This window comes from Equus caballus, chromosome 23 (assembly GCF_041296265.1).
Source record: "Equus caballus isolate H_3958 breed thoroughbred chromosome 23, TB-T2T, whole genome shotgun sequence".
Taxonomy (NCBI): domain Eukaryota; kingdom Metazoa; phylum Chordata; class Mammalia; order Perissodactyla; family Equidae; genus Equus; species Equus caballus.
This window is the reverse complement of record NC_091706.1, coordinates 65923105-65992959: the sequence shown is the minus strand read 5'-3', so window position 1 is coordinate 65992959 and position 69855 is coordinate 65923105. Positions and strand designations below refer to the sequence as shown.

The 69855-nt window shown below is 56.2% G+C and overlaps 1 long non-coding RNA gene across 3 annotated transcripts; it reads left to right on the top strand.

Annotated features, from left to right (window-relative positions):
- Positions 1-19021: 19021 nt before the first annotated feature.
- Positions 19022-33687, top strand: LOC111770222 (uncharacterized). Of its 3 annotated transcripts, XR_011431223.1 has the most exons (7): positions 19260-19471; positions 21166-21339; positions 28146-28185; positions 28481-28574; positions 28688-28795; positions 30437-31074; positions 32113-33687. It is a non-coding gene; the product is annotated as an uncharacterized lncRNA (long non-coding RNA). The 3 variants fall into 3 exon arrangements; XR_011431224.1 differs by lacking the exons at positions 28481-28574; positions 28688-28795; positions 30437-31074; positions 32113-33687 and adding an exon at positions 23084-23952 and having other exon boundaries at positions 19352-19471; positions 24577-28235; XR_011431225.1 differs by lacking the exons at positions 28146-28185; positions 28481-28574; positions 28688-28795; positions 30437-31074; positions 32113-33687 and adding an exon at positions 24577-28077 and having other exon boundaries at positions 19022-19471.
- The last annotated feature ends 36168 nt before the right edge of the window (positions 33688-69855 follow it).

The following is a 69855-nucleotide window of genomic DNA, read 5'->3' as shown; positions in this document are numbered from 1 at the left end:
GAGGCGTTCAGAACGACGGACACCTCCACCCTTGGTGCCCGGGGTTGACATAGTGACTCCTGGAAGGACATTGGCCCGCCCGGCCAGTGGAGCCTGAGCACCGTGGATTCCACACGGCTTTCTCCCTTCACAGAGCATGTCCACTCTTATTGAAATGGGGCACGTAGCAATGGGATAATAAATTGACTTTTTTTAGGGTTGTCAATAATGGATGTTTTAGTGTAAGGCAAATGCTAGCTCTTCTGTCTTATCCTTTCACTCTGTCACAGGGTTTATTCACCATTAGACAGTCAAACCTTTTGCTAGCATGTACTTCCTCAACATTCGGCTGCAGCCTCTGTCAGTGGACGCAAAGCTGCGCCCAGTCCAGCGTTGGGGGGAGGCCCAGCTGATGACCCACCGTGGCCCTGCTGCTCTTCAAGCCCTGGTGGCTTCGTCACAGACAGCGCTCGTGCCAGGCCCTCAGGCCAGGCCACTGCTGGACCGTGGCATGTTTATGAGGCTCCTTAGAGGGGAAAGAGCAGCGAGCCCCCCGGTTTGGAGCTGCTGCAAGTGTGCTCTTCGGCCCGTCAAGTTCACCTCCGTGCAAATGCGGAGCAGAGGGACGGGCTCAATTTTGGGACAGAGTGTCCTTCGTTCTGAAACCTCAGACTCTCGAGCAGAGACCTGCGGTGAGGATGGTGGGGAGAGATGGGGGTCCAGGACTGAAGAGTTCCTGGGCCAGGGCTGTAGAGGGATCGAAGGCTCATGGGGAGGTATAGACAGGCCCTCCCTCCTGGACTGGAGTGTGGACGTGCCAGCTGAGGCAGGGTATTCTGACAGGCTCTCCAGGGCATGCCAATGATGCAGAGCTGAGGCCACTGAAGGGTCAGAAGAGCTGAGCTCAGCCAGGTCCCAGGATCTCGCTAAAGCGCAGGTTCCCCCGGGCCTGGGGCTCCTGGGGCAGGTCATCCTGGGGCAGGCTGTCCAGGGCAGTTGTCCTGAGGCAGGTCATCCTGGGGCAGGCTGTCCAGGGCAGTTGTCCTGGGGCAGGTCGTCCAGGGACAGGTTCTCCTGGGTCCTGTGTCAGCCTCTGTAGCCAGTGCTGCTTCTCTGGGGGCCACACTCTGAGCAGTGAGGCTGTGATGGTCCCTTCCGGGTTTGTCCAGCCCTCCCAGACACAATTCCTTTTCTTCCAAAGCCCCCTTTGGCATTCCTGATGGGCCCTTTCTTATCATGAGAGATTCCAGGAAGACCGCCCACAATGTGAGCAAGGGGGTGGAGCACCCCTCACTGTGCCAGTCCACACGAACAAGGCGCAGTGCCCCCATACGGGAGCTGCTCGAGAAGTCAACTGCACCACGCGCACCCAGGCCCGGCTTTCGGGTGCACAGCCTGCGCAAACACACAGGTCCCCAAGCTTGGTTTTATTCTACTGTTGCCATCCTGCAGGTCTCAATGTCCTTGAGCAGGGGCACCGGGTTCCTTGTGTGTGTGCGCGGGGCCTGTGGTCTCCTGGTGAGCTAGTCTGTTTGCAGATGGCCACACAGAGACGTGCTGGGCTCCACACCCTCCTCCAGGGTCTGTGCAGTGGGCAGAGGCGCATCCCTCAGTCAGGGCAGGACCATGCTCCTGGAATGGTCTTTCCGGTCACATCTGGGCCCAGCCCCTTGTGGATCTTTCTGGCACTGACCGAACTGCTGGGCCGGTCCTGGGGGGCCCTGCTGCCCACGTGGCCTCCAGCCTGGACCTGCCCTGATGCATCTGTCTTCCAGTGGGCACACTCCTCCTGTAGTGTCCATGTGACTCCTTGAAGGGCAGGACTAACCCAGCTCCCCACTGTGCCCGCAGGTGCCATTTCCTCGGGCAGTTTCAGCAAATGTGGGCTGAAACTCTCACCCTGCCTGTTGGCCTCAGAGGAAAGGAGTGGCCTCTGGGAAGCTCCTGGAGCAGCCCTGAGTCAGAGTCCCATGGGAGACCCCCAGAGATGGAGACCCCAGAGGCTGCACTGCTCCAGGTCACGCAGTAGGAGGATGCAGTTCGCTGGGGTGTTTGTGCTTTTCGTGGGTGGCTGCTGTTTCCCGTGGGTGATTCCTGGGGCTCAGTCTGTCGGGCTGGGGCTCACGGAAGTTCCTGCAGGGCTCTGTGGGTGATGGTACATCGTGGCTGTGCTGCCAGGGTCGGTGTCTCAGCTTGCTCACACCCCTTCTGAAGATCCGGGGACACGGTGCTCAGGCAGGTGTGGGCACACCTGCGGTGACCGGCTGTGATTTCCAGGTCAGCAGAGCCTCTCTGAGAAGTGGAGAAGTGGTCCCAACATCTCAGCTCTGGCTTGGCATCTAAGGAGCCCACGGGACATCAGAACTCACCAGGGGAATAGAGAGAATTCGACGAGGTCCACTCAGAACCTCAGGATCCCGGACGGGAAACTGCCCTCGCCTTGTGGAGTGGTGGAGAACCCCTATGGGTGCCCGGTTGCTGTGGGCCTGGCCTTCAGGAATGTGCAGTCCTGTGGGGTCAGCAGAGTGGGGGCGCATCAGGGAGCCGTCAGGCCATAGCGCAGCTTTGGGGCTTCAGTTAAGGTGCCCCTGGCATTATGTTACTCACCCAACATGTTTTGCATGCCAACTGCATGCCAGGAGCCATGCTAGAGGTCACAGACACCCCAGGTTGGAGGAATGGACTCGTGGGGCAGAGAATCACACACTAGTCATGTGACCAGAGAAGTACCCATGTAATTACAGTGTGACGAGTCCAGTAGTGCAAGAACACATGTCCTTAGGAGGGGACACTGGACTGCGAGCCCAAAGACCAGTGGGAGGGATCTAGGTGATGTGCGTGTGCAAGTTTATCCCAGACAGAAGGAACAGTATGTGCAAAGGCCCTGGGCAGGAGGCTTGGGGCATGTTCAAGGGATGTACAGGCAGTTGGTCAGAAGCACAGGTGACAGCCTGGACTTGCAACTGGCATCTGAAGAGGGGGTGGGGAGAGCAGTCTTGTGGGACTGAGCCTTTAACCTGTGGGATCTGTTGCTATCTCTAGGTAGGTCATGTCAGAATTGAATTAAATTGTAGGACACCCATCAGTGTCCACTGAGAACTGGACAATTGCTTGGTGTAGAAAGAGCACATAAGGTAACGAGCCACAGCAGGTGAAGTTTAATGTGGTGGAAAGGACTCAAGGTGAATGCTTTCCTGAGGCCGGGCCAACACCGAGGTCAGGCTGAGCAGGCGCTGAAACAACCGGCGTTTGGTGAGGAAGGCCTGAAATGGTCTCTCAGTGACCTTCTTTCTAATGCAGGGCTGTTTGGAGGTAGTCTGGGGCATTTACATTTGTGTCGCTGTTTCGTTTATTCGTTGCATGCACAGAGCATCCTTGGGTGGCCAGGCTGCGTGTGCCTCTTTGAAGAAGATTTAACTTGCTGGTTCCTGTGCCCAGTCTGCAGAGATGGCTTTTTACTTGGTGGCACTGCCCCAGATTACAGGCACAGTGTCTTGCTGGAAAGAAAAGGTTCTCTGAAGTACTGGCAAACTCCACACTGTCCTGAAAATGAGGCTCTGAGGGTGTCCCATGGAGGCGAGCCCCGCCCAATGCATGGGACCCCGGAGACAAGATTGCTGTGGTCCACTAAGACCTCCCTGCTCTCCTGAGCTAATCTGAGAGGACCAACCATCTAGCCGGCTGCAGTGAAAGGGGCAGGTGCCCAGCCAGGAGCCATGTCCTCCGATGTGAGTGTCCTGCTAAGCAACTTCTGGTGTCCCCTGGATCTGGGAAATGAGCCACGGGGCTGGGCTGTGCACGGGAGGACCTGCTCCTTCTGGCAACTGACGATGCTGCTGTGCAGTCAGGTCAGGGTGACGCCAGCCTAAGTGTAGGCAGTGTCAGTGTCCTTGCCAAGGGAAGGACAGGCCATGTAAACAGTCCCTTGTAGCTGCCTTTCCTCCATCAATATCTGCAAATTTTAACATCTTTCTAAGTTTGGGGAACATTCACCCCAAACTAGATGAATAAGAATTACAAAATTACAGCCCAGGAGGAGGGCTCTCCCTGCCATGGCTGGACCCTTTCTGCAGGCCCCTTCTCTTTTCCTTCCAAAGTAAGCAGGACTTCAAGCCTGGAGCTCACAGGGAAGGTTTGCTGTGATCCCACAAGGCCCTTGAAGTGACGGAATAAGAGTCGCTGTCTCTGGGCTGTCCCGGGCTACACTCCGTCCGATAGGGCACACTTCAATGGGTACAGCCCTCAGCCCTGCATCCTGGCCTGGCTGGCCTTCTTGGTCACCTTCCTGGGGTCTGGGGCACAGCTAATGAGCCAGCATCTTTCAGTGCACCCCAGGGCTGCCAGGCTGGGCTTCCAGTATCTTGGGGGCTTCCTGAGCCCTCACAACGTCTTTCCAGTGTGACTTTGTCCCGTGCCCTGAATGGCACCGAGGAGTCTGGGAATGAGCAAGTCTGGTGAGAGTCCTGATTGAACCTCCAGCCTCGGACGCGCTGGACTCCCTGTTCGCTCGGAATGTGAGCTCTTGTTTATAACGGACAGCGCTGGCATTTGCTCGTAAGGTCTTTATGAGGCCAGGCCTGGAAATCACGTGGAGGGCGCAGGGCTTCAGGGGCCCCCTGGGCGGGGCTGCAGAGCTTTCCCAAGCTGAGCTGGCTGACATCCAAGACTGCATGGACTTCCTAGCAGCTCGTAGAGAGGGAAATCTTCCTGATTTATAAGAAAACGGGATGCTTTCTGTGAGAGCCTTTCGGGACTGGCAAGCAGGACCCTGGCACACGTTGAGAGCACTGAGTCCGCATTGATCCCATGTGACATTTGACTAAAGGTTTTGTAAACTTCTGCCTCAGAAAGGCTGCGGACTCTGGCTCTTATCAGAGCTCGCGAGAAGAGAAATACTCTGCACGAAGGACGAAGGGGTACCTTGCAGGTCACATCCCAGGAAACCTGCTCCGGGGAGGAGATTCCTGGATGCCTGTGGGACTAATGCTGTAGAAGGGGCGGAGGGCAGTAGGGTTGGCCAAAGCAGGGCATGGAGACTCAGTGCAAACCCCTGAGGCTACCGCCAGCCCTGCCAGGCACGAGGAGCAGGCTGCTGCGAGGGGGCTGCCCCTGGAGAGGGCTCAGCTGAGACGCCCTATAGGCAGCTCTCCGAGCAGTGGAGATGTAGGGCTCTCACGCGTGAGGGCTCTGCGAGAGGCACTGCCGAGCCCGTCACGCAGTGGAGGAGCACCAGGCTGCAGGTTGACTCTGGTGCGTATGCTTCAGGCATCACCTCCGCCTGCGCCTCCTGGGCACTCACCTGCAGACTCGTAGGCTCCCTCTCTCCAGCGGAAGTGTACTGGCCGTGTGACTGTTCTGGAGACGCCTGCTCCTGAGAGCAGCCTGCAGTCAACGGGAGCTGGGCATTGGCGGGTAAATCCTGACTCCTGCACAGACCATCCCAAGGCAGTGTCTACACACCCTCCAGAGCTCCCAGCAGGACGAGCTCCAGCTACCCGAAGTGTGACTTGCTGGACAAGACGCCCGTCACTGGCTTCCTCCCGCCTTGCCTCCCCAGCATGTCCCCTCCCGTGGCCCTGGGTTCCCTGTGTGCAGACAGTCCACATTGGGTGCCTGCCTCCAAGTCGGCTTCTGGAGGTGAGAGGCACCCTCTGCCTGGGTCTGATGAAGCAGGACCCTGAGGACGGTGAACAGTGCCTCTACTCCTGAGTGAAGCCCCCTGGGGAGGGCACGGTGGAGGGTCTCCCTGACCCCAGCCCCCTCCTCCCCTCCAGACGCTCAGCAACACCCAGGCCTGTCTTGCCCTCTGCGTAGTGAGGCCTGGAGAGCTCACCTGACTCGGAGGCATAGCTGATTGCCTGGATGAAGCCCCAGGCCCCCACCTGACGCAGGGGAGGCTGTTTTGGAAGGTCTCTCTTCTACACCCAGGGGAGTGGCTAGAGAGACCCTGTGACACTTCCATGCCTGTGCCTGTCCCGGCCTCCGGTGGTCGTTGTCTCAGGGCCTGAGTGGACCCCAGGCCAGCTAGAGGGTCTGGGGGCGAGTGGGCTCACTGAGCAGTCAGCACCGCGTGCTCCCTGTTGTCATGGGTGGAATTGGTCCCCCTTCCCTCCGAAAAGATACGTCGATGTCTTGGCCTCTGGTACCTGTGAATGTGAGAGTGTCTGCAAATAGGGTCTTAGCAGACGCAATCAAGTGAAGATGAGGGCATTAGGGTGGGCCCTCATCCAGTAGGACTGGAGTCCTTACAAAAGAAAAAGACAGACACCTGGGAGGAGGGCCACGTGAGGACAGGGCAGAGCTGGGGGTGATGAAACTACAGGCCGAGGAATGCCCGGGACTGACGGCCAGCGGGAGACGCAGGAGGACACAAGCAGGAATTCCACCCAGAGCCTCGCGGGGAGCACGGCCCTGCCGGCACCTTGATTTCCGACTCGGCTCCGGAACTGTGAGACGATACATTTCTGCGGGTTAAGTCCCCGGCTTTGTGGTGCTCTGTTACGGCAACTCCAGGACGCCAGCCACCACGATGTGCTGTGTCTTGGTGCTGTTTCAGACCACGGGGCCCTCGGCAATATGGCCGTCTCATCGGGCTTCTCTTCCCGAGCTCGGGGAGTCGGCGGGAGCAGGCAAACACACCTGCCGACGCCTCCATCAGCAGAGCATGGCCATCTGCATCCCTTGGTGAGTCCTCATAAGCCAGCCAGCTGGGCCTCAGCATACCCATCTTGCAGAAGGAGAAACTGAAGCTCAGAGACCGCTCAGCCACAGATTCACAGCCCTGTCCGAGACTGCACAGGCAGGGATGGACGAGTGGTGATGGGACTCCAGGCCTTCTCCTAGCGTAGTGTGGCCCCCCGACTTCAGGCCCGCAGGCCTCCACACCAGAAACCCAGAGGGGCAAGGAGTTTGCATAGAAGGCAGCATCTCACAGGACAGAGACAGCGAATTTGGAGTCATATCCATCCGGTTGTAGTTTCTGGAGTCAGCTCTGTGACATTGGCCAAGAAACTTATGGCCTGAGGTTCCACTTGGCCATCAGTAAAACAGGTGATAGTGAGGGCCTCCAGTAAGGAAGGAATGAACTCGGGTGGCGGGTGAGCCTGCTCAGTTCCCGGAGGCCCAGCCTTCAGACTCGTGCTTTCTGCATGGTAACGGGCAGCGGCTGCTGTCTGTGTGTTGCCTGCCCTGTCTTGTCAATCTCCTGACACTGACCCAGCAAGAATGTCAACCAATGATGGGACCCAGGACAAGGACCTTGATGGGACTCCAGTGCAGGTGACAGCTTTCTGCAGCACTGGAGGTGTCCGTGCGGCGTGTGTCCACCACATGCTGCCTTCGAGAGCCTTTCACACACGGGGGCTGAGGCGCGGGGCTGCTTGGCTGCTCGTCCAGGACCTCAAGGCTTTGCAGGAGCTGGGAGGCATTTCTGGGCTCCACAGCGCCTGTGTCGCTAACCTGTCCAGTCTACCCAGCCTGGAGGGTGGCCCCCAACTCCTGTTCTTTGGTAAACGCAGCTAGTGACCTGATATCAGAAAGGAGGAAGGATTCATGGAAGCCTGACCCTGGAGGAGTGCGATAGCTGCCGTCCGGGAAGGCGGTGACGAGGGAAGTGGTTCTGGAGGTGCGCCAGGCCCCTCCTGCCCCAGCCGTGGTGGCCGTGCTCACGGCCACGGACACCGTCTCTGTAACACCCCGACTCTGGCGTGGACCCAGGCAGGTTCCAAGTCCTCTCAGCAGCATGACCTACTGATTTCTCTCACTTTTCTGCCCTCTTTGTTTCTGCTGTGGACGCATAAGAGTTTTTTTTTTTTTAAATCTCCAGGACAGAATTAAATGCTGTTATATCCAATCTTCTGGATCCTACACTCTGCTTATCAAGGTAAGTGGACATCGCAGTTGTGTTCCTGTTTGTCTCTTCCACCATTTCCAGGAGGAAGAAGTGGATTGAATCATAAGTTAAAATACACCAGCAGCAAAATAATAACAATATAATCTATCTGTCTATCCATCTATCCTTCCATCTATCTGTCTATCTCTGCGTATATGTGTGAGGAAATGTGCAAGTATTCGCCCAGCCCACACTGAGCGAAGATAGGACCTAAAATCAGCAGAAAGTCAACAACGGGTTTGAAATCCAGGAGCAAAGCTTCCTTTGAACGCATACTGAAGATCACAAGACACAGCACAGGGCGTTTCTGAGCAAAACCTGGGAACAATATTCACAACTGGAGCGAATCGCACCCCACGGAGAAAGCCAGGCCAAGGAGCCGCTTACCAAGGCAGCAACAGGCTTTCCAGCCAGTGTTTCTCCAAAAGCTGTAAAATATCCAAACCCCACAACTGCCAGTCGAGAAGCCCTCCTGCCCCGCCTTCGTTTCCCGTTAAAGCTGTGCCCTCTCCCGTCGTCATCCGATGCTTGGCTTGTTCTGAATAGAATGAAGTCGGTAAATTTACACACGCCCAGGGGGGTAGCTCTCCCTTTCGCATCTCAGCCCAGAATAGAAATTTTCCCTTTGTTACCATTTATTGTGGGAGGGAGGCAAGTGGGGGAAGTGGCTGAGGTCGAATTTCAGATGGTACCACGTTGAAAATGGGTACAACTTGCATTAGTCACGGCTCCCCAGAGACACAACCACCAGGATGGACGTGCAGGAATACGTAAGAGGAGAACTGTGTTAGGGATTGGCTCACACAGCTACGGAGGCTGAAGTGCCACATCTGCCGCCTGCAAGCTGGGGACCCAGGAGAGCCCGTGGAATAATTCAGTCTGAGTCCAAAGGCCTGAGGACCAGGAGCTCCGATGTCGGGGGCAGGAGAAGGTGGACGTCCTAGCTCGCAGGAGAGAGAGCAAAGTCTCCCTCCTCCGCCCTTTTGGTCCATTCAGACCCTCAGTGGGTTGGATGAGGCCCACCCACTTAGGTGAGGACGGGTCTCTTTATCAGCCCACTGAATGAGGTGCTACGCTCTTCTGAAACGCCCTCACAGACATACCCAGAAATACTCTTTTCCAACTCTCTGGGCAACGTTTAGCCCAGTCAGGTGGACACATACAATTAACCATCACACAACCTCTGCGGAAAAGCAAGCTGAGTGGGGGCCGTCTTGGGTCGGTTCTGTACGGACAAGCAGGGTACCAGAGCCCTCTGCAGGAGCGGGAGGAGCAGAGCTGGTCTGGGCTGGCTGGGGAGAGGCAATCCAAGTGGCCCTGTGCAGGCCACCAAGGACACGGCCCTCTCAGAGTGTGAGTCTCACCTAGACATCCAGTATACCTGCTGTTTTGGGGTAGGACGCCCCATAAACTGCAGGTGGCTCCTGCCAGACTGAGAGTGGCCGTGTCTGGCCACGGGGTCTCAGCTGTGCTTCTCCTCTGTGGCCGGCCTGGAGGAGCCAGACCAAGAGCAGCCAGACCAGCAGACCTCCCGAAGGTGGGAGGGATCTAGTCCTGGTGGGCAGTGTTTTTTAAAAAATCACCATCAGGAAGGTTCTGGGACTTTGATCAGTGCCAAGCATTTTAGGATCCAGGCCATGGCTTGCATCACTCCACAGCACCATTGGAGGCCCTGACCACGTGTGCCCAGGGGAGTTCCGAAAGCCGGTCACGGCTCAGTTGCTAATATTGGCCCACTGGCATTCTCTGCCGGGTGGCAATGTAGAGGGTGACAGCTAACCGGACAAATTAACCAGTTGCCGTCAATGTACAGGCTAGGCTGTGTGCGACCCGTGCTCTGCACAGACTGTTCTCCCAGTGGCTATGTCGCCATACTGAAATGCGCTCGAGCTGCTCAAAGGTGAGCTGTGCCCCGCTGGGGGCATGGCGGGGGGCCACTCAGATTTTCTTTGATCCAACTCGCCCTGTCCTCCTGTGGGCTTCCTTGAAAATCAACAACCGACGAATCTCTGATGACCACAGACAGCAAGCGACCCGAATTTTAGACCAGGAATGAAAGAAATACAAACAACAGGATGCTGATGGATTCGCTCTCCCTCCCCTCCGGTCCTGGCCCTTGCTCATTGCTTTGTGAAACCCCAACACCGCACTGGAGCTTCAAAACTCCTGCCGGATCGTGTGGAAGTGGCTCGACTTCTGCCGTCAGCTTTTCGAGAGTGGAACCACCATGGCCTTTCTCTCCTCCTGCAGGTGTTTGACAAAGTCCTCCCTGTGCTAGGGGGCAAGGGCCCAGCCCTGCCCTGGAAAGCCAACCTTCTCCAGGAGGCTGAGGAGGGCTCCTGGCTCCTTGGGGAGAGACCTCCTCTGGCACACAGCCTGTGGGGCTCCAGAAACCAGTGGGCTTCTCTCTGAGCTACAGGCTCTCTCCTGCCAGCCAGTTGTCTGACTGCTAGTTTTCCACTGGTTAGCGCCCTTCATCTAAGTAAATCCCTGAGCTAGAATTTTTTAGTCCCCGGGTTGTACCAGATACTATTCATTTAAGGTGTAGACTGAAATAAAGAGTCTGGGCAAAGGTTAATTAAAGGAGTTTATTCCATCATCAAGGTGAGGAACTCAAGTCCCGGGAAACAGTCCGACAGTGTATTCTGAGGAACCACTCCAAGGTCTGCAGGTCTGACACAGTTTACACACCTTCAACAAAGCAGCGTCTGTGCCTCTGGTAGTCAGCTACTTCAACGGTAACGAGAACTTTCTGGTTATCCGTCAGACAAGGCTTGTGATGTGTGTTATCCATGTGCGGAGGGAGGCAGGGACCAGGGTCGTGGCTTTCCCCCAATCTCTGAGAAACGCGGCTGGGAACGTGAGAGCGAGGGGCTGGCTATCTCTGTCACTGATTCGTCCTGCTGGTGTCTGCCGCCATGAGGTGAGGGCTACAAGGTCACTTAGACACAGGCTGAAGGTAGCCTGCATGCCGCTTCACGGCACAGCAGGGATTTCTGTACTGACTTCAAGCCTGTGCGGCCCGCTCGCTAGGTTCTCCTGTTTGTCAGGGGCGGGGGGCCGAGTTACAATCGCAAAGGGTATGAGGGCCTTTCCCCAACACCTAAGAATACAGTAAAAATACTTTCTCGAGTCCTCGAGTCCTAAGGAACATGGAGAGGTCGGCTCTGCACCTGCAGCCGCGTGTCCTCTCTCCCTTCCGGCTCTGTTGAAGCTGGGGCTGACCCTGTGCTGTGAGTGGACAGAGCTGTCAGGGCTGGTCCTGGCTCTCCCCACATGGCGGGGGGATCTCCACGAGCCAGCTTTGGGCTTCCTTCCTTTCCTGTGTCCGTTGGGCCCGGGCTGCCGGGGGCTGTGATGGGTGGCTGTGAGGGCCCTTGGGGAGGTGAGGCAGACGTCTGTGCTCCACAGATCTTCAGTTGCAAGGAGGGGCCTGGGAAGCTGCGGCATTTCTCCTGCAGGGCACCCCGTGGTGTGCTCTCGAGCTGCCAGCAGTGGGGCTATAGAAACATGGTCCTGACCACAGGGTCTGTCATGCTGTGCCAGGAGGACCAGGGGGAAACCAGGAGCTCCTCTAGGGATTCCCAAGGCAGCCATGGCCATGACCATCTTCTGACGCGGAGTCGTGAGTCAGCCCATCCCCTCACAGATTAGCACAGGACCCTCAGCTGGGGCTGCCCCTCCGCAGGAAGCCCCCCTCCCCGTGAACCGGCAGACCCGGACTCGTGCTGCCCTTGGCCCTGTCGCTGCCTCTGTCGTCTCTCAGCTGCCGCAGGAGAGTTGAGCTAGATTGAGACTGTTCCTCCCCCAAGCTAGAAGCCTCGGGGGGCAGGGAGCATGACTCAGCTCCCAGGCCAGTTTAAAAGTCAGCTCCTGTGTTTCAAGCCTGGTCAGTGCAATGCCTTCTGGGGGCAAGTGGCCTCTGGTTCTCCATGCTCCCCACCCCTCCCTGTTGTAGGCCTGGGCTTTGTGCGTTTGCTGTAGGCACCAAAGGCGTGCGGAGGTGTCACCCTCTAAACCTCAACTGGCACCAGGGTCGTGACTTCAAGCCCATCAGGAACCACAGCCCACAGGCGGCTGGGCACCCGGGCGGCTTCTGGGGGACGGGGACAAGAGGCCAGGTCCACATGGAGATCTGCAGGCAGGTGTGGCTTCCCTTTGTGCCTCTCCATTCTGTGGCCTGTGCTTTGCTGTCTGAGCTCTGATTCCAACAATGAAACCGCAGGTGACTCACGGAAACCTCTGAGGGCGGCGGGGACCGCCAGAGAGCACGAGGAACCTCGAGCCGAGAGCTGGTCCCCGGGCGCTGCCTGGTAGACACCCGCCCCCTGCTCTGTCCCCTCCTTGCCCCACCCCCCCTTGGTCCCTGGGCCAGTTCCTGAGGGTCTTCCTGTCTTGGTTCAAATCTCACCTTCTCAGTGACACCGGTTCCTGGGAGGCCTGCGCCTGTCCCCAGCCCTCTGCTCCCCTTTCCTCACGGCCTGTCACCATCTGCCTTCCAGACTTGCTTCTTCTCAGTGATTTCTGATTACGGCTGGCTCCCCTTCCACTAGAACACAGACTCCTGGGGGCCGGATGGTGTCTTGTCCAGAACATGCCGCCGGCTGAGCAAAGCGCAGGTCGGGGTAAATGTCTGTCAGAGTGAATCTAGTGCAAGTTGAGCTGTGGGAGCCTGGCCTCGCCTCCCCAGTGTCCCATTCTCATGGTGAGGAGCTGAGGCCCCCAGGGCCCACCCACGTGCTGGAGACCATGTAGCGGCCCTGGCAGAGTTGGAGCCCGTGGCCTGGGGTCCACCCAAGGACTTTCCAATGGTTCACCATCCCAACCACGACCTCTCCCTTGGCGTCATCCTCCTGGCATTCCCCTTCAGACCATGCAGATGCCTGCGGACAGTGCTCTGGGCACTGAATGAATGGGCCAGTGGGTGGGTGTGGAAGGCTCTGACCACCACCCCGTGCAGCACGGACGGGACACAGTGCACGGATTCTGGAGCCAGGCCCCCAGCACCCTGCCTGGCCTGGGGCAAGCTGTGCCACATGTCCGTGCCTCAGTTTCCCCATCTGCACACTGGGGATCATAAGAGCAGTGCATACCTCCTAGGGTTACTGTGCCGATTAAAGAGGAAAATGTGGGGGCAGTACTTAGGACGGTGCTGGCCCTGTCGGGGGAGGGACTCTATAAATGCTCCTTTTTCACCAGTAACAGCAGGAAGTGCTCCTGTTGCAGGGCTCAACGTATGGGTAGAAGGAAGGAGCGAGGTGGGGACGTCCTGGGAGGGATCTCAGGCACCTTCCGGGAGCACCTTCCGGGAGCACCTTCCGGGAGCACCTTCCGGGAGCTCCATTGAGCAGGAAGCCTCCAGCTATCTTGGCTTTCTTTCTGGAGCCTCGGCCGCCCTTTCTCTGTCTTCTCCTAGCTCCGCAGAAGCTCTTGGCTCTTTCTGCAGCAGCGTGTCCCCTGAAGGCATGTCGTGTCCACCCCCCCACCCCCGCTCCTCCCCGCCAACTTCCTCTGCAGCCCTGTCTACTGGGCTGCTGCTAACTGGCCAGGTCCTGCCCTGCCCGGTGGCCCAGGGGGCTGCCCCTTCCCTCCACATCCGGGCCAGGCCTTGAAGAATGGGGGAGGATGGCTGTGACGTGCACCTGCACCCCTGACCTGCCCCCGGGACCAGGGACCAGGAGGGTGAACCCTGTGGGCGGAGGAGGCGGATTTCAGAAGAAACTGTAGGGGAAGTGGCTACAGGGGCACTCGCTCCACCGGCTCTCCCTCCAGCAGTGCTTGGCCCAGCACACTCCGGGCCCCTCTCCAGCGCTGTAACGCTGGCCATCGCCTCCCACTCCACCTAGGCGCGTCCTGCCCACGGCTGCGCGGAAGCGGGTCTCGCTCCCGCCAGCCTTGTGCTCGCAAGTGCAGGCTCCTCTCCTTCCCCGGGGAGCCGGCTTTCCAAGCAGCTCTGGCGCCAGCAGCTGGAGTCTTTTTTTAGGGAGGAGCGGGTAGCTCTGCATTTGTACTGAATGTTCTGAGTCCTGGCCTCTGCAGGGTGCACTAGTGGGAACCACCTAACGGGAAAGGGAATTGCCCCTGAGCCTCAGGCTGGCTGACATTCCAGTGGGCTGCCTGATGCGCTTTCTCCAGGGTTCCATGGAAAGAGCAGCTGCTGGTCTGGGTCCCTGCCCCTCAGTCACTTTCCCGTCCGGGCTCCCCTGCCTTCCTGATCCTGTCCTGGCTCTGAAGGAGGGATGAGCCCCAGGTTGCACCTGTCCCTGCTTCTCCCCCTGCTCAACAGAAGCTGCAGACCCCTCCTCCCCCAGGAACCTCAGAGCAAAGGCCCAGGAGATACCAGTCTCCACGTTCTCTGGGGAGGGGCCTGGGTCTCCAGGACACATGGCTAAGATGCTCTCCAGTCTACCCTCCTTGCACCTGAGGACCCACTGGTTGGCCTTTGTGGGTTGGCAGCTCCCCAGGGCCCCTTGCTCTGATCATCGCAGCCTGTGGGTAATGGGGAGCATCAGACTTCCACCTCTTCAAGCTACTGTCCAGAGTTGGGGCAGCCGGAAAATCACCTTCGGGGAGGAGCAGAGCTCCATCGGCACCATCCATCCCGAGGTCCAGAGCTCTCGCCCACAGCCCCTGTGGTTAACTTCCCCTCTCTCCTTTCTGTGCCCTCTGCACCCCTCCAGAGCAGAGGTCCTTGTGGCTGGTGTGGGAGGGAAAGGTTGAAGGAGGGACTGCGGGCACAGGGCAGGCATGGGCAGGGCCTGGGGTGCCTTTGCTTGGCTGGCTGGGGGTGGCCTTAGCACAGACTTGTTCCTGGTGGCTCTGCACATCGTCACCACCCTGAGCTCCCGGGAGGGGTCCCAGAAACGATAGCGCCCACATGGTCAGCTGCCTTCCTAGAAGGTGTGAGATCTGCAGTCCTGATGGCCATGATCTCCCTTCTGCTTCTGCTCTTCAGACTCAGCTGCTCTCTGCGCAAGGCGCTGGCCGGACCTGCTGTCGGTGGCTGGATTTCTGGCCCTCTCCCTAGCAGTGTTGGTAGGGTTCCCTTTGCCAGGATGAATGGGGATAGAGCCACAAGTGGACCCTGACTTTAGATCCCAGAGGAGGGCGTATCTACAGGGCATTAAGGAGAAGGTGTGACTGGCCACCAGGGTTCCAGCCTCTCTCCTAGGGACCTGCCCCCAGTGGATTCAAGTGCAGGGCTGAAGCCTTCCCTCTGGGGGGGGGGGGGGTCCCACCCCCATGGCTCCTGGCCCAGAGCAGGAACCTGTCTGTCTCTTCCGGCCCAGGGACAGCACAGGGGGCCACCACCCCCCGTCAGTCAACAGGCTTAGGTGCTGGAACAAGTAGTGAAAGGAAGTAGATGCCTGTCAGGGGGGCCCGAGGCTGGCGGGATTGCATCTAGAAGAGAGTGGAAACCAGTCTTTCTCCAGGTGTCCCAGTTCAATCTATGTTTACCTGCACAAGCGGCCCTCCCTCCCAGACGTGCCTTGGGGTGGGGATCAGAGATGGAGGCCTCCTGTGCACTTTCATGATCTTCATGAGTTGCCCCTGCCTCTTATGGCCCAGTGCCCAGAATTTCCAAAAGCCTGGTGGAATGGGGGAGATAGAGAGAGAGAGAGGACGCTGTTGGCAGCAGCCTTGCTATCTTTCAAGACCCCAGAAAGTCTTCCATGGAGCTCCTACAGCCAGCATGACCCTGTCTTATGGTGGGGCTGGAGTGGGGTCCTGGCCACCCCATGCCTGGAATCCTGGGTCTTGTTCCACCTGCCCCTGGAGGCCTGTGCTCAGAGACCTATCCTCAGGCGGTCTCACCAGCAGGGGAAGTCCCGGGTCTGAGAGGACAGAGGGCAGGCGTCCAAGTCACAGGACAGAAAGGCAGGACCCCAGCACTGTTGGCACAGCCACTGTCATTCATACCTGCCCCACCCAGCCCCGGGCTGTGCTCTCCAGCAGGCTCTGAGTATCAGTCTTCCTTTGAATGCATCCAGCATTTGCCTCAGGCCTTTGACCGTGAGGAGAGGCTGGACTGACTGTGTGATGGTTCTGGGAGAGGAAGGAGGTCAGGAGCTGCAGGCCGGGCCAGCGCCTATCATCCGTAATGCCGATTTGCAGACTGACCTCGTTTCCTGTTACTCTGGTTGGGGCCTCGTGCTTGGTGAGGCTGACATCCAGGGCTCACTGAGAGAGCTGTACCAGGAACAAGTACCCCTGGGGAGGGGGAGCACTTTCTGGCAGAATGCTGGAGGTGGGGTGGTCCGGAGCCAGACCCCTCTGTCCAAGCGTGGACCCCTCCCCGTCCTGGCCGAGCCAGGCAGTGTCGCCTGTCCAAGCTGCTTCTCCTCTTTAAGGTTTCTGTGAGCCTCAGGAGCAGGATTGGGTGCTAGGCCCTGGGGCAGACCGTGTCTTCCAAAAGGGGTCACGCCAGCCTCCACCTGGCCCACACGCTCTTCTTACAGTGCGGCTTTCAGCTCCAACCCTGAGAGAGGGTCCCTGTTCCCTCCCCCAGAACCCACCTCCCCAGCAGACTGTGCAGGGTTCATGCTATGAGGCCCTGAGGTCACCGCAGGTCACGGAGGCCAGGCCTGGCCGCTCTCTCCCTCTCTGGGTTTGCTGGCTCTGGGGGAGGCCAGTCGACATGCTGTGAGGACATTCAGGCAGCCGAGGAGTAGCCAACAGCAGCGCCAATTTGCCAGCCATTGTCCTCGGACTGACGCTCATGGGACCTGGAGCCAGAGATGCCCAGGTGAGCTGGGCCCCAGTTATTGCCCCACAGAAACCCAGAGCGATAGCGCGAAATTGCTGTTGTCTTCAGTCACTGTGTTTTGGGGCGTTTTGTTACTCAGCCACGGCACCTGGAACAGGTACCCAGCAGTAAAAGTAGGCCATTGTTGCATCATTGCATCCCAGACTGCAGGCAGAGGGAGACCTCTGAGTGCAATGAGGCTTCTTCCAGGAACCCGGGCCATCTTCTTCACTCTATGAATAAAATATCTGTTGCACCCATTGACCATGTTAGTATTGATTTCTAATGTTCTTGGCTGTGGCTATCTCAGCTCTGATAAAACTGAAGGTGAACCAGAGACCCACCGCATGGCACACGCTCCCTGTGGGCCCCCATGGCACCTCACCACGCTCAGGACCTAGGGGTTCCGGGCTGCTCGTTAATTTTCTTCTTTTGCAACCAGAAAGCACTGAAATGCGAAGAAAGGGGCTGCTGCCCTGCAAGTCTGCCTGGACATCTGGAAACTAATTTTAAATATTTATATGTGGTCTGCAGGAGGCCGCACACTGGCCACGGGAGCTTCAGTTACTCAGTGACCCATAGAGATAGAAAAGCTGTTTTCTGTGGAGAAAGCAGTTCATATTCCTGCTTGAAACTTTGCTCTGTTCTGCTTAAACGTGTTCGAAAAAACTTTGCACTCGCGAAAAAGAAAGTAGTCAGAAAGAAGCTAAGTGGCTACGGGAAAGGACGCAGTGGGATTTGGAGTCCTAACAAGACGTAGCACTGGCTACGGCCGTCCAGCTGTGCACGTTTCTCATCAGACCTGCTCAGAGCAGGTCGCAGCTTGCAGCAACGGCCAGTGGAAAGTGACTCCCATGTCCTGGTTGGGGCCAGCTGGACTACTGCGACACGGACAGTGTGTATGCTCACCTGTCCCCCTCTCCCTGGGGGCACCAGCTCCCACCACAGGCAGGGGAGGCCTTGGGATCGTGTTCTGCGGTCTGGTCCCTGAATCCTCTGCATCTCCCTTCACGGTCCCTTGTTTGCTGGCCCCCTGTGAGGGGCCTGGTGGCAACAGGGCCACCGGAGAGGAAAAGCCTGGGTTCCGAATGACTGTGTGGAGCAGACACCCTCCCCGACCTGCGTTGGACTGGGGCCGGCGGAGGGGAACAACACTGATCCTGGTAAGTCACAGGCACAGCCAGGTGCACACCTGTGAGCACCTGGAGGACAGGTACACTTCTGCGTTTCCCATCTTTGCAGAGTCCAGCTGGTGACGTTGCGGAGTGAGTGGGAGAGAAGGATGCCTTTCCCCCAGCAACATGGGGTTGAGTTTCCTGTCGTTTGTTTCCACAAGATGAAGGAGGGAAAAGGGGCTGAGATCAAATGCTCCAGATGGAAAAGCTGAGAGTGCCAAGCTCTTTGCGTCTTCTCCCTCGTGTAGACAAAAAGCACACTTAGGAGCTGAGGCGGGCCAGCTTTCTGTGCAGGCCGGATGGCCCGGCGTGTGTTCACCCTCCTTTTGACTTGCGCACTGTGTCCTGGCCGGGCAGCCTCCCTGAACAGGTAGGCGTAATTGTTTTCATCTGTAACCACAACTGGCAGAAGAGAAAGAGGGAGAGGAAGCTCTGTATAACCCCAGTGCTTTCTATGGCTGTGTCTTGGAGAAATCTGATTGTCTGGAACTGCAGACAGTAATCAAGGCCCCGCGGGAGGACCGAGGTCAGAAGGGGTTTCCACGTGAGCGTTAACCTTGCACACTTGAAGTGAAGACAGGCAGGTTCTGGAATATTTTGTGTACGTGCTCACATACTCACCCATAGAGGTACTAAGGTCTCCCTCCTCCCTGTCATTCTGGGTCCCGTGACCCCTCAGGGACACAAGCCTGTTCAGATTCAGATGGCCCCGAGCCCCACGGGAGTCAACCTGCACATCAGAGTTCACACTCACCGACAGCAGCCATCACTGCATTTTAATCAGAAAACAACTGGAAGAGAAACGTGCAAATGCTGTAAACTGGCTGAAATCTGTTTTTAGAAGCTGGTATGTTTGGAGTTAAAACACAGCCATTAGATTTCCGGCACCGTAAGTGATTGCTTCGTGCATCTTCTCGTGAGAAGGGAAGTTTTCAGTGGAGACCTGGAGGGGCTGGACCATTTCCACCTTCTGCTTCATTGCAGCCCCGGCGTGTGCTGTGGTCAGCGCATTGGCACCTGTCCACACTCACACGGATTCTACTGGACTTTGAGGCTAGAAATGCCCAACTTTCTGGAGTAGTTTAGGAAGTTCTTTGAAAAATGGGGCTACAGAGCACTACAGCCAGAATCCGACAGCTGGCATGTGCCTTTGTTTTGAGCTGCAAGAATGATCTTGGGCACGACCTTGCGTCTCTGCAGCGTTCGGGGCGTGACTTAGGTCTTTATTGCGCAGACCCTGTGCCGTGAACCTTGGGTCTGGCTAGGGCGGGGCGGTACCCCGGCCACATTTTAGTGCTGCGGGCTGGGGACATAGGTTTGGATGGGGCTCCCAGGAGTTAAGGTTTTCTTCCCATCTTTGACGTGCTGTGGGATGGTGGATTCCATGTTACGATCCTGTTGGCTGACTCCTCCCGTGGGAGACAAATTCCTCTGAGCTGTGGCGCGTTCCCGAGGATGACTGGGCTGTGGAGAAATGCTTCGTTCTCTTCAGCAGACAGACTTGTTTTTCTCAAGCGTCAGGGGCGGGGTAGCACGGCAATGACGTCGCTTTGCTCCGACTCTCCCTCCCTCCTCCCTGAGACTGAGGAGTCATGAAACCTCGGTTAAACTGCGTGAAAACACAAACATCCCAGCCTGGGCCGGGATGACCAGGAGCAGCGGGAGCAGCAGGATGACCAGGTTGGGCAGCTCGTGGATCGTGATTTCAGGACCCTAAGTTCTTTGAGACTCTTCCAAGGGGGAGGCGGGGTCTCTGTCCCCTCCCTCGATCCTGGGTGGGTCTGTGACCACTCACCCCATAGCCTAGTGATGTAGAAGGGAAGGAGGTGACCTCGGAGGCCCGGCAGCTCTGCCAGGTCCTTCTGGGACGGCTGCTCTGGGGATGCTCCCTCCCAGACCATGTGGAGAGGCCGTGTGCGAGCATTTCTGGTCTTACTGCTCCCATGGTCCCCAGCCTTGGAGTCATCACACCCCAGGCTCCAGCCTCAGAGGGCTCCAGCCCCCTGCCGTCTGGGTGACCCCTGCTAGGGGCGCAGACCCTGGGAAGCAGAGCCAGCATCCTTGCTGTGCCCCCTGCCTGGATTCTGACCCATCATGCCTGGGAGCCTGGCTGATGTTTTAAGTTGGGGTGTCCAGGACCCAGATAGGCATCCCTTCTTAATGGATGTGAGAGCCGAGGTAAGAGGGACAACAGCAAAAATGTCAGTGGCCCTTCCCAGGTCACACCCTCCTCCAGGCTCGTCACAGCTGCAACAACAGCCTGAGGCCAGAGACGGGAGCCCTGGTGCCTCGTGGTCAGCGGGTCTTGGTGGCTCTTGGTGGCCACCACCTCCTTGGTTGAAACCTCGTCCTGCTGGGAGGGCTGAGGTTCTGTTGTTGGAGGCCTGAGGATCGGGGCGGTTCTTAGAGGAGAGAAGGAAGAGACCACCCAGAGAGGGATGAGCAGGGAGGAATGACGCCGCCCCCATGAGGCCCAGCTGGTGTCCTCTGGCCAATGTCCTGGACATCCCTGTATTTGCCTGCTTCCATGCGTGTTTGCGGAAGTGCAGCCAGGCCACACTCAGCCTGACCGTGTGGGGAGGGCCCCGCGTGCACCCTTTGCTCAGGACTTGTTAGGGGTGCCAGTGCGAACCCCCGCTGTTTCAGGCTGTGAAGTGAGGAGCGGCAGCAGACTGGTGCTCAGGCGTCTTATGAGAGAAAGGGCAGCGCCCAGCACAGCCGTCTGTGCGAGCCTCTGGCTCTGATCTTCTTCTTTTTAGACCAGTTTTAGTCTTCACAGTTTTAGGTTAGTGAACTAACTAACTAACTTTCAGTTTAGTGAACCAGTTTTAGGTTCACAGCAAAAATGAGGGGGAGGTACAGAGATTCCCATAATCCCCCTGCCCCACCCCCCATGCACAGCCTCCCCCTCTGTCAACATCCCCACCAGGGGGTACGTTTGTTACAATCGATGAACCCCTACACATCGTCTCATCTAAAGTCTGTAGTTCACACTTGGGCTCGCCCCTGGTGGAGAGCGTTCTGTGGGTTTGGACAAATGTATGATTACGTGCATCCACCATTACAGCATCGCAGAGTGGCTGCCCTGCAGGCCGCTGCGCCCTGCCTGCTCATCCTCCCCTGCGCCCCACCTGCTCGTCCTCCCCTGCACTCTGCCTGCTCATCCTCCCCTGCATCTCCAGCAACCGCTGAGCCTGATCCTTGTGCTGTCGCCACCGTTTTGCCTTTTCCAGAATGTCACAGAGTTGGAATCGTGCAGTATAGCCTTTTCAGACTGGCTCTTCCACTTAGTGAGGTTTACGTAAGGTTCCTCCGTGTCTTTTCATGGCTCAGTAGCTCATTTCTTTTTATCTCTGACTAATATTACATTGTAGGATGAACCTCAGCTCATTTATCCATTCAGCTACCAAAGACGTCTTGGTTGCTTCCAGATCTTGGCAATGATGAGAAAAGCTGCTGTGAGCATCTGTGTGCAAGAATCTGTGTGGACATGTTTCCAGCTCATTTGAATAAATACCAAGGAATGGAGTCGATTGCTGGAACACTTGGTAAGAGCATGTTTAGTTTTGTAGGAAACCATCAAACTGTCTTGCACAGTGGCTGGACCATTTTGCGTTCCCACCAGCCAGGAGTGAGAGTTTCTGTTGTCCGTATCCTCGCCAGTGTTTGGTGTTGTCAGTGTCCTGGATTTTGGCCGTCCTGGTAGGTGTGAGGTGACATCTCATTGTTGTTTTAATGTATCTGCTTTTATGGGGCTTGGTAACGTGGAGGGCAAGGCCGTCTGTTAGGAAGACACAGGCAGAACGTCCCCAAACTTGAGTAACCTGGAAGTGAGATGAGCTGTCGCTGGAAATGGGAGGAGGGAGAGCCAGGATGAACCACAGGCCGGGGCCAGGCAGGGCCAGGCAGGTGCCAAGAGCGGGATGGACTGCTGCCCATGGAGACGGGGCCAGGACCCGGGGCCTTGCTGGCTGAGACCCCCGGAGAGGAGCGCCAGCTTCCGTCCTTGGTCCCTCCTGGTCTGTGCGGCGGGGCCCTCACCCTGCCCTTGGCTGTGCGGATGCTGGATTAGAACTCCTGCAAGGAGTGGAGCGAAGCTGGGAGGGGGAGGGAGGGTTCTCAGGAGGGTCAGGAGTGGGGGTGCCCACTTCCTTTGTGTCGTGGGACGCAGAGCCCGGACTCGCCCTTCGTGCAAACTCTTGACACCCACGGAGCACATGAATCTCCCCAGCTCCAGGGATCCTAAGCTGGGAGACTCGGTCCCCGAAGTCACTCTGAATTTAGCGTTGCTTCTCGAGGGGTCCCACGTGAGAAAACTGTGGCTCACACAGGGTTAGCAGTCGGGCTCCCTCTCAGCAACAGTGAGTCGCTGAACTTCCAGGAACAGCCATGGCCGTGCTGCCTGAGCTGTGGGTACAGGAGCCACCAAATCTGGGAGCTGCGGATGGCAGATCTGCTCTGTCCCCAGTATGCCCAGCACAGTGGATGCCTGGCCGTGTCATTCCTGTGTCACTTGGTTCTGCCTCCAGGTTACGTGAGCCTCTCTTAGCTCTCCTTCTCTGCAGTCCGGGGTTGGGGGCCAGCTGGAGGGGACGAGGACTGGCAGGTGAGGCACCCACACTGTTCACCGTGGTTTCTGAAGGCCAAGGGTGAAAAGATTGTTATCATTTACTTCCTGGCCCAAACTCTGAGATACGAAGAAATGGCCAGGGAGAGCGTGTAGACGGGAAGATGAGGGACCCAGCGGGGAGCCCACTGTTTGCACTTGGAACACAGGAAGATGCTTTCTCAGGTTCTTCGGTGTGTGTGTCTAGGGTGGGGCCTCTGGAAACGGTTTATTTGGGAGCTGATGGCAGAAAGTCCTGCTCAGAAAGGGGAGTGGGGAGACAGGGAGAGGAAGGGGGAACATAACAGAGGACCATGTACCAACTGAGCCCTGGGCCGCGTCAGCACCTGGGGCTCGGACGCTGGGGATGCCTCAGGCTGTCCCGGCCAGGGCCAGCACCCTCTTTCTCCTCCCTGCACGCCCTTGGTGGAGGCCACCACTGGAGGCTGTGGCTGAGGGTCGGAGGCCTGTGACAAGGCCAGGCACCCATGGTGGCCGCTCCAGGGCACTCAGGGCAGCTCGGCTTCATGCTCTGCTGTAGGACAGTCTGAGCTGAGGCCTCGCAAGGAACACACACACTCTGGACCGTGACGAGGACACAGCGTTTGCAGCAAGAAACATTCCTTTGAAAAGCGATCCGCCTCACGACGCGCGGCAGCGTCCTACGGGTCCTCCTGTTTCTGCAGGAGCAAGCCCAGCTGCCCCGATGACAGCCCAGCCCAGACCTGCGACGGAGTCACAGTGTGCCAGCTGTCGGCAGGGTCCACGCAGCCCCACATGGCCTGGAGGCGGCCCTGGCTCTGGAGAAGGAGCTGCTCCCTCCGGACCCCTGCTCTCTCCCCTCAGCCCCCACTGATCAGACCACAACTGCTACCAGCCTTGGGAACAGGCTGGGGGTGGGCATTCGGCCTGAGCCAGGCCATCTGAGAGTCATTCTTCCACCCTGGCTGGTGAACAAACCACTCTCCTGTCTCGGTCCTTGCCCTTCTCAGGACAGCGCAGTTTAAAGCGCTCTCTCGCAGGTGAGCACACGTGGCCTCACAGCCGCCCACACTGTGCTGCTGGAGCAGGCAGAATGTCACTGTCCCCATCTTAGAGACATGGAGATGGGCCCGGGAGGTGGCTGGACTTCCTCAGGTCACTGACCCCGTGTGGGACCGAGGCCTGGCATCGGATGGCGAGTGCTCGGCGTCTCCCCTTCCGCAGACCGCATGGCTGTTGCCGCCATCCTCCGCACCACCTCCGGGCACCCACGATCACAGTGGGTGACGGGGGCTCCCCTACTCGCTGTGCCAGGAAGGGCTGTGCAGACTGCCCGGGAGGGCCCAGATCAAGCAGTGCTCCTGCTGCTCCACGCACGTCTTCCAGAAAAAATAAAACCGTAGGAAACCCTGAGGCGAGCTAACAATTCTCGTGCCCATGTGCTTGCAGTGAAGGGCACTGAGGTCTGCCACTCACTCTGAAACGAGCGAGAGACGCTGGACAGACGGCTGGGTGGCGGGTGGATGCACTGAGAGGAGACGTGTGTGCAAATGCGGACGGAGGCTTCTAGGCGGTGGGTTCACTGGGCCATTCTGCCTACTTTTCTCTGTATTGGCAATGTTCACAGAAAAACGTTGGTGAGTTCTTAGAGCCAGTAGCCCCTAGGATCTCCCGCTCATTTCTTCATCGCCCGCTGATCACAGAATCAGGTTCCCGTGGTGGAGACAGGGCCACCTACCCAGGCTTGAAGCACACACGGTGGGTGTTCCTGGAAGAGCAGCCTTGTCGTGGAGCCCAGGCAGCCCCTTTCGGGGCAGTTAGCGGCCCTGGCTGGGCACTAACTCCCAGCAGCCTTCAGTCAGGAGATGAGCCCATGGGCCGACGCATCCCCACATGGCTGCAGGTGGCATGGCACTGCCCCATGCTGACAAACACTGGTTTACTCCTCATTTCACGTGAAGGAGGCCCAGAGAGGGCGATTCACCCCAGAGAGGGCACACAGCATGCAAGTGGCCACAGCCATCGAGAGGCCAGGCCCCTGAGCCCTTGGCTGGGGCTCTTTGATTATTCTCTTGCTCCTCATAAGGTTACTAAAGGGTGAACAAGACAGTCATTTGGGGCATTGTAGCAATTATTTGCAATGGGTACCATTTAACACACCAAAAACCACTGTTAACACTCTATCTCCCCCACACAGGTCACGGCGCCATCGGGAGATGTGCTCAGAGCCATTTTTCTAGGAGCAGTGACAGGTTTTGCTGACTCAGGTGCAACGGAGCAACATCTGACAGGGCTAGCCAGCTGCACAGATACAGCCTGTGGTGCTGGAAAGGCTCTTCTTTGTCTGAAGTCCCTGATCTAAGCAATTATTCAACCTGAGACTGATCGCTTCCTGCTTGAGTTCACACTGAACTCTGCTGACCCAGTTTCACCAATCCTGAGTAGCCCTGTCCATACCTCGTTCACTGGGTGTGCAAGGCTGCTGTGCACCCGGTGGCTGCTGCAGACGTGCACTTGCTTCTGCATTCCAGCCTGTGCTCTCTGCCAGGCTCCAGCTGCCCTCCCTCTCAGGGCAGGCCCAAGCCTTGCCTCACCCGAGGGAGACCTCCCTGCTGCCCACTGAAAGAGCTTTCTTTCTTCTCTGGGGCTCTCTCGCCTCCTTTTTGTTCGGGCTTTTATTTTAAGTGTGTGGTGAGCTCCCTAGACTGTGGAGATCAAAGCAGGAGGCCTGTGTCTTTGTTCTGATAATGTATGTACATGAGCAAGTTGGGTGAGGAGCCGTGGGGCTCAGCATGCCTGTCACAGACACAGCAGTGCTGTGCTGAGGCTGATGCCCACCGTGGACACCCCTGTTCCCCAAGTTACTGCCTCAGTTTACCCGAGGCAATTTGATTTGGAGCATTTTAATTTGGCTCTGGGTTTACTTATTTAGAAGGACCACAGACAGGTTTGCTGCTGTCTCTGGTTGAAAGTGGCAGATTAATCGTGTGTCTTTCTTGATTTCCTCTGAATCATCACAAAATCACAGTGAATGGATGCAGAAAGGTATAAATCCAGAGGGATGTGGACAACAGCAGACCAGACTTGACAACAGAATTTTGGAAAATGGGTAGTATGTGGCTTGGCAGAATGGATCAGCTGAGAACTATGGGCCAGCGAGTGTGCACACGTGTGCATGTGTGTGCGCGTATGTGTGCGTGTGTGTGGTGGGTAAGGGGATCATAAAAAGGAAATTTAAGGTTGTTGCAGGTCCTGTTGGTGCACAACCAACCCTTACTGACAGGCACAGAACAGCATCCTCCGGGATTCTGTGCCCAGGAACCCAGACAGGGCAGGGTGGGGCTGGCTTGTTGCTGCCCCTCTGCGTCTGGGCCTTAACTGGGGAGACCCAGGGTGTTGATCGGAGCTCCTCACAGGGGGCATGGGCTTCCACCCAGCACGGCGGCTGAGGTCTCAGAGGAGGGTTCCAGAGCCACCTGGCAGAGGCTGCTTGGCCTTCTGCGGCTCAGCCTCAGGAGCCCCACAGCCTGGCCTCTGCCATACTCTGTTGATGAAGTGGTCATGAGCCCGCCCGGTTGAAGAGTAAGGTCCATAGATGCTCACCTCTCAATGTGAGGGTACCGAGAACTTCGGAGCCACACCAAACCCCAGGGCACTTGGCGTCAGAGGTGCCACGTCGCTGAAGCGAGGGGGCCTACTCTTAGAAGGACTGACTCAGGAAGGCTCTGAGCCTGGAAACCCCAGCCAGAGCGAGGACGGAGAACTCAGACTGAAAACAGATGAATCAAGAAAAATCTGCTTTCTGGGCAGTCAGCCGTTCCCGCTTTCCCCTCAGCCGCATGCCGATTGTGCTGTGTGGGCTGAATGTAGGAGTTTTCTCCAGCGAGACTGACCATCCAGAGAAAAGACGGACAGGACCCACATCTGGGGGTCGTGCAGGGACACAGCCAGGCACCCACCTGATCAGCCGACAGGCAGACAAGCATTTGACAAGCCCCACTCACCCACACTGAGCTTCCAGCCAGCCAACCGGGGCCTTAAGTATGGGCAGGATGTGGCCCCAGACCCCTGGGCATCGGGGCCTCTGTCGGGCATGACAGACACAAACAACAACGGACAGAAGGGGCTCAGGGAGAGGGGGGACGGTGCAGAAAAGGACACATCCACGGAACAGTAATGCGATGGAGAAGGGGGCATTCGGAATAAGTGAAAGAGCTCTAAGAAGTTAACATTATGTTGAAGAAGAAAAAAAGTCCAATTGATTGGGGAAAATAGCGTAGAGGAAATCTCGCAGGAAGTGGGAGAGAAAGACGAAGGCGGGCACAGAGGGAGATTAAAGCGTTAACGGAGGCGGTACAAGGTCTGACCAGCAGGAGCTCCAGAGGAGGAAAGAGGCGAGGACGCCGTCAGAAACATTCACCAAAACAGGAGACAGGACAGGAGATTCTAGGCTGAAGGAGCCACCAAGGGCTTAGCACAGCGGTGACAAAAAGACCCCCATCCATGCATGCTGCTGTGAAACTTAGGGACATCAGGGAAAGAGAAGAAGCTAAAAGCTTCTAGAGAGAGAAAAAAAACCAGGTCACGGGCGAGGCTTTACGATGAGCCAGATACCAGCCCCCTCCTCTGCAGCACGGGGAGTGGGCCTGGCGAGCGATGCTCCCGCCCCGGGAGGGAAGGACCTGCCTCCTAGCACCCTACGACCAGCTGAACGCTCGGCAGGTGCCAAGCACGAGTGGCGGATCTGCTCCAGGAAACTTGATGGACTGCGTGTGCGAACGCCCACTTTCCCTTGTTTAGATTCCTGTGGCGTCTGTCAGGGGGGAGCTACAGCCACACCAGCTGCTATTTATCCCGGGTTCACGTCGCCCCCCGACATGCCTGCCCTTCAGGCTGGGCCCGTCTCTGCTTCCCGTCGTGGTCTGACTTCTCGAAGATGTAGACTACGTCAATGGTTCCAACCTTCTTGGACCCACGGACCCCTCCAAGAGTTGATAAAAGCTACAGAAACTCTTCTGAAAAATATATGCATGCATGCACACGCAAGGTTGTGTGGACAGCCTCCGGAGAGCCCTGCGTGTCCTGGGCAGGTCCTCTGTCCCCTCAAACACTCTTCACATGCGTCCCATTTTCTCAACTCCTGCGTTATTCTTTCTCCTTACTTGTTTATTATAAACATAATACAATGCAGAAAGCTATAGCCAAAAAGAGTCCCAAGGGCTGGCCCTGTTGCTGAGTGGTTAAGTTCGTGTGTTCTGCTTCAGCGGCCCAAATTTTGCTGGTTCAGATCCCGGGTGCAGACCTACACACTACTCATTGGGCCACGCTGTGGCAGTGTGCCACATGGAACAGAATGACTCAGAACTAGGGTATACAGCTACGTGCCGGGGCTTTGGGAAGAGAAAAAAAAAAGAGGAAGATTGGCAACAGATGTTAGCTCAGGGCCAATCTTCCTCACCAAAAGAGAGAGAGAGAAAAAAAAAGTGCCAATCCGCTCACTTCCCGTTAGGCTCCATCCCCCTCAGGTGTTACTATTTACAGTCTGATGGGGATTCCTCCCGACGTTTCCAAACCTTTAATGTTGTGTGTGTGCCCGTGTGGGTGCGGGTGAGTTCATGTATGCATACATATCTGCATGTAAACAACCATATATTCACACAGTGTGGAAAAAAAAAAAAGAACGTATTTTGGATCATAACATACTTTTTCTGCCATTTGGCTTTTCGTGTGATAAATCACAGACCTCTCTTATGTTCACCCATACAGATTTCCCACGTTGATTGTCAGTTCCACCATCTTCCTGGGGGTGAGTGTATTTTAATTAACTTAAATAATGCCTTATCGATGGCCATTTAAGTTGTTTCAGTTATTGCTGCTTATACAAACAGTGCAGCAACCCAGCAGGGCTTTATATGCACGTGTTTAAAGAGTGGGAATGTGCACATGTATCTGCAGCCACTGTCTATCTCAGTAGGAATATGTCTGTAAAATGACTCCTAGAAACAGAACTGCTAACTCATAGGTACACGTATTTACATTTCTTACAGTTATTGCCAATTTATTCCCCAACAAGCCTGTACTAATTGTGCTTCCACCAACAGGGTCTCGGGTGTCCTTGTCCCCACGTTCTCTCCGATACTGGATGTGGGTGATGTTCTTGAAATACTGCAGATGGGTCAAAAAGAGCGTCTCAAGGTTGCTTGACACGTCATGCTCTTGGCCACTAGTGGGGTGAACGTTTTTCACATCTTTACGGCCAATTTATTATTTTCCCCTGGGAATGGCCAGTTTCTTTCTGTGTTAATCAGGCAAAGTAACACCAACTGCTGCCATGGACAGTCTGAAATCCGCGGGGCCGAACACGATTGCTTTGTTTTCTGCTGCCTGTGAGTGTCCTCCACTTGGAAGCCAGGCAGGTGGGCCTTGGGCCTCCAGGGTGCCGCGGGGGGCAGGGGGCACGTGGGGCTGTAGCCGCCTCTGCTGGGACGGGAGCCCCTACCCCGCGACGTCCCGGAGGCCAGACTGGGAAGTCCGTTGCCCTGGGGAGGCTGGGAACCCAGGGAGAGCCCGCCGGCTCACTGAAAGTTTGTCTTTGTCTTGCTAAAGTTTTTCTGAGTTGTCTGCCCTTTTCTTATTAATTTCTGAAAGCTCTTGATGCATTTCGTACATTAACCCTTAGTCCTGCCGTGGAACTTTAATGTATTTTCTCTTTACTGTTTTGCGTCAAAGCTGCTTGAATTCTCCATCCTTCCCATGCTTTCGGCGACGTGTGCTCCTGGGTCCTGGTGGTCCCTGGGGGCATCGGCTTCCACGTTCGGCTCAGGAAGCTCAGCCCCAGGTTGACCGAGGTGATAAATACCTCCTCCCACATTTTCTATTAGATGCCCAGGTTTCACAGCACATTTGTGTTTCCTGCAGTGGGCGTGTATGTGTGTGTGGCTTGTGAGGGCCTGGGTTTCCGCCGTGGTTGTTCCCACTCTGCTCAACCAGCTCATGGCGAGGGCCCCTGGCTCCGAGTCCTCCGTCCCAGGAAGGTTCCAGTCTCGCCTCTGCCCCCGCCACGTGGCCGGCTGCCTCCCCACTCCTTCCTCATGCCTCCTGCTCCTCCATCCTCCCTGACTGCCCTCCAGAGCCCTCGCCGGCTCCTGTGCCCGCTCCTCGGGCCAGCTCACCTGGCCCACATGGGTCTATGCCTTGCCCACCTGGCTGTCTCCCCACTGGCACTAAGACCCCCTACCCTGGAGTCCCAGGGTCCCTCCGTCTTCCTCCTCCTGCCTGCGGCCCCAAGGGATGCCCACAGACTTTCCCACACCTGTCTCTTCTGTGTCCCTGAGAGACCCAGGGCCACTTCTGCTTTTCCTCCATAAGCCGCATGACCAGCCACACACATCCCATCCATCCCGACTGTGCTGGGTGCGACCTTCCTGCTTTGGCCCCCACCACTCCCCCTGGACCCGCAGAGGCGCCCCTGTCTCCGTCAGCCTTCCACACCTCCGTGTCTTCCCAGGGCCCTTCCTCTGGCCCAGAAGCCCCTGCTCCACTCTCCTGTCCCACTAAAGCTAGGCTCCGTGGGGGGCCAGGCCAGCGCCACTCCCCTGCATTGCTCCCGGAGCTGCCGAGCCCTGAGCCTTCCTCTCTGTCCACATCTCCACTGGTCAGAGCCATGCACCCCTGGTCCTCTTACCCTGCGACACCCTGTGGCTCGTTCACGAGACCTGGAGCTCCTGGAGGCTGGAGCCCAAATCCTCTGGGGCCAGAGAAGGCAGCCGTGGGGCAAGCTGTCTCTGGAAGGTAAGGGCACAGGGCCTCTGCCTGCAAGGGCAGGTAAGTATCTGGTGCCCAGAGAGGCGAGTGCCTGACCGTGCAGAGAGCCCGGGGTTCCAGCCAGGGCCCCGCCACCTCAGGGGAGCCGCACTACGGCTGGCGAGGTCAGGCCGCCCCGGCTCAGCCCTCGCAGTTCAGCCAGAGGGATCCAACAAGGCAGCTTGTGGCTGGATGCCTGCCTGCCGGACCGCTGCTTCTTTTAAAAGAATGCCTTCTGCTCTTTGAATCCCAAGCCTCCTGCAACCCAGAAAAGATGCGGCTCGCCATGTGCCCTGCCACGGTGGGCTGCCGGCACCCCTCGGGGTGGGGACGACGGCTGGGGGTCTCAGCACTACGGGCTCCTGCTCGGCTGTCACTGGCTTGACGTCTTCCCCAAGCCCTGGATTGGAAGCTCTGCGGCTCCCCACCTCCTGCAGCGTCAGGTTTTGATTTCCTGGCCCTCTGTGGCCATGGACGACCCGGGGGCTGGCCGCTCGGCCGGAGCACGCGCCCTGGTCACTGGAGGCTCAGGTTGGGTGCAGGCGGGGTGACTGTGGCCCTCTGTCCTCTCAGCACGGAGTAACTGAGGGGGACCAGATGCTTTTCAGCCTCGGACTCGGGCCAGCAGGGCGGTGGAACTGTGGCTCCTTCAGGCGGGACGTTTTTCTGTAACGTCTCTGCCTGTCAGTCCATCTGGAAGCCTCGCCCCACCCCTGACTGTCTGCAGAGCTGGCAGACCGCCACCACACAAGCCGCCACCACTTCCTCCGTCCTCCTTGGCAGACGCCACTAAGTGCTCACGGGTGGGGTCTGAACGCAGCCTCAGAATCCTTCTCAACACTTGCTGGGAGCTGCCATTCCAGACGGACCCTCCAGACCGCCGTGCAGCTGGGTGAGCTAGGAGCCGTCTTCTGAGTGGGCTCCTCATGGCTTGAGTGAAAACACAGGCCACAGCGACCCGAGTGTCCATGGTGACAGTCCCAGACAGCACTGGGCAGGGGCGCTGCAGGGCTCCTGGCTCACCTCCCTTGTTCCCAGGGGAGGAACTGCAGCTCAGAGGAGGGGAGTGAAGGGTGGCCGATGTGTGTCTAAACTGGCCCTGTAGGACTACGGGGAGCCTGTGCCCCATCTGGGAATGCTGCATTCTGGGGTCCCCTCCTGGGAATCACCTACGAGATTGACCTTAAAGGCTGGGAGAAGGGGCTGGCTCAGTGCCATAGTGGTTAAGGTTGTGTGCTCTGCTTCAGCGGTCTGGGGTTTGGCGCTTTAGATCCCGGGCACAGAACTACACATCACTCATCGAGCCATGCTGTGGCAGCCATCCCACATACAAAATAGAGGAAGATGGGCAAAGATATTAGCTCAGGGCCAGTCTTCCTCAGCAAAAAAAAAACAAAGGCTGGGAGGAGTGTGGCTGTGGGGGGCTTGGTGGCCTCAGTGCAGTGCTGCATCCCCTGAGGGCAGAGCGCATGCTCGGAGCACTGCATGAGTGCTGGTGCATGTCTCCACGCTGGTCCTCGAGTCTGTTTCCCCGATGAAGAGGCTCAGAGAGGCTGAGAGGCTTGTCCAGGATCCCTTGTTGGAAAACGCAGAGGAGGGCCAGGGTCAGCTCTTCTGTTCCTTCCCCTGAGCATCTCTACGGGTGCTGAGTGTCTGTGGGGGTTCCTTTGAACCCGCTTTATCCCCTTTGGGGTGTTTCTGCTTGTTAGAAAGAATCTCACGCTGTCAGGACCAAGGCTGAGGTTTTCGGTCACTGCCACGGGATACAGTAATGAAGACAGAGCATCTCTCAGAGTGGAAACCAGTCCCCACTATGGTCAGCCCGGAAGCATCACCTGGGACCCGTCAGAGGCTCAGCAGCTGTTCACGGAGATTCAACTGAAATTAGTCAGATTCACCTCTTTGCTAACAGCGCGTCTTTGCCCCGCAGATTGGCCTGGCTCGAGTCGTGTGCCTAAGAGACTCACGTATGCACGTCAGTCCTGTCACCGCAGCAGGTAGCACAAGGCCTCAAGTCCCCGAGGCAGCATGGCCAGTGCGGGCCCTGTGCAGGTGCGATGTCACTGTCGCTCCTTGACTGTGCTTAGTGGCGCTGGCGGACGGGGACGCGTTCACGGAGGGGACCGAAAGCGAGATAGAGGTTTCTGTCCCTGTGATCTATTGATGCCCACAACCCTGCATTTAGGGATTTAGAACAGCAATCATGTGACTGTATGTCCTGATTTCATGGGTCAGGCGTTCGGGCTGCTGCAGCTTGGTGGCTCCCCCGTGCCTCCTGGAGCTGAAAGGGGTCACTTGATGATACCCATCTGGCGGGTGGGCTGGTCCAGGGAGCCCAAGACCACTTCATTCACACGCCTCCAGCCTTGACGGGGCGACCTGAAGAGAGCACCAGGGTGGACTCTCCAGCCTGGCCGTTGCAGGGTCCTCGGATTGTCCCCTGGTGGCTGACCTCTTCCTGAGTGAGGAGGTCCCAAAGAGAGGGTAGAAGTGAGGAGGCATCTACCATCCTGTCCAGACGTACCACAAGCTCTCTTCTGCTGCCTCACTTCGAGCAAGAGCATGTCGTGGAGCCAGCCAGCACCCCGGGCCAGTGGGCGGGGGGGGCCGGCTGCCCCTGGCAATGGGGGGAGCAGTGGAGACCCTGCAGCCGTCCTTCATCCACCACCGCACAGGTTGAGCCTCTGGCGTGTGGGGCAGGGAGAGGATGGAGTAGGCAGGAGGCAAGGACTGAGTCCTGCAGGACCCCTGCTCAGCGCTCAGTGTCGCAGAGGGGTCCGGCTGTTTGGCCCATGTGGCCTTTAGAATCGCTCCCTGCCCTTCTCTGAGCCCTGAGAGGCTGACTCTGTGAGCCCGGGGCCCAGCGTCTCTCCCGCCGGAGGAGACAGGAGGCAGGAATTTGTCCTCCCAGCCCCATTGTGGTTTAGCAGTAGCTTGTTCCTCTCCCCATTCCCTTCTAGTACCCAACCCCGCCCCCATGCCATCCCCCATCCCCCCATCCCCCCTGCCCCCATCCCCTTGTCCCCTCCCCGGTTGGCCCAGGCCGTTGCCGCAGTGTCGGCCAGCCTTGCACCTTCCCTGCTGGTCTTGCCAGTTCCCCTCGGACACGTCCCCTCATCACTCCCTCTCCTCTGCCCTTCGCACTGCAGTGTTTCCCCACAGGTGCCTGACCCACACGGCACATTTAAAAATAGTCACGTGAGGGGCCGGCCCCGTGGCCGAGTGGTTAAGTTCTCGCGCTCTGCTTCCGAGGCCCAGGGTTTTGCTGGTTCGGATCCTGGGCGCGGAGATGGCACCGCTTGTTAGGCCACGCTGAGGCAGCGTCCACATGCCACAGCTAGAAGGACTCACAACTAAAACATACAACTATGTAGCGGGGGGGCTTAGGGAGAAAAAGGAAAAATAAAATCTTAAAAAAATATAGTAACATGATCATAGTTTCATAATAAAAGAACACGACAAAAATTTAATAATCTATTAGTAATAAATCAACCAATGCTAAAAGTAGCTTGTGACAATTGTCTTTTTTGGGAACTCCTAAGAGGTTACCAGGGATCTTTGGAAATTGAGGACTGTGTACTGGCGGTCGCTTCTTCTCCTGAATCCCCACGGCTCCTCAGGGCGGGTGCCTCCCATCCACCTTGGGAGCTGTGGCCCTGGGTGTGGCCGGCGGGCAGCGGCTTCTCATCAGGTTTAGGGGGCCTGAAGATCACCCCCTCCTCCAGACAAGTGCGGGATCCGGGTCCCACGTTAGGAGAGGCCATGGGGCCGTGAGGGGGGCTGGGTGGCGCCCAGGGAGGGAAGCTGGCACTGCCCGGGGTTACCGTGCCTTTATGCTGAGCCCAGACAGCTTTTGACGCTCAGCAGTCTGCCCGCATGGCCGTGTGGCTGTCACTACCTCTACTTTGCGGACGGGGACACCGGACCGTGAGTATGAAGCTTCTTGCCCAAGCCCCGCAGCTGGTCTGGAGGTCCTGCACGCTCACTGGGCCAAGCCCACTGCCCTTCTCGCCACCACCCCCTTCTTGCGATCCCGATGATGCTGAGATGCTGAGGGACACGGGCTGGGGACTAGCTTGGAATATGGGGAAACCCGGGATGGAGGTCAAACATCCTCCTGGGATGTAGGTGCTCAAGAAAGAGGGAGGGGCTTATGCCTGGCACCTTGTCTCTGCAGCGCAGCCTCAGGGACCACCCACCTGCAGACGCCCCTCCTGGTAGGAGAGCCCAGCTGGGTTGGCCCCAGGCTGCACTAGGCCACCGTGATGAATGCCAGCTCCTCTGGCTCCTTCAGCACCAAGCTTCTCCCTCTTCTGCTCATGCTGACATCTGGTGACCCAATCAGCCCTGTCTGGGGCGCAGGGAGGGAGCAGGGCCCCGCAGCCGGCTAGTCTAATGAAGGAGCCGAGGGGCAGGAAGGCTCCTCTGCGGTGGAAGCAGGTGCAGAGCGGCTTCCTTCCAGAAGAACATGAGGCTTCCACCTGGGAGGGGGGCAAGGAGGCTGTGTTGACGCCATGTCTGGGAGCCAGCCCAGGCTCTGATCCACCTGGAGCGTCACCTTCTCCTGTGAGTGCTCTGCACTGAGGCCACCCCACCAAGGAGCCAGGGTGACGCTGGCTGGTCTTGCTGCGTCCACGGTCTCCTCCTTCCGGGCTACGGCCTCTGAGTCTTTCGTCCTTGTCTTAGCACGTCTGTCTCTGCTTCTCCAATATCTGACAACACCCCGCCCCTCACTTCCCTGCCCCTCGGCACCATGCCTCTGGGCAGCTCCGTGTGGAGCCCGGTCCAGCTCCAGGAAAATGCTGCAGAGAAGGTTTGTCCTAATGTCACACTGTGACCCCGACACTGGTCCACACTTCGGGCCGGCCTGGGTGTGAGTCGGGGCTTCCCGCAGGCTGGGCATGGGGGCTGTGTGCCCAGACAGGGCTCCCCCCCAACTCTGGCCCGCTCCCCACACGTGCGGCTGCTTCCTGAGGACAGAGCCCCTCTGCGGAGTTGTCGTTCTCCCCCTTCTCAGCGGTCCCCAGCAGGCCCCCGGCTGAGTCCCGAGTCCTGTGAGCCTGTACAGCTGCCCTGCTAGCTGCCCCTCTTTCAAACTCTCGGGGCTCCTCTGAGGGGGATGTGGGGTACCGGGTTCTTTCCTTCTCCCTCCCGCCCTCCCTGACCCTCAGCTGTGGCAGGCCGGCGGGGGGAGACAGGAGAACGATGCTCTGTGTCACTGCAGCTGGGTGACCTCCACACAGGAGAGCGGAGGCAGCGAGCAGCGTTAGGAGGGCAAGGGGGGACATCGCGAGCATGAGAATTAAAGGTAACATTGAGGGAACTTTAACAAGTTTACTCTTCACTTCTACAAAGACACGTGTGAGCCCCCTTCCCTCTTCCGTACATCTCACAGACTTTGGGCAAACCGCATTGGTTATTCTTTAATGGTGTTATCTCTGAAAGTGGGACATCAGTCAGGGTGCACTGTGTGTCTGCAAGGCCTGTCCTCCTTGTTAAGATGATTTCTTTTCTGATAGAGACCAAGCCCCAGGCCTTCCACTCCCACCTGGCAGGGACGTTTGAGTATCAGAAATTCATCCCCGGAGGAATATGGCAGAGCAGGAGACGGCCTCCCTCTGGATTGTTCTTTAAAGCTTTCTGAAGGGTTCTTGGGTTCAGAGAACCTGGCTAGTTAGGACGGGCTGGCTCTAAGGGAAGCTTTGAGAGGTTGTCCTCTCCTCCTGCGGTGAGAAGACGTGTCTGCCTGTGCCCCGAGGAGCCTGCAGGATGGAGGTTGGTTTCTCAGGGGCAAACCCTCTCCGGGCCAGCCTGGTCCCGGCCTTCCGGCTGCAGAGAAAAGAACTGGCATGCATTTTGTCATCTGCAAACAGCTGTCACTGTAGTGAGGCCACCAAATGCTCTCCCCCGAGGTGCCCAGGGAGCTCTGCACACGGCATTCCTCAGACAGAACATGGAACCCGGACTGCAAGTCCAGCCCAGGCAGATGTGTGGGGCATGGCAGATCTGCAGTGGGAGGCGTGTGCAGCACGGCCCAAAGCCCTTCCTCCTTCTCGGTGGTTCTCCTGCTGCCTGCAGAGGAGCCGTGCAGAGGAGGGTGTGGCTGCTCCTGGCCCCTCTCCTGCTCTCTGGTCTTGGCTGGGCCAGCAGCAGGCTCCCTCCATCCCTGCTCTCACTGGCAGAACACCGAGTAACGACCCGCAGACCCAGAGGGGCCTCTCCCTGTCATGCTCCCTATTCATCACTTCTGTGGGTGAAGGCTGACGGTGATGGTCCTGCACAGGCTCTCAAATCCTGTCGCACATCAGCGGAGCCTGCCCATGAGGAGCTGTCTCCTGCACTCGGCAGAGGGGCCCTCTTTGCTGGGCTCGGGGACAACACTTCGGAGCCTCTGGACTCCTGCCCAGGGCGGGGCCAGGCAGGTCGTGGCGTGGCTGGGATTCATGAGGGCAGCTGAGAAAGAAGGAGATCTTGGAGGGGGCTGTGCCTGCCTGTGGAGCAGCTTCTTTCCTGGACCGAGTGCTCGCAAACAACACGAGAACAGAGGGAACAGCAGTGTCTGCCCGGGACCCACCTCTTGCAGGCAGCCACCTCCTCAGTTAACTGGGAACAAAATCGGAAGCAGTTGTGCAATGCAGCTCCTGTGCCATCACGGCCTCCTGTGGGCTCCTTGCTGTGTTTACGGACAAACGGTTCTGGGCAGCAGACAGGCATCTCAGAGGGAGTCCAGGAGCACACACACATTGCACAACCCAGCACGGTCTTCTGTCCCCTGTGCTGCAGGCCGCCAGGAAGACAGGCAGCTGACACCGGGCGGGCAGGCCACCTATATGCTGCCCCCAGGCTGAGCACGCATGGCGTGTGACCCAGCCTTGGAGGTGCTGTCTGGGTGCCCACGATACCACTCACTGTTGCCAGCCCCAGTTTCCCGTTCTGCCTGCGGTGCAGAGGAGAAGTCAGCATGCAGTGATTCGTGGCCACTGGGCACTCTGCCAGGCGGGGCATGACTCTCCTGTAGTTTCGGCTGCGGGCCCCAGGTGTGGACTGTAACCCGCTTACAGGTGGGAGAACGACTGGCTGGTGCCTGACTCTTGCCCTCCTCTCCTGGCCTGCCCTGAGCTGTGGCCAGGCTGTGACGAAGGAGGGGCTGGGGAGGCTCGGCAGGCGGGGAGCCGTGTGGCTGCTCTGTGGGCAGTTGAGAAATGTGCCCCTCAGGCCGTGTGGATGGTCCTTACAGGCGCCCATCCAACCAGCTGGGACCCAGTGCTGCGCTGGGTGGGACTGGTGGCCCCTTTGCCTTGCCAGCTCCTGCTGCCCGAGTCCCAGCATGACTTGTCGGAGGGAAGAGGCTGGAGAGGTGTGTCCTGCTCCCTGCTTCCATCGATTCCCTCTTTCTGGGCCGTGTGTGAAGCTGGGGTTGTGACCCCAGGCCCCGGGAGACCTGTCCCTCACGCGGCAAACAAGCCAAACCTTCCGCTCGGCAGCAGCTCTCGCAGCACCGGTGGGAGGTCCCGGCTTGGCCTTGGGACTCCACGTCTGTAAAGTACGATGTTACCCACACAGCTGCCACATGTCTGCACTCCAGGGCGGGCGGGAAGAGGAACAGGACGTGGACGAGACTCTCGAGGCAGAAGAAGGCTTCTGAGAGGGTCTGGGACCCACTGGGATGTCAAGACAAAGGACCAAGCTGCCCCCCCCACCAGTGCACTAAGAAAATGGTGCAAGAATCCCCAGAACGAGGCTTCCACGCCACACTCTTCCCTCACCTGGTCCCCAGCAGCTGCTGCCACTCACCCCCTGGGGCTTCTGTGAGCCGTCTGGGCACCTCTGGGAAGTCCTGGGGGTCCCCGTCACTGCACCCTGGAAGGTTCTGAGCCACTGGCTCAACAGAGTGGGGCTGGAGGGAAGAGCAGGGTCCCCAGGGCTGAGGGGGTGCCTCCGTGTGTGCCATGCCCCTCCTGGGTGGGTGGTCATTCTGGCCTTGCCCCTCCCCCTGGGGTCTGTGAGTAAGGGAGGTGGCTCTGGTGCTGTTCTGCTCCACACAGCACGTGGCCCTGTAGAGACGTCAGTTTCCCAAACCAGAGCATCCCCCTGGAGTACACAGTCCTCTGATTAAGGACCAGCTTCGCATCAGGAAGCCAGAGCCTGAATCCACGCTCTGCTGCTACCAGCTGCATGACCTTGGGCACATTAGTTACGTGACCTTGGGCACACTAGCTGCATGACCTTGGGCACACTAGCTGTATAAACTTGGGCACACTAGCTTCTTGGGAGGAGAATATTGCCTCCTTCGTAGGCAGTTCTGAGACACAAATGGGAGAACATCTATGCAAGCCCCAAGCTCAGTGAATTTCAAACACCGTCAGCTCCTTTTTTCCTTGTTGAAGGAGGAAGATGAGTGAAAGCGGCTTTTAGGAAAAGCCTTGGGGAAGAGCCACAGGCTCCCCTGCGGAGGGCTCTGTCAGCGGGTGGGGGCCGCTGCAGTGTCTGGCATCGGTTGGCCTGAGAAGCAGCCATGAGCAAGAGGAGGCAGAAGCTGCAGTACCCAGACGCTGTGCTGTGTTCAAAACGAGGACCAGAGCTCCTTCCCAGGAGCCCGCTGTCCAGGTGGGTGAGGTGGCTCATTTCAGGAAGGCCCCAGGCTGAGCCAAGCTTCCAAGTGTGAGTGGCCTGCTCGGCGCTGGTGCCCCTCAACAGGGCCTGGAAATCCAGAACAAGTGAGTGCCTGAGACACTGTACACAGGGATGGGTGTCAGGAAGCAACGGCCAATCTGCTGTCACTGAACTTTGCTCTGGGACCGGGTTGAATTTTCACGGCAAATGGCAGGTGTGAAATTCACCTGCTGATGGGCATTCTAAGACTTGTCAGGCTGTGTTATGCCATGGAGGGCATGGGCTGGGGTTCTCGGGGCTCCTTGCAGCATCGGAATCACATACCTCTGATAAACGCAGATTCCTGGGAGCCCGCACAGAGATTCTGGTGGGGCCAGGGCCTGGGTATCTACATTAACACCCCTTCCCAGATTTGGAACCACTGATGTAGACAACGAAGAGAAAGAATGGGGCAAGGAGGTCTTCTCTCCAAAATCTAACTATTGGGGACCCTGCGGGGGGTGCCATGTCCAATCTTCCCAGACCCATCCTCAGGGCCTCCCAGATGCCCACCATGCTGCTGAGCAGCTGCACAAAAGAGAAAGCCTCTGGCCCATCTCTCCGAGCCTCTCCTCTCTTGCTCCGAAAACTCCCCCTGGTGTAACCCCACGGAGGCTGACTTTCCTCCTCCTGCAGCATGCTCCCGGTCATGCTTGAGGACGTGGGCAGGGTACGACACCCATGCACACCTTGATCAAGTCCTGATCATGCACGGAGCCTGAGCTGTGCAGGTGGCCCTCCAGGACACTGCTCGGAACGCTGTGTTCAGGCCTGCACGTGCTCCTCTGCCACCTGGAGAACCTGTCTGGCCACTCTCATGAGGACAGGAGCCAGAGGGAGCTGGCATGGGACCGCCCCCTCTACACACACACCAGCTCCCTCTGCAGAGACCGGGAAGGCCCCGCCCTCCCCAGGTGAGCTCAGGTGAGCTGCAGTAGCATCTGTGACACGGTTCTGGGAGAGTCTTCCAACCTGAGGAGCCCACAGAGCCCCCATGCTCCTGCCAGCCCTGCCCGGCTCTTGGCACCTCCACTCCCAACCTCCCCTCTCCCCCGGTGGGTGTGTGCCAATCTTAGTCTCCTTTAAAGGCTGAGAAACCGGTCCCAAGGAGGTGCAGGGTGGTGAGTTTTCTTGCTCAAGTTCACGATTGCTGTCAGCAGGTATTGGATCCAGCGTGGCCCTTGCCAAGCGCTCCAGCCAGTAGACCAGACGCCATACCCAGAGGGATTTGACACCCAGTGTTTATTTCCCATGTTCTGATTTAAATGTGCGTCACAGCCTGCACTCAGCCTGGCGCTCCTGCTGCAAACGTTCACTCCACGAGCAGCTTGAAGGCGAGGGCTTTTTCCGGTTCATCGGCTTATTTGATGTTTGGTGGGAGCCCCGTGTTGTCGGTGGAATGTGGTGTTTCTGATCTCAGCAGGGAAGTGACTTGAATAAGGTTAGAGATGCCAGTAAACCCAGTTTTGAGTCCGGGTTCGCAAAGGACTGATTTTGTTTCTTCACTGCCAAAGGCTACGGGCCGCAGCCTTGCGCCTCCACCCTTACGGGACGACTGTCTTCACCTGTCAGACGGGCACAGCCAGAGCCTCTGTTCACCGAGGCCATCAGCAAATGTGGATTGGTTTATTCCCAATGGGGCGAGGAGACCTTGTCCCGTCTGCACTATTAAATTCAGGAACTCAAGGGTGCCACTGAAAGGAAGATGCTCAGTGCTGAGGGCTGTGGGCAGGGGAAGGAGGAAAAGGGTCAGTGGGATCTGGTTGGCAATCCCTAGGTGAGGCAACCCTGTGTCTTTGGGGTCTCACTCATGGATGGGATGGATGGACGAGGTCCACGGACCACATTTAGAGGAAGGTCAGGCAGAAGGCTTGTCCCTTGTCCCTCGTGCTGTGTCAGGACTATTCTCCACCCAAGGACGGCCAGTGGCAAGGCCCAGGAAGGGCGCAGCCCACCTCTGGCAGAACTTCCACTTGCCTGGGTCCAGTGCAGCCTGAGGGATATGGATGGACTTTGCAAGTTCCAGCCCGGGGGATCACGAAGAGCAGTAGAGACGCTTCCATCTGACTCCTGCTCAGCTGGTTGCTGCCTGCCCGGTTCCAGGCTTGGTCGTCTGGCTCTGCTCAGCCTGCTCCATCACCTGTGAACAGAGGCCACGTCAGCTTCCATTTGTCGACGGCTGTGTGCTCCCCAGGCCTCGTCGCGCTCTGTCCTCCCAGCAGCCCTGGGAGCTGGCATCACCTCTCCTCCATTTCCCACACAGGGGAGGCAGAGATTGGGAATGCTGTCCATGCCCCACGACGAGGCAGTGGCAGAAGTGGTCTGTCTCACCTGCAGGCCTGCGTGGATTGCTCCTCCACGCGGCCTTGCCCCACACCTGGTTCTGGTGTAAGGAACAAAGAGATGACCCACGAACACCTGTGGAGGCAAGGGTCACGGCGGGCTGTCGGGGAGTGACAAGGCTTCCTGGGTCAGAGCCATGTCAGCCAACCTGTAAATCTTCAGAATCTAACATACGGGCACCAAGGACGGGTGCGTCATTTACAGATTCTCTGCTGGGGTATGAGGGACTGCTGGAGCGTCTGAGCTGGCCTGGGCCCACAGAGCTGGGAGGGTCAGCGTGCTGGAGGCAGACACTCACAGGCTGCCCTGCTGGACCCGACACACCCAGAGAGTTACTGACCTTTTGTGGACGGGCCTTCTGCTGTGTAGTCCAGGTGGTGACAAAGGGGACTCGGCGGGTCCACAGAAGGCCCTACCCCGGGACTGAGGCTTCAAAGACTCAGAGGACAGATCCTTAGAATCATTATGGGACGTGCATAGTGCAAGGGCTGGACCCTGTCCCCTGTGGGCTGATGCTGATGCTGATGCTGGCCTTGGTGCTCACAATACGAAAGATCTGCAGTGGGTTTCAGAGGAGCTGGAAATCCAAGGGGTGTTTTTTGGTTGAAACAACGATCGTTGGGACTACTGGTATATTTTGTGGGTGGGGTTGGGGACACATGAAGACAGTCCCACACAAACAGAACAACACTGTGGCTCAAACTGTCTGTGGCAGCTGCTGATTTGGGCGGAAGACCCACATGGATGATGTGGGTGTGGCACCCACGTCCACGTCTGTCACGCATCATGCCTTTCTCGCATGGTCGTGACACACCGGGAACTTCCCAGATATGCAGCTGCGACTGATCTTAAGGGAAGATCTAGGCTCTGTTTTGCCCAGAGCTTTGTTTATAATTTCAGGGAAACACTGCACCAACAGCAATGCCGTGCCCGGGACTGGACGCACCGAAGCCACACCCACGGTCAGGCTCCTCCCACCTGCTACAGCCTCAGACATTTCACGTTGGATGCAAGCATCCAAGGATTTGACTGTGTCGTCTCAGGCGCTTGTCCCAAACACTTACTATTGACAAGTTATTATAATCAGTTTTCTTTCATACTGCCATCAAGGCATTTTATATTCTATCGTCTATCTCTCTATCATCTATCATCTATCCAATTTACCTCTATCTATCTATCTACGCACGTTTCTATCATCTATCTGTCTCTTGATCTATATTTACCTCTATCTATCTATCTGTCTGTCTGTCTATCATTTATCATCTATCCATCACCTATCTGTATCTATCACCTATCTATCATGTTGCTGTAGATACATTGTATTATCCAAGAATTTCCCGTCAGGACGGTAAAAGAGGTTGAGAATATTTGTTAAGGAAGGGTCTGACTGACCCACCTTGCACATGTAAATTGCTGCTGGAGATGGCCCTGCAGCGCCACCCCCCTCGGGCCAGCCTCCCTGTTGGAAATGTCGCCACACCTGCACCAGGCCTGCTCTGCCGTTGTTTGCCCCTGCTTTGCAGGGGACGCCAAGGCCAGCCACATTGGGGGACCGCAAGGAAGGTTTACTGCTGAACCTGAGGGCAACTCCGGGCCCCCAGGCTGCTGGCCTGGGCCCTGGGCTCTGAGGGGACAGGCCCCACGTCAGGGCCGATGCATCTGCTCCCCGCAGAGCCCCACGTCCAGCAAGTTCCCGCAGTTGGCAGAGTGTTTGCTTACGGGGGTGTTCAGTGGTGTTTGGACTGTGTGTTGACAGAGGACGATAAGAGGGGAGGATGGGATGGGGGAAAGGTGGGCTGGCTCAGCTCAGTGGGCCCCCAAAGGCCTGCTGGGCCCTTGAGTTCTTCCCCGTGTTTCGGAGGGAAGACAGAAGGCCGGCAGAGCCACTTCCTGTCTGATCCAGGGTCCCCTCTCAGAGGTGGGGCTTTCATGTGCGATGAAGACCCAGCTGGCCTTAACAACTTAGCCTCTGTGGCTACTCTGGTGTCCTCACTGTGGGTGAGGAAGGTGCCTGGTTTCGTGTTGACGCCACGACCAGCTTTAAGCACAGTTCCAGGAAGGGGTCCACACTGCTGGGAACAGAATCCTGGAAGTAAGTGCAGAGCCCCCCAGGAGACCCCTTGGCCAGACGTCCTGCCTTTGGTGGTGTCAGTTCTGGTCGGTTTGGTCAGCAACAGCAGCCAGACTTGTTCACTAATGGTCACAGCACGTCCATCCCCGGAGGATTCTCGGTTGAGCAATGTGCATGCAGGCTGCCAATGGTCATCACGGAGTCCAGCAGACAGAATCCTCAGGGAAACCCTGGTATGGAGGGGGTGTGTGCATGTGTACAAGCGTGTGTGTGTTTGCAAATGTGCACACTTGTGCATACATGTATATGCATGTGCATGGATGCATGTGTGGGCGTATACAAGTGTGTGCGTGTGCGTCCAGGGGGTCATCCGAGGCTTGGGACGGAGATGGTTGGGCCCCCAGCAGCCCTTGGAAGAAAGCAGTGAGTCAGCAGGATTCATGGGACCTGGCTCTGGCCCCAGGAGGCATTTGCAGGCCTCCATTCCTGTCTTCTAGGCTCTTCCATCAAACCAGTGGGCACATCTCCTGCTCCCGTTGGAAAGACAGGTCGGAGCAAATGTAACTTGACGTATTCCTGGGGCCCGGCTCCTGGGTGGGTCTGCAGCTCCCCCCACACCTGTCAGTGACATGCACGATGCCCAGCATGGGTGGTGGGCAGTGAGGCTGCCCTGAGACCCCCGCCTTCCCCGGGCCCTGGGCCCCTTCTCTGTGCACACGGGCTGGGATTCAGAACTAGAGCTCTGTGATGTGCAGGGCAGCACCCTGTGTGGCAACGCATTAACACTCTTCGTGAAGCGAAGCTCGTAAACCAAGCCTAGTGTCCCCATGGCCAGGCTGAACTTTGTCTGCAGACAAGTTATGGAACAACTTTTGGTTCTCAGGGCTTTTTGGATTTTGAACGGCTGATGGGGAATCACAGACCCGCAAAAATAAACTCTGTTGACACAACTAGACTTACAAGTCGGACCTCGGGCTTTACCGGCACACTGTGTGTGTGTGCGTGTGCGAGTGTGCCTGCTCTAGGCCTCAGGATGGTGGTGGGGTCAAAAGTCACCCTAGATTAGCCCCCTCCTCGGGCCCTGCCTACAGCCGCCCAGCTGCCGCCCCGCCCCCACCTGACTCGGTGGCAGATGGCCCCTGGCCCAGGGGGGGGCGGCTGGGTTGGGGGCAGGGAGGCCAGCGCTAAGATCTGGGCTCTGAGGCTGCCAGCCCCCTCCTCTCCTTCCTGCTGGCTCCCCTCAGCCAGGAGAGCCTGAAATGCTCAGTAGCTACTGAGACGGGGCCTGGGCTAAAGTGGGGACTAGGGGACATGCTGTGGCTGCTGTCAGAGGAGAGCAAGGCGGGGGCACCCTGTGGCCAGCGGGAGGGTGGGTCATCCTGTTGATAATCCGGGGCAGGGTGGGTGCCCTTGCAAGGACGGCGGAGCACGTGGGTCAGAGGTGCATTTAGCAAAACAACACCCACATAAGTGCCAGCTTCGGGACTGGTGCAGACATCAAGCTCTTAGAAGGGCATGGGAGGCGGTGGTGTCTGGGGGTCTGAGGGGGGTGGCTTGTTTGTCACAATGTCACACTATGCTTGTCCCCCTGGGGTCCCCAGAATGTGTCCCCTCTCAGCAGAGCGCCGGGGCTGGGCCGACCTCCTGTGCTCGCGTGTGCTCAGTGACAGGGGCATCCTAGAGGGGAAAGCGTTGGGGGAGGCTGCCCTTCACGTGGGGCCTGGAGGCTGGGGGACACCAGAGGGTGGGGCTGCGTGATGTCACCAGGGATGCTGACTGCAGAGAGCCCACTGGCCCTGTGTCCTGAGCTCAGTGGCTTCAGGACATCTGAGATGTGGACTGTGACAACTCACGGCCCTGGCCGGAGGGGCTGTCATATCCTCCCTGTGAGTCCCAGGTTGAGTTTTCTATCCCCTCAGACACACAGGGCCTACAGTTAGCTTCAGGCTAATTTAAACAAAAACACTGAGACGTGATCTTTTTGCACAAACTGAGATACATGGTATGTATCACTTTGTGGGCCATTTGACCCGTCCCTGGGCAACAGAAGCACTGCGGGATGGAAAGCCTTCTCAGGGGCTGGGGTTGTAGGAAAAGTTCTGGGTTTATGACTCTCCTGTGAACACGGGAGAAAGTTTGAGGGCGCTGCTATGGGAAAGATTCCCTGGCTGGGATCCAGAGTCTGGGAACTCCTTAGGATTCTTTCTTTTTTTTTAGTTGGAGATTAGAAAAACAAAGCTTTTAAAATATTTCTGAAATACACTATACATACAAAAGAGTGTATCTAACTTATGTGACCATTGGAAAGAACAATAATAAATAAAGGCACAGCCGTGGAGCCCACACCCAGGTTAATGCTGGAACGTTCCGCTTGCCTCGGAGCAGTCCCGGCACATCCTCCCTCCTGTGTCACTTCAGCTTGGGTAACCGCTGGCCTGAATTCTGTGGTAATCCTTGTCTTGTTTAAAGTTTTACTGTGTACAGATACGTTGCTAAGCAATAGATTGATACATTTTGCCAGTTTTTGAAATTTCACAAACAAAAATCATATTGCATAAATTCTGTGACTTGCTTTTTTCTGCTCACGAGATTTGTGCATGTTGAGGCACAGACTTGTCAGTCAATCACTTTCACTGTAGGAATTATTTGGATTGTTTCCAGGCTTTTTTTGTTGGAAACAACGCCCTTCTAAATAACATTTAAGGGCACAGATCCCAGAGTGTGGCGGCTTTGGTCCAAATTCTGGCCACCCAGTTCCTGCTGTGTGACCTTGAAGTCAACTCACCTCTGTGCTCCAGGTGCCACACTTGCAAAATGCAGATAACAATAGCGTGTGCATCAAGGGGCTGTAAGGAGGACTGAGTGAGCTCATTTAGATAAAGCACTTAAAATGGAACCTGTCATGGGGTCAGTTTAAAGGTTAGATATGATGATGATGACAATATGATGGTGGTTGTGGTGACAGTGATGATGATGGTACTGATGATGGTGATGATGATGGTGGTGGTGATGGTGGTGGTGGTGGTGATGGTGATGATGATGGTGGTGGTGATGGTGGTGATGGTGATGGTGATGGTGGTGGTGATGGTGGTGGTGATGGTGATGGTGGTGATGGTGGTGATGGTGATGGTGATGGTGATGGTGGTGATGGTGGTGGTGGTGGTGATGATGATGGTGGTGGTGATGGTGGTGGTGATGGTGGTGATGGTGGTGGTGATGGTGATGGTGGTGGTGGTGGTGATGATGATGGTGGTGGTGATGGTGGTGGTGATGGTGGCGATGGTGGTGGTGATGGTGGTGGTGATGCTGGTGATGATGGTGATGGTGGTGGTGGTGGTGATGGTGATGATGGTGATGGTGGTGGTGGTGGTGATGGTGGTGGTGATGATGGTGATGGTGGTGGTGGTGGTGATGGTGATGATGGTGATGGTGGTGGTGGTGGTGATGGTGGTGGTGATGCTGGTGATGATGGTGATGGTGGTGATGGTGGTGGTGGTGGTGGTGATGATGATGGTGGTGGTGATGGTGGTGGTGATGCTGGTGATGATGGTGATGGTGGTGGTGGTGGTGGTGGTGGTGATGGTGGTGGTGATGGTGGTGGTGATGATGGTGATGATGGTGATGGTGGTGGTGGTGGTGATGATGATGGTGGTGGTGATGGTGGTGGTGATGGTGATGGTGGTGGTGGTGGTGATGGTGATGATGGTGACGGTGGTGGTGGTCATGATGGTCTGGAGGGGATGGTAATGATGGCAACTCCTTGGGTACAAGTGCAAAAAAGTCCTTTTATATAATACGCTTAGGCCCCTTTTTTATTGAAACTTTCATTTGGTTCCCTTCTCTGAGCAATAATTCCTTCCCCATCTCCATCCTCTTCCCAGCATCTGGTCTGCCCCAGGGCTTCTCTGAGCAAGGCTTTACCTTCCTGGCCTCTCTGGCTGACCAAGCTGAGGCTAAGGAGGGCCTGGGTGGTGAGTTCTGGTGTCAGGGTGCTCCCGGTGTGATGTGAAGTGGATGTGCTGAGGGCTGTGCCCGGGACACCAACAACATCGCCCATGTAGATGAGAACCTCAAAGTAGCAATCAGAGAAGGAAAGCCTGCAGGAAGAGGCCATGTGGGACACTTGGAGCGGGAGCCTGGAGATGGGATCTTTTGAAATTAGGGGGCGGGTCCCAGAAAGACATGCACTTGGAAAGGGACATGCCATCTGGCAGGACTCATTAGGGCCTTTGCAATCCATGAAGAGAAGCCAGAATTCAGAGCCAGAACCATTAAAAGTGTCTCATCCAGGGCCCGGCCCATGGCCGAGTGGTTAAATTTCTGCATGCTCCACTTTGGTGGCCTGGGTTTGTGGGTTCAGATTCTAGGTGTGGACCTACTCTGCTCACTAGCCATGCTGTGGCAGTGTCCCACATACAAAATGCAAGAGGATTGGAACAGATGTTAGCTCAGGACTAATCTTCCTCAAGCAAAAAAAAAAGAGGAGGGTTGGCAACGGATGCTAGTTCAGTGTGAATCTTCCTCAGCAAAAGGAAAAAAAATCTCATCCAATGGCATTTACCAACAGAAGAGGATAGTAGAGGGAGGGTGGGGCAGCAGCCCCATCTGTATGTCCCTTCCATAAGTCCCGCTTGCTAGCTTGTGCCAGGCACCACCCTAGACCTAGAGGAGAACGCAGCAACAAGGCACCCACATCCTCTGCCACTGGGAAGCCAGTCAGTGAATAAGGTGAGTGAGATGACACATGCACTGGGAGGGTAGTGCAGGGCATGGGAGGGGTGATGGCTGGACGGCTGCATAGATGGAGCCCAGAGAAAGCCTGTTTAAGGAGCTGATGTCAGCTGGCCCTGGAATAAGGAAGAGGCACCATTTTGGGATGTGCAGGGCCCGGGAAACAACTGTAGGCCACTGGTAGGAGAAAACTCGGGGTGCTCGTGAAACCCAAAGAGCCCCTTGGGAGGGAGAGCAGGCAGGGCTGGGAGAGGGCTGCGTGTGAAGCAGCCCAGTGGTATGCAAGAACCAGAGTTGCCAAAGGCTCCTGGGTTTGGGCAGGGTCAGCCAAGCCCTCCTCCAGGTTGGAGAGTGGAGAGCTGGCATGTGGCCCCTACGTCCTCTGCCCTTGGTGGGGGGAGGTAGCTCCCAGGACGGTACCTGGAGATCAGACCCAGAACTCCCTGGCCTTGAGGGTTTGTCTGCAGGACCAGAAATATTCCTGCTTGAATGCACTGCCTCATGACGTGTCTAGACACAAGGAGAGAGGGAGACTGATTGGGGAGAATGGGCCAATCGTGTCCTTCACAGATTCCTATGTTGGAGTCCTGACCCCTGGTACCTAGGATGTGCCCTTATTTGGAGCTAGGATCTTACAGACGTAATCAGATTCAATGAGGTTATTAGGGTGGGCCTCAGCTTCATGTGACTGGTGTTTTTATAAGTAAAGGAAAATTTGGAGACAGACAGATACACAGGGAGAAGGCCGTGTGAAGATGAAGGCCAAGACTGGGCTGATGCATCTACATTCCAAGTAACAGCAGAGATCGTCAGCAGCCCCAGCAGCTGGGAGAGCAGCCTGGAGCAGACCCTCCCGCACAGCCTCGGAGCGAACTAGCCCTACCGACAGCTGGATCCCGGGCTTCCAGCCTCCAGAACTTCGAGACAATACACTTCTCTTGTTTAAACCACTAGGGTATGGTACCTTGCTACAACAACACTGGGAGGCTAGTGCAAATAATTCAAAAGAGAATTCCTCCAAATTGGAAAGGTTCTTATCCTCATTGGGAGATTGACTTTTTAAAAACTGCTCTTTAATCACTATTAAATTTTTCCTCAAAGAATTTGTGCTGCTTTAATACTCAGTGTTGAAAAGAAGCAACCTAGACGAAACCACGTTAGGCAGAATTTGAGGGTGGCCAACGTTGCAGAATTCACTGAAGTCCTCCTGTTTGCGGTGCCTTTTGAAGTCACCATGACACAGGTGGAAGCTGCACGAAGATGCTGCTCCCCGTCGCTTTATTGACGGGATTATGACATTGGGTGGGGGGCAGAAACAGGCTATTTCCAGCATCTCATTTATCATGAAGCTGCCACCAGCATTTGTGGCTACATTGTCACGTGCACATGGTGGCAAGGTTTATTGAATGAATGGGTTATAAGGATCTGCCTGGAAAAAACTGAGGTCTTTTGACTGTAATCTGGAAGAATCGTCAATTCTACCGCGTTCTTTCTGGCAGACCTCGGCGCGTGTGTAATACGTGTGCTTATTTTGTACCTCTGCATCTTAAGCAATGGGCTGGACTAAAATTAGAAAGTTTGCATGAATGTTTTTTTGAAATAATGTTTGTCCGGTATGGAGACTGGAAGCTCATGAAGTTGCCAAGGCTGCAGTCTCGCTTGCTTGAAAGCAGAAGTGCCAGATGGGCCCCTGATGGGGATTTTGACCATCCGGACTGGCAGAGAGCCCACCCCAGGTCTGCGCTTGATTTTGGCCAAAGTGGCTACAGCAGAGCAGAAACTCACGGGTGAAACCCAACGACACCAGTTCTAAGAAGCGAAAGATTATCCTGGGGTCATCTGGCAACAAGAGCTAAAAGGAGAGGGGGATGTGGAGCAGGGGAGCAAGGAAGAGGACAGGGTATTCCAACCTCCCGCTTGGCATTGCACCACCCTGAAAACAAGGGCAGCCTTTCCACAACCACAGGTGTAAGCTGTGCCTTCCGTGGAGGGGCCATCCAGGGCTGACAAGTGCTCATTCCATAAAGCTGTGCAGATGTCACAGGGCCTCAGGGGCGCAGCCAGGGAGCACGCTCCCAGATTGTACATCCGGTGTGCTCATGCCTAGTCTGCTCATCTGCAGTGTGCTCATCCCCAGTGTGCTCATCCCCATGTACTCATCCCCATGTACTCATCCCCATGTACTCATCCCCAGTGTGCTCATCCCAGTGTGCTCATCCCATGCATTCATCCCAGTGTGCTCATCCCCATGTGCTCATCCCCAGTGTGCTCATCCCCATGCACTCATCTGGGGTGTGCTCCTCCCCAAGGTACTCATTTCTGATGTGGTCATCCCGAGTGTGCTCATCCCAGTGTACTCATCCCCAGTGTGCTCATTATCAGTGTGATGTCCCTCATTTTCTCGCCCGTATGCACGCATCTGTTTTAAGCCTCTTATCCAACATTTCCCAGGGGAATCTTAACAGTCTCTACCTTTATTTCCACGTAAACATAATTCGATTGAGTTTTAAGCTACTTGCGTTGAGATCAAAGCGAAGCTTTGAATAGAAGGAAGTCGTGCATGCCTTCCTTAGTCACATGTCCCTGTGGTCAGAGAGATCAGTGCTGGGGGGCTGGGCTGGTCAGAGTCAGGGGTCCCAGGTGAGTGAAGATGTCCTGGGTCAGTGAAGTCTCCTGGGGGCGGCAAGGATGTGCCACTGGTTGACTTAAAACCAGTGTGCGGAGAACCCAGCCCTCTCCTTCACTCCCAGTGCTTTGGGAGGAGCGGCAGCCGCTGATGATGGGAGGGGTCCTCAGCGTCCATGGTCAGCTCCTGCTTCCCCCGCCCGACAGCCTCGAGTTCTGCCCGGCAACCAGGCCACCCTCCATCTGCCGTCTGGAATAACGAGCTCACCCCGCTGCTGCTGGCACAGGCCACCTTCATTCTCCTATTCACTGGGTTGCCCTTTCAGCTTCCCATTGTCCCTTGCTAATGGCCTTACAAAGTGCCTGCCTGTTACCTTTCCTCCCCGCTGGCCTGGCGGCCCTGGAGGAAAGCCGCAAGGGCTCCTACTTGGCAGGAATGCGGGCCTGGTGCTCTGGGATGCAGGTCGTCCCTCTGGGCCATCACTGCAGTCATTAGCTTGGCAGTAAGTGTCACAATATTTTATGGAGCATCCCCTCCCCACCCCCTGCAATCTGGCCAGGTCGCCACATGGCCTGTCTTCTGTGTCTTTTTGAACCCCACCCCACTCAAGCGCATGGCTATCCCCGTGCCTGCGACAGATGGCCTGGGTGCCTGAGGTGGGTTGGAGGCTGTGGCCGGGCCCTCCATTCACTGACGATTTCCCCATCACTCCCGAGAGGAAAGGCGACAGGGCAGCAATGGCCGGGGGACTCAAGTGCTCTGAGGCTGGACTGACTTAACCCTGTCTGGGCTGGGCGTCAGGTTCTGTGGGGAGAGGAGCCGGCAGAGTTGGCCCTTTCCCGGTGGTCTTCTTATCTGCCTGTGTAGCTGAGGGCGCAGGAAAGCAAGAAAGGGCAAACCAAGCTCTCGGGGGAGAAAGAGAACTCCTTTCTCCTGGGGGAGTCTGCAAGCTTGGCCGTGGTGCGCGATCGCAGCCTTCAGCAACGTGTCCTATGATGATGTCAGCAATACGTGTCCATTGTCCTTCCAGCTTAGCTCTAGCAACGGAGCCCAAACAGAGGGATACTTTATCTGAAGAGGAGATGTCGGAGACAGAAACTACAAGGACCCCATCCTGAGTTATAAAAATGTTGGCTGCATCCAGCTTTCCGGGGAGATTTTGGCCTCTGTAGGGGGCTGTGGGACGAAGGCCAGGGGAGCTGACGCACCGGCCACTGCCCTCTCGACGGCCAAGCTCTGACCTCCACAGGCTCCTAACCCAGGACAGACCATCTGCGGGCGGTGGTTCCCTGTGGTGCACGTGTGGGCACGTGTGTCAGCCTGCCCCCTGTGGAGGCCAGAGCACGAGTCCCAGACGGCTGCTGGCTTTGTTGTCGGAGTGTGCAGCTTTCTCCAGATTTGCAGATCTGAAAAGCAGTGACACGCTGTGTCAGATCCGCCCCCAGTCCAGGCACGTGGCTGCATCGAGCATGCAAATGAGTCGGACGCTTGCCCATGGCCCAGGGCACACGAGCCAGCTGCCCCACCCCCTTGGGAGGCCCGGCAGGTGCCACGCAAGGCAGGTGTGCGGCTCCCCATATGCTCTGGCTGGGGTCGGGTTTCTGCTGGCCTCTTTCAATTCACCACCAGGTGAGATACAGTGGGTGGAAAGGGGCCCGTGGCGGCCTGTGGATGCATGAGGCACCTCTGCATGTGTGTTTGCTCTTTAGTGACAGTAGTTTTGTTTGTAACTTAGGCACCAGGATAGCCCTGAAAGCCTGGCCATGGCAGGCAGAGAAGCCACAAAAGTCAGGGCGGGGGAGGTGGTGCTGCAGTCCACTGTCAGGAGCCTCCGAGCTCGAGAATTCTTTCTAAACTCCTCTGCATCTTAGAGAGCTCCATTTAGGGTGGAGTTAGGTCCGTGCCGTCCAAATGTACCGTCTGTCTCCGCAGAACCCGGGCTCTGGCTGCAAAGGCAGCTCAGCCAGGGCTGCCCTGCTTTGCTCCCCTGCAGAGCCCCCTGGGAGCTCTAAAAATCCCAATACTTAGGCTGCATCCTCAAGAATGAAATTGGACCCTCGGGAAATAGGCCCCAGGGATCTGTGTTCTCGTGTGCTGCCATGTCTGAGAACCCACAGTTTAGAGCTCTGCTACTCGGCACAGTGACCACTGGCCGCATGTGGCCACTTACATTCAAGTTAATTGAAATAAAACAAAAAATTAATTTTTCAGAGCCCAGTGGCTGAATCGGGCAGTGCAGAGAGAGGACATTTTATCACTGCAGGAAGTGTGATGGGCAGCACGGCTGTGGACTGTCCTCCCATGCCCACTTTCACAAGCGGGACGCCAGGGCCCAGGGAGGCGACCCGGAGCTCAGGGTGGTGGGCTGGCCTCCTGAATCCTCATTCCCCAGGGATTAGGCTGCTGGGGTGCAGGTGTGCCAGAGAAAGGCCTCCAGAAAACCCAGCGTGCACACACAAGCCACCCAGAACTGTCTCGTGGAGCCCCCTTCAGAGGGCCGGCCAGCTTCGGTTGGCCTCAGTGACGTGGATTTCCAGGGGATCCTTTTGTGCCCTGGTCACATAAGCATGAGGGACCCCTTGCCCCACACCAGACTTATTGCAGTGGTTCCCGAAAAAGCGTGGATGCAAGTAAGCAGCCCCCCGAGGATGCCACCGTGAGGCCTGGCCGTGAGTGCGCTGCCACTGTCTCCTGTCTGGGTCTCGCCCTGCAATTTATCAGTGATCGTTTTTCCAGCACAGGGATAATGACACACGCCGGGGATCTCTGAAACGGAAGGCTTAGTTCTCAAATGAGCCAGAGTGCAAACCCAAGTGCTCAGCGAAGGGGCTGGGACAGAAGCAGAGCTGGGAGGGGCCTTCCTGCAGGCAGCATTTCACAGCACGTGCTGCCAACTGTTGCAAAAAGAAAACACCCCCCCCTAAGAAGAAGAAAGAGAGGGGAGATGTCCATATTACTGCAGGCTGCGGCCTCCCTTCTCCTCCGTCATTGTTCCCCGAGCCGGCAGCAGGCCCGCGACAGCTGGGTATCACCAACAGCTGCTTTTTCCTGGGGTGAAATGAAAAGATTAGGGGATGTGGGCACGTGCTGGCCTCAGGAGCCCAAACAATGCTTGATTTAGGGTGAAACTTGTCTGGGGAGGCTGACAAAGGAGGAGGCTCCAAGTTGGCCAGGGGTCAGAGGGGGGGCTGGCTCTGCCAGAGACAAAAGGGCCGATGGGAGGGGGGTGCAGGGGGTGGGCGCAGAGGGCTGGGGGCCCGGCCAAGTGAAAAGCAGCAGCTGCTCCTGCTCCAGAAATTTGAGACGGGTCTTTTCACAAACACAAATGCGGAGAAGAATAGGGGGCCACGCTTAGCTGAAATGACTCGTTTGCAAATGAAAGGGAGATTGAGAGCCCTTACATTTTCCAAGTTTTCACCTAAGAGGATGGAAAATGATTAGTGAATGGCGAGCACGCGGCGGCGGGCAGGAAGCGTGCGGAGCAGATGGGCCAGCCGCTGCCCGCTCTGTGTTTACATAACAATCGCGGGCCCCGCCGGCGGGCACGAGCCGGGGCCCCAAGTCCACCCCGCGGACGCCTGCCGCCCGACTTCGCCTGGGTGCCTCCAACCGGGCCCACCGGAGGCCTCTGCGCAGCCTGTGTGGATGCTAATATGCTTCCTGGCCAGGAGGCCACGACGATGGTGGGGAGACAGGCCACCGATGGGGGACATTGAGGCTGTCGCCCCAGGGTGGGACATCCTACTGCCCGCTGGCCATTTCCTCCCGGTGACTGGTGACAGCCAGGACAGCCCACTCTAGGGGCGTCTAACCGTGAGGGTGCGCACAGCCTATCCCCAAAGCCAGGGCCATGGGAACGGGCGACCACGGGCGCCCTGGGTGGGAGATGCAGGAGACTCAACCTCAGGGGCTTTCCACGCACCCAAGGGGTCCGAGGGCGGGGTCCTTGGGTTTGTGCTCCTGTATCACGTCTGGAATATTCCTGCCCCAAAGCAGAGCTTAGCCCAGCCGTGAGGAAACATCAGACAAACCACAATGGGGGCCAGTCCGCAGAGTGCCTGGTCCGCCACCTCGTGCTGTCCAGGGTGCAGCAGTTCTGCGGCCGGGCGCCCATGCTCCGCACTGCGCTCTGCCCTGGACGGCGCTGTCGGAACAGCAGGCAAATCTGAACGGCGCATGGAGGGTAGACATGAGTATTGCATTCGGGTTCATTTCCAGACTTTTATGATCATACTGTGGTTACATAAGAGGAGCCTCCTGATCTTTTAGGAAATCTATAGTATTTGGGGATAAAGGACATCTCATAGGGTTCAGAAAAAATTCTCTGGTGCATATATATATATAGAGAGAGAGACAGAGAGTGGGAGAGACAGAAAGAGGGAGAGAAAGAGAGGAAGGGAGAATGACAGAGAGAGAGAGAGAGAGAGAGAGGGATAAAGCAAAATTGGTTCAGCGTTCACATTTGGGAAACTGGTTGAAGGTGATGTGGTAACTCTGTACTATTGTAACTTTCTCTGAGTCTGAGATTATGTCAAAATATAGATGTTGAAAGGAAAAGCCAGGCCATGGAGGCCCTGCTGTCTTTCCAGGACCTCTGGGCCCCTCTCCCAGGAGTCAGGGGGGCCCCGGGAGGGGGGGCTCTGACAAAATCCTGAAACCCTCCCAGCTCCTAGTGCAGTGTGCACGGGTGCGGTTCTTGCTGTCTGGGGCCCTGGGCCCTTGTGGACCATTGGGGGAGGGGCAGTGCTGCTGTTTGGGGGATAAAGCCCTCCTGGGCCGGCGTGGAGGACAGGTGACTGCGGCCACCCAGTGGAAAGGTCTCCCCAGGGCCAAGGACAGATGCCTATGACTGTAGATGTGGAGAGGGTGGGGCCCAGTGAGGAGCAAGAGGGAGGAAGCCCGTCCCAAAGATATCCCTGGGACCCAGGGGGGCAGCTACCACAGAGGTGCTGTTTGTGGCGATGCATTTTTCTCTCCACCCATTGAGCAGTTATTACGTTGTCAAATTCCATCAACTGCCCTCTTGCCAAGTGCAAGTTTAAGCTCAGTTCAACTATTTTTGCCGCTTTGGGTCTCACTGCTGCCTACACATTTGTATCACTGGGAGAGGTTATGAAGAAATGTCCAGGCCCCACCCCAGAGCACCTAACTAGAATCCCCAGGTGAGGGAAGCTGGGCATTCTTGTGCTTTAAGAAGATGTGCTATATGTACAATGGAGTACTACTCAGCCATGAAAAGGACAAAATCGTCCCATTCACAATGACATGGATGACCTGGAGGGTATTATGCCAAGTGAAATAAGTCAGACAGAGAAAGACAAATGCTGTATGATTTCACTCATATGTGGAAGATAAACTAACACATGGAAAAAGAGAACACATTAGTGCTTACCAGAGGGGAAGGGGATGGAGGTGGGCATAAGGGGCAAAGGGGCACATATGTATGGTGACGAATAAAATCTAGACTATTGTGAACATGATGCAGTTTATACAGAAGCTGAAATATAATAATGTACACCTGAAAGCTACATAATTTTATAAGCCAATATGACCTCAACAAAATTAAAAGAATAAAACAGTTATTATAGGGGTTTTGAACGTGCACTCAGGTTGCAAAGCGTTGCCTGGAAGGTTGGCCTCAACGATCTGGCTGTGCTCTTGAAATGGGCAGGGACACAGTCACCTCAGGAGGGATCCTGAGGGCAGGGTTAGGTGTGGGGACGTGCTGGCCTGAGGCTTCGTGACACAGAGTGCCATGTTGAGAGCCTGGCCACCTTTGAGTCCCCCATCCCAGCCCCTGCTCAGGGCCCAGGTGGGCGTGGGAACAAGGGGGTTTGTACTGCACGGGGCATGGGGTGAAAGCACGCACTCCCAGAGGCCAATGGTTGGAAGACGGGCGTCGTCTGCGTGCACAGACCTTGATGGTGCGAACCCAGAGGTTCCCCATAAACCCCACTCAGCAGGGCCCATGGTGAGCGCTGGAGCAGAGCGAGAACCTTGCAAGGAGGCTCTGCGGAACCTTCTTCTCAATTGAAAGGAATTCCTGAACTGATTTGAGCAGTGAGTTTTAATCACTTCTTTCTTTTAGGATTTCTGGGGCATACCTGACCATCTCTGCTTTCTGTTTAGATAGTGCGGGCTGTATAAAAACTGTCGTTTGCTGTGTGTGTTTTCACCCAAGGTCAGAGGCAGCGGGATCATTTCCACAACTCAGAATGGAAGTCAGGAGAAGTCAGCAGCCGGCTGCTTATTCTGCCCGTGTTGGAGGCCATGAGAAGTGCGCACAGCCCGCTCTGCGGAGAGTGGAGGGGATGTCCAGGGGTCTGCCTCGAAGTGAGTTACTTGGAAATGAATGCCTCTGAAGGCGTCTATGCAGGCTCTCCCCTCCCTGGGAACCACAGTCTGGCTCTGAAACGGCTGGAAATGTGCTGTGTCCATAGGAAGGCAGCGGAGGTCTTGCTGTGAGAAACACAAGGAGGGCAGCCTGGGGGCCCTCCGCTGGGCCTCGGGTCGCATCAGTGTTCCTGCAGACTGGGCAGCTTAAACAACAAGCATTAAATTCTCGGAATTCTGCAGGCCGGCCGTCCAAGTTCACGGTGCCAGCTCGGTGGGGGTCTGGTGAGGGCCTCTTCCAGGCTGCAGACGGCCACCTCCTCCCTGTGTGGGGATGCAGAGCTCCGGTCTCCTTGTCTTCTAACACGGACACTAACCCCATCCTGGGCCCCACCCTCAGGACCTCACCTAACCCTAACCACTTCCCAAGGCCCCGCCTGCGATACCGTCCCAGTGGGCGTTAGCTTCCACACGTGAATATCCCGAGCACACAGACATTCAGGCCATCCAAGTCCAGACAGTGGAAGGAAGCCTGCAGGATGCTGTTCCGGCCGCATCTCGTGCAAAGGTGAATCTCGCATGTGTATGAAATACACTTGGAAATGGTCTCCCGAGGTGCGTGTGGAGCTGAAGGCCAGGCACAGGAGACGAGGGCAAAGTCAGGGAACTGTTGGTTACCAAACTGAAGAAGGATGAAAAAAAGTTATCAACAAGAGGGAAGTTATTTTGCACTTCTTTGGTAAGGTCATTTTCAGTTCTTCCAGAGACGTCACACCCTCAGCTCTCGGTGTCACAGAGCTAGCTGAGTTTGTGCTCCGGGGGTCCGTCCACCGTGCAGCCTCTCTGACACCCCTTTCTGGCGGAGCCTTGCCTATACTGCTGGCAGGGGCTGCGTCCTTGGCGACTTAGAGAAAAGAGAAGAGCCAGCCCAGAAAACACCTTCCCCGCCCTTCATTCTGCCCCCAGGAATAGGGTGGTTTTAGTGACAAGCAGGTTTCAGGGGTCTGGGGTCGGCCCTACCGCTTCTGGGCAGCGGTTCCGGTTCCTGCAGCTCGGGGCTGGCATCCCTCTCGAAGGCTGGGGGAGGGCTACCGTGCCTCGGGGGCCTTTGTGGGTCACAGGACTCCAGGAGCCCCAGGCACAAAGGCCCAGCTGCTGGTGACAAGACCCTGCTCAGAGGGAGGGCTCGTTTGCAAGGCTCTGGCTTCTGGCGTCCTGGGAGGCAGGTGAGGCTGGCTGACCCTACGCTCGCCGGCCCCCAGGAGTCCACAAGGAGCCCCAGCGTGGGGGTTGGGGCAGAGCAACTGCCTCCAATCCAGAGGTGGCCCAAGGCACCGATGGAGGGACACGCCCTTTCGTTAACCACTTCTGCACAGTAAGGGGTCCTCAGATAGACTCCGTGTACATCACTGTGTGCCTGAATCCAAACTTTCTCTGTTGTGTGATGTTTGTGTCACCTGAGAGCTCGACTTTGGTGTGCTGATAACTCTGGAGTGAGTCTGGGCGCTCAAAATAAAAGTAACAGTAGTAACCCATGAAAGACAGAATTCTGCAGTGTCCTTGTCCTGCAAAGTCGGTGGGCAGGCGGCCTGGGGGCAACAGTCGGGCTGACTTGGAGCCCTGGAGTTACTCTGCTCAGTTTCCTCCCTCTGTGAGTTGGGGACAGGAACAGCAATTGCCCTGCTGGGGCCAGAAACCCGTGAGCTGTCTGCTCAGTGCCTGGAACCATATGTGGCTCCCAGAGGCTGCACGGCTGCACAAGCCTGTCCCTGCTGACTATAAGGAGGAGACCCAGTAGAAGTAGATGCTGCTCGGAAACAGTTTCCACCAGCACATTGCAACCCACTGGGGAGCTGTGTGTATGGTTTACATGTGTGTGAGCGCTCTGCAGACAGACCCCAACTGAGTCACATTTAAGGGAGCAGCTCTTCCTATCACATCCTGCGCCACCTGCCCTGGAGCCCAACACAGCCGCTTGTGTGTGGCTCGTGGCTCAGATGTCCTGTGCTCCCCTACCTCTGCTCTTCCCAGGAGGTCTTAGGGAGATGATTCGGCAGGCGTATAGCTTGGTTATCCTGCAGCGGTGGCCCTTGGAGACAGCAAAGCCTGGGAGGTGCAGAAAGGTCACCTCTGTCTTTGCATTGCTCCTGGTTTTACTGTTAGCTCTGGGGGATTCAGAGCTGGAAAACCTGGAGCCTTGGCTCTGGGCCTCAAGCGTTGGGAAGTGCTGGGAGCTGCTGTGTGGGCAGGCAGGCTGGCTCTGGTGCAGGAGCGGGGCTGGCTGCCTGCTCGTGTGACCCGGCCTTGGCTGTCTGGTGCTCTGGGCCTCGGAGGCTGAGGGAACGGCCTCAGGGACAATCAGGAAGCACAGAGGCTGGAGCAGAGGCCTTGGCAACCCCCACCGAGGACACAGGCCTCTTGCAGCTGCTCAGCCAGGCTCCAGGAGATGTATGTGCGTCTCTTTCGTCCTGTGCCCCGTCCGTGGTGCCTGAGGCACGCAGGTCCCTTCATTCGCCTTCACCCATCACACAGCATCAGGGTCCTCACCAACCTGAGTAGCCTCCGAGGGCGGTATTTCCAGCTGATTCAGCAAAAGGCACGGGTTTGAGAGTAGGAACTTGGCACCCAAGCCCTTTTGTTGTTGTTTAATGAGAAAGCACATACTGTGCTGTCGTCTGCGCCTCAGAGCCACAGGCTAATTGGACTCTAGTTTCCCGTTGTCCCCAGGAAAGCAACTGCTGCTGGCAGAGGAGGGAGGCAGCAGCCCGCGGGCAGACCCTTCCTCTCGGCCCACAGCCTGGCATATGCTCAGCCCGCAGGGGAGGGGCTGGCTGCTTGTCTGGCACTGCCTGTCCGTCGAGGCACGCTTTGACGGGCAGCCAATGCTCCCTGGACACATGGATGAAATTCACCCACCTGTGCCCATCTGCCTTCCCCTTCTGGTTGGGGCCAGCAGACCTTTGCATGCCACGGGGTTGAGGTGGCTGTTTTAAGAGGGGGTGCCCGCCTGTCCTGCGGCAGCCCTCTTATCCAGTGGTGGGGTGTCTGTCCCGTCCCCTTGGACCCAGACCCATCTTGTGGACCGGTGCTCGCTGAGACAACACATAAGAAGTACTGCCACTTGGTGCCGCCATGTTGTGAGGAACCCAAACTAGCCCATGGAAGCAAGCACAGAGAGGGGCCTGAGACCACAGGGTAAGACCCTGGCCAGCCTCCAGCAGCTCTAGCCACTGCCTGACTACCACTGCTGAGGTCCCGTGCCCAGCGGAGCCCTTCCTCAAACCAGGAGGACTCAGAAAATGACTGTGGCTGTTTCAGGCCATGAAGTCTGGGTGCTTGCTTACACTGCAATGCCTGGCCAGAATGCCCGCTGCTCCTGCTGTGCCCCTCCCGCTCCAGACCCTGAAACCAAATGCTTCCCTGGACGGCTCCACTGGACGGCTGGATGGAACTTCTCCTCCCTCGGTTTCCCTGGGCCCTCCCCAGGCCTCCTCAGGTCACAGGCATCGATGTCACACCCCATGCTTGCTCACTTCCAAGTGCCTCTTTGCTTACTTACCTTTAAGTTCTCCCCTGCTTTCAGAGGGGTGGCAGGTGCCTTGGCAGCTCACACAAGAAATTAATATAAAGTTAGGGAAATTGGGCAACTTTGGTAGAAAGTGGGAAAGAGAAACGGAGACATCAGGAACGGAGATAAAGAGAATGCTGCAACAGAGCTAACATTTAACTCTAACTTCTCGGTAGTTGAGGTTTTAAAAATCCAATTCTTAACTCAAAAAAGAAAGGGCAGAGCACTTCTTCAGGAAGGACTACCTGCTTTCCTGGTGCTTACGTCCAGGAAAATTAAGCATGTGAGCAGAAGGGGTAGGAAATAGCATAACGATCAATGTTTCCCATGGCTTTGTGTTTTAAGAAGAAAAGTCTCTTGCACGTGGTGTTTTTTGGTGTCATTGCGTAAGAAGCCTTGGGGGGACAGGGAGTCCTCCTCTGGGTGCAGCATGTCTGTGGGCAGCTGGACGGGGGCCAGGAACCCCAGGAGACTGAACCCACGTGGGTGGGCGCGTCCTGGCTGTGTTTTCGGCTGGGACATGGTGGTGTCCGGAGAATGCCTGGGCGCATCTTCTGTGCTGTCGATTGAGGCCAGATCCAAGCCTTGGAGCCCTCCAGACAAAGCGAAATGCTACATTCTGTCCTGAGAGTCCCTCAGGGCCTTGGCTCTGGCCGAGAGCTGCAGGAAAGATAGATGGGCCCCAGAGGGCAGCTGGTCAGTGCTTGCTTCTCCGTTGGAAGGACTGCTTGGGCTGACCTCTCTATCACATGAGACCATCTTGAGTGGGCAGCCCCATGAATACACGCATGTGAGCCAAGCCCCAGGCTTGGGTTTTGCAGGGGCCCCCGGATCTACAGGCCCCAGAGATAGCTCTGGCCGCTGCTGTCCTTCTGCAGGAGCAGGGCCAGGTCTCCCTTCACAAGCACGGGGCAATGGCTCTGGTTTCAGTCATGGCAATGATGCACTCGTTCCACACAAAATGCAGCCCCCATGGTGCAAATGCATTCATGCATTATTTCTCTGCACCAAAAATACGTCTTTAAGTGACCTGACCTGGGGATTCATTATGGAGTTGAACACATTTATGCCTTTGTGGTTTCTTTCTTTGTCCTTGCTTATACCCACAGACAGGAATTGGGTGGGCACACGGAGGTTTCTCCTGGACGCCGGACATCTGCCAGGGGTGTCTTTGTGTCCCCAGTCAGGAGGTCTGCCCCCTGTCCCTCGGCAGTACCGGGGTATCTGGTGGGCATGGAGTCTGGACCCTCCACCTTGGGCCTCCAGCATCCTCAGAGGGGTGGTGCACAGCTGGGCAGAGCATTGGACCTTGCAAAGGGGCCTGGGGGCCCATGTGTGGGACAGGGCTCTCCGTGGGGCTCCGAGGGGGTCTCCAATGGCTTGACCTTGCATGAAACCCAGGACTTGGCCAAAATCTGGGGCAGGTCTGAGGGCAAAATGACCTGGGACTCCCAGGTGGCATTTCCCACCCCATGACATGATGGATCTGGCTCTCGATCTGCAGGGAAAAGGGGAACATGCCCTTTTCTGCCCACCGGGATCTACACCAGCCCCAAGAGTATTGTTACTTTCTGTTGAGGTCATATGCACTCCGCTTCCTGCTCCTTCTAACTCCACGCAGTGTCATCAGTTCACGTGAGCTGGCTCTGCTCATAGTATACTGGGGCAACCGCCGTGTCACCTCCTGCCTTTCCACGGTGGTGGAGGTGCGTTCTCCTGCAGGAGCTCACCCTCGGGGCCGGCCTCTCTGCCACCTCCTCCACCTCTTCCTATGAACGAGCAGGTAGCTGTGGGAATCCGTCCTGGTGGAGAAGACACGAAATGTGGTCCTGCCTTTCCTCTGTGTGAACTGAGTCAGGTTTGGCAGGACAATTTGTGCCGCCTGTCAGGGCCGTGTGTCTTCTGAACAAAGGGTCCCTTTGGGGAATGCTTGGCCCTCTGTCTCGCCACCTTGGGGGCTCCAGGTGCTGCTGCCTCTGGGGAGGAGAGAGGAGGCAGGTTAGAGATGGGGATGCTGGGATTGTGGTTCTGACAGGGGACACAGACACGTCCCCAGAGTGATCCCCTCTCCCACAGTAGCTTTTCCTCCAGGCCCATGGCAACGTTGCTCTGAGAGACAATATTACAGGCAAACTGCTCTGTCTCCTTGGGCCTCATTCTCACTTAATACAGGAGGTCACAGGTGCGGAGGGTCTGGAAGCCATTACTGTCACTGTGATGACATGTTCCAGCGCCAGAAGCTGCAGTGACTCTGGGATATGCCTCCAGGCCCCCCTCAAGGAAAGATTTGTTGTTCCAGCTGTAGGGTATGTGGTCAGCAGACCGGCCTCAGCTGTCAGGACCACAGCATCGACTCTGCTGCTCCTGCCACTGAGCCCAAGTCTGTCCCATTCTGGGTGGCCACATACAGTGACCAGCAGAGGCAGGGGTGTAAGGCCCATCAGGGGCAGGGCTGCAGGTTGCTCCTGACCCAAGCCTGGGGCTGACGGACTCTGCGATGTGCGCCGGGCCAGAGAGAGGTAAAGTGTGCTCTGCGTGACCTTGGTCTCAGCCCTCTGCACCTCACAGAACCCACTGAGAAAGGCCTTGGACACGCACAGGCAGGACGAGTGCCACGGGAGCCCGATGGCCTCGGGAAGGAGCGGCCCCCCACCTGTAGAATGAGAATGCCAGGCCCCTCCTCTCCGTAGGGCTCCCTGAGAGCAGCTGCCGCTCCTCCCGGGACTCAGGCCGGGCTGCCCGCATCTCCCAGGTACGCTCCATCAATTTATATTCTGAAGGACCCTTGAATGCCAAGGCCTGGGAAAGAGATGTCCAGGGAAACAGGGCCCAATCGACCAGAAATGGTGATTCGGAGCCTGGAGCAATTGTGAGACTGTAATCAAGGCAAATGTCACAAGGAAAAACACCCGGAACTAGAAACGGGGTGAAACAACAGGCACGGGAGCAGGGTGTGAGCACAGACGAAACAGTCGACGACAGGGTGTGAAGTCACACCACAGGGAGCCTCAAGAAAGGGGAAGTCGACCTCGACACCGGGAATGTCGTCCTGACCCGCAGCTCGAGATGCATTCTGCCTGTCGGCGCAGAACGGACGAGGTTGTACAGTGACGAGTTCATGCATAGTGCTTGTTTGTCTTCAATCCTCAGAAATAATAAATCAACAAGTGGCTCCTTGTTTGTCACTGAAGTAAAATGGTGAATGCTGATCACTTTGACAGTGAGCACAAAGTAGTGGAAAAAGGTGGCTTGAGAAGAAAGCAGGAGAGTCGTTGTTCTCCTCTCGTAAAGGAACATGTCGGGAGCTAGTCTTGAAAGCGGATGAAAAGAGAAATAAATATCTAAGAATATATAGGGTTCCAAAGGTAACCAGCAAAATAACTAAAATACTGGATGTAAATATCAGACGTTGGGACAAGAGGGTAGTAGAAGTTAGGAAAATCCTCACTTTTAGCTAGAAACCCAACTGGCCAACTGGCATTGTCCAAAGCTGATGACTTCTGAGGTCAGATGCATAAAGGACAGGCGATCACAGACTGAAAACCAGAACAGGCACGAGGCTCCCACTGGGACGGGCGAGAGGGCAGGGCTGTGCCTTTTCATCTTAGCTCCTCTGTTGTTTGGGTTATCAGGTGACGTATTACCTTGATGAAAATAAAAATGAAAAAATAATCGGTCTTTGCAGAACACTTGGGAAATGTAGAAAAGTGTAAAGAGAAAAGTAAAAATTATGCAGAATTCTACTAAGAGATAACCAGTTATGATTTTTACTGTTGTCATACTTTCTATTTTACGATGGTCATTTTTCTTAAATAGTTACTGTGTATATATTTTTGATGTTTTCTCTTCTAAATGCTAGATTATGTTATAAGCACTTACTGATGACATCAGATTCCTTTGTAAACATGATTTTTAATAACATACTCCACAATTTTGTGTATCTTAATTTATATAATGATTTTCCTATCGTTGGATATTTGGGTTGCTTCTATGTATGTTACTGTGACAAATTCTGAGGCAAACTTTCTTTTACATAAATCTTAGTATTCCCGGTGATTTCCTTAGGCTGTATTCCTAGGGAGGGGCTTACAAGGTCAACATGTCTAAACATTTTTGAAGCTCTATGTTGTAACATTGCTTTCAAGTAAGATTCCACTTAATTTTTTTCCCTTGGAGACCTACCGGGCTACCCTTTGTCATCATTTGTATCGTTCAGACCTGCAGGATGTGCTGAAAGTTAGTCATATATTTGTCCGGGATTTGAGATTTGGCTGGGAGAAATTCCACGAGCGTGTGGCGTTGTTAGCATGCTGTAAATATTGCCCTCTGTATCTAGGTGTAAAACCACAGGATTTGTGAATTCAAACCGCTAATGAGTTCTGAAAATAGCAACTCTAAGAACTGAGTTCAAGGTTGACTCTATTGTGCTGATAGCAGGAGGGAACTATTGCTGACTGCACGGAGACTGTTCTGGCTGGGATGGGCCGATGGACTGAGATAGATCAAGATTAACCATGAATGTGATCAGCTTATCTGGTTTCCTCTCCTCTCCTGCCCTCTTCTCTTCTCTTTCCTTCCCCCCTTCTTCCTTGCCTTTTCTCTCTCTTCTTCATCCACCCATCTATCCACTTACCTATCCATCCATCCATCCACCCACCTATGCATCCACCCACCCATCTATCCATCCACCCATCCATCCATTCACCCATCTTCCCACCCACCCATTACCCATCCATCTGTCTACCCCCCACAACCTATCTACCCGTCCTTCTTTCCTTCCATCCGTCCATCCATCCATCCCACCAAGATTTTTAAAAGTTTCTTCAAATTACTACAGCAGCAAATCTCTTTCAGTGCCTCAAAATGTCAGAGATTTTTCACTGCGGAACCCTATGAGACTGAAGACCTCGATGACATTGAGCCATCAAAAGCAGTCACAGAAAACATGTCTCAAATAATCCAGCACACAGGCATTGTTTGTGGGCAGGCTAAGAAACACTCCCCGACTTCTGAGAAAATTAGGTATTTCTATCTACAGTGAAGAAAGCAGAAAATGACAAAGGATAAAATTCAGATCCCAGGAATTTAAGAGGACCAATAGACCAAATCTATTTTCTTTTGTAGACAGTTCAAAGGCCTCCAGAAGCTTCCTGTCACTGTGCAGGTCAGAATTTGACAAAGTGCAAGTCACTGAGGAGAACTGATCTTAAATTGTGGTTACTTTAAAAACTTTTCTGGTTTCGACCTCTCTCTTGCCTCAGCAACAGCTTTACTGAGGCGGCTTCCTTCCTCTCCAGAGAAGGGAGCGTCTGCACCCTTGACTGTTCTTCTGGATCGTTAATTTTCCTTTGGTTTTGTGGTTCTATCAACCCAACAAAATATTATGGGAGGATGCTGCCAAGGCCTGCCTTTGCAGTCATTCCGTGGGTCCTCCTGGCTCGTCCTCTGAAGTCAGCCAGGCTCATCGAATATTTATAAACCCAGTACCTGCTTCCACAGGGCACCTTGAAATTTTACTGCTGTGCAGGATATGCTGTAAATGAGCATATGGTCCTGGGAACTCAGATCTTCAAGCTCATTGAGGCGACAAGATGTACTCACGAAAGAGTTGAATAAAAATACACGTTAGTAATCATCATAGGCTGTTACTCATTCAACCTCTACTCTGGCGATGGTGGGCCGCCCTCGGGACCATGTAGCCAGTAGACCCGAGCACAGGGCAACTGGAACTTTATCCTGGGGTCAAATGGGCATCACTGGGGCTTTTGAGTTGAAGAACTAAATGAAGTTTGCATTTAAGACCAGATTGAGAGAGACTTCTTTTCTAGATTCCAAAGAGGTAAGGTCGAGATGTAATGCCTGTCACAGAAAACTGGCTGAAGCATAGTGAATTATCGTTCTAGCAGATTTCCTTCTCGATGCAGCCATATTGATCCTTAGAACCAGCTAGACTCGACAGACTGTTGGAGCTGGGATGTGGTGGAGATAATTGGTCAGCTCTGTACATGAGGAAACACTGGAAGATAGTCAAGGAGATCCGCAGGGCCATCTTCAATGGAGGTCCAGGTCTTCTTTGGTCAGTTTCTTGAGCAGAAAGGTATAGTCAAGATGGTTGGAAAAACTAACATCAAATGGGTGTAGGGACAGAGGATGGCCTGATGTGAATGGAGAGAGGAACTATAGTGACCGTTGTGGGAGGGAGTACGTAATAAGAAGGGTGGTTGGGTATAAAAAAATGGAAGGAAAGGTAAAAAATGGAAAAAAAAATAGATGTGAGGATGAGTAAGAGGAAGATGATCCAATGGGAAAAATGGGAGTGAGGAAGATGGAGTGGGGCAGACTTGGTGACTCAGAGGATTAAGGGAGAGAAAGGCAAGAAGGCAGACCTTAGAGGGAAGGAGAAAGGACGGTGTGGAGAGAGAGCTGAGGGAGGGAGAGGAGGCAGGGAGGGAGCAGAGCCAGGAGTGGCGTGCTCGGGACCTCTGAGAAGCAGGCTCCCCTGCTGGCCGGGTGCGTGGAGAGCTGTGATGGTTAACCGTGAGTGTCCACCTAGCTGGGCCACCAGGTGCCCATATATTTGATCAAACGTGCTCCTAGCGTTTCTGTGAGGAGCTTCAGGTGAGACAAACCTTGAAATGGGTAGACGGAGTAAAGCAGATTGCCCTTCCCTGTGTGGGGGGCCCCATCCCATCAGCCAAAGGCCCTGACAGAACAGAAAGACCACTCTCCTCTGAGCAAGAGGGATTTTCCAGCAGCCGGCCTCGGACCTCATCTGCACTGTCAACTCTTTCTGGGTCTCCAGCCCGCAGCCTCCCCTGCAGATTTTGGACTTGCCAACCTCCACCATCACGTGAGCCCATTCCTTCTCTCTCTCTCTCCACATCCTGTTGGTTCTGTTCCTCTGGAGAACCCTGACTCTGAGCCTCCATTTATCGTCGGTGCTCTGGGGTAACACGTGCCTGAGTCACAGAAGTGCACGGAGGATGAAACAGGGTGAAGGGTGGGGGTCTTTACACTTGATTGAGGGTTGCAACCATTTGGAGGTTTGTTAAAACTCAGATCACCAGGCCTCGGCCCAGGAGACGGATTCTGCAGGTCTGGGGTGGGGCCCAGGAGTTTGCATTTCTGTTTGTCCTTAGATGCTGCTGCTGCCTGGGGAACCACTTCCAGAACCACTGACGTAGGTGATAACTGGCTGGGCGCACAGCGTGTGGACGGGGTGCCGCTCGCAGGTGCCCCTAGAGTCATCTGCCCTGGGGTTGGGGACTGCGGGGGACTCTGAGAGAAGAGCCTGGTGCCCACGGGTCCACCCAAATCAGGCTTGTCTGGTCCCTCCCCACCCATGGCACAGCTCGTCGTGGATCGCAGCGCTCGGCAACGGGATCCACATGGACGGGAGGCGACTGCAGAGTTTCCAGAACACAGCGCATGAGCAGCCTCGATGTGTCCTCACTCACTGCCTCAAAATGCACATGGGTGGCCAGTAGTCTTAAAATTAAGGTGAATCAAGTTAAATGTGACTTCAGAGACTTGAAATTTTTATGTTTGGCGCTTTAGTATAATCGAGTGCCATGGTCAAAATCCTCACTAGCGTAAGTGACAGTGGAATGTGTTACAAGGACGATGAGGGGACATCCAAGGGCTTCATCGGAATCCTCGGGCTCCTGGGGCACTGGGAGCCACGGTAAAGGGTCTCAAATCTGGAAAACTTACTTTGGGATGATAAGTTTTGCGTTAAGCTGCCTCTGTCGGGTTCAGCAGAGCCTGGGAGCTGTCCACTGCAGCCTGGCCACGCTGCACGGCCGCCCTTCAGTGCCTGGCTCAGCTCCGGGCCCACGTGCAGTCTGGCTGGCAATCTCAGCCAGCCTCTTCTCCCACCTCCGTGAGGAGGGCACTCATCGGCAGTCCCAGCATCGTCACTGATCTCCGGGCAGCCACTGTGGCTCCAGGGTGATCTAGTTGAGCGTGTTGTTGGGGAACCCCCAATGCAGTGTCTGTGAGAGGAGCCTCCCCTGGCCCGATGCAGGGCCCGGATGACCACGACAGCCCTGGCCCGGAGCTCAGCGGGAGCGCCTGTGACAGGAGGAACTGGACTGTCCTTGGGAACAGGTCCCAGTTGGTGCCCTGCCGTCAGGGACTTGGGGACCTGAGATTGAAGACCCCAGCTTGCTTCCTGTGGTCTTCCCAGGCAGGGGGTCTAGGGGTCTCCCTGGGACGAGCATCTTCTGACTAAGCGGGGATCTTGCGGGTGGGGGTGGGGCAGGCTCTTTAATTTTATGGGTTGTGCTGCAGGTGCAGTAGCCTGGCAGAAATGTCACTGTGTCATTAGTTAATGACTGATTGAATGAATGAGGTCAAGGATGTCCCCATGAAAACATTTATTGTCACCGTGGGGCAGGTCGTACAGTTTGGGAAACCTGGCAGCCATCGCTTATGTGGGAGTCTCCAGAGAGACTTCCAGCTCCCTCCCGGGGACGGGCTCTGGATTCTGGGCACGTCTGCAGCCAAGTGTCTCATGAGCTTGCGTTCCTCAGACCCACCCCCCACATTCTCCCAACATGTCCACTGAACATGTCACACACACCCTCTGGATCATCCCCTTTAAAGGTGTCCCTTGCTCTGCCACTCACTCCTGGACAGTTGGAAGCCAACTGTCATGTCCTCAAATCCACACCTTCTCCCCATTTCCTCTGTTTCCTTTCCAGTGACAATCCCATCCCCATAGGACAGTGACTGCTTGGGCACTGGGGCCTGTGCTGTGTTAGAAGTCACCCTTCACTGATTTTATTTTTCTCTTAACATTTTTGTTTTAAAGGTATGCTTTTCTTTCTTTTTTTTTTTTTTTTTGGTGAGGAAGCTTGGGTCTGGGCTCACATCTGTTGCCAATCTTCCTCTTTTTATTTTTTGTCCCCAAAGCCCCAGTACATAGTTGTATATCCTAGTTATAAGTCACTCGAGTTGTTCTATGTGGGATGCTGCCACAACATGACTTGAGGAGCACTGAGTAGGTCCACACCTGCGAACCGAACAGGGGAACCCCTGGCCGCTGAAGTGGAGCAGGAAGCTTAACTCGGCCACGTGGCCGGCCCCCTGCACTGCTTTCAGTGCTGCCCCTCCCTTCCTGTAATCGCCCGCTAGGCCTGTTCTGGATGACCCAAATCACCGTCTTAACTCCGGGCATGGGATTCGCCCTGTCCCCATGTCAGCACTCTGGAGAGGAGTCCTGTTCCCTGACGGCCTCCAGCACCGTCTGCTCCAAGCTCCTCTTTGAATTCTGCCCCTTTGACCTGGTGTCTCTGGGCGGACCACGGCCCCGTGGGGGCCTCCTTCTCTCTCCTCCCTGTGGGTG